Source organism: Mytilus galloprovincialis, chromosome 2 (genome assembly GCF_965363235.1).
Source record: "Mytilus galloprovincialis chromosome 2, xbMytGall1.hap1.1, whole genome shotgun sequence".
Taxonomy (NCBI): Eukaryota; Metazoa; Mollusca; class Bivalvia; order Mytilida; family Mytilidae; genus Mytilus; species Mytilus galloprovincialis.
This window is the reverse complement of record NC_134839.1, coordinates 40,261,357-40,333,445: the sequence shown is the minus strand read 5'-3', so window position 1 is coordinate 40,333,445 and position 72,089 is coordinate 40,261,357. Positions and strand designations below refer to the sequence as shown.

The 72,089-nt window shown below is 31.2% G+C and overlaps 1 protein-coding gene across 1 annotated transcript in view; it reads right to left on the bottom strand.

Annotated features, from left to right (window-relative positions):
• The window catches only part of LOC143063592 (uncharacterized), an 11,969-nt gene extending 11,475 nt beyond the window's left edge, over window positions 1-494 (bottom strand). Inside the window, exon 1 of the mRNA XM_076235808.1 lies at window positions 393-494. Coding sequence (XP_076091923.1) covers window positions 393-398 — 6 coding nt within the window. The 5' untranslated portion in view covers window positions 399-494. The remainder of the gene's footprint in view (window positions 1-392) is intronic.
• Window positions 495-72,089: the final 71,595 nt, after the last annotated feature.

Below are 72,089 nucleotides of genomic sequence, written 5' to 3'. Positions count from 1 at the left end.
AAAGCTCACCACTGTTTGAACAAAATCGAAGAAAACGACACAAAGCAAAATAAAACAAAGCAAAACAAAACAAAACCCCTACATATTCTAAAACGAAACAGGAAAATTGTTGATCTCTTTTCAATAGAATTTAAAAGTTCCGTTATTTGTTTAAATTTTTATGAAAAAAATCTTAAATTTACGAAAGCTTTTTTCTCTGTATCTTTATTTTTTTTAATTCGTTATCTTTGAAGTAACTGGTATATTCCTTACAATATTTTTTTCTAAATAAGATTAAACCATCATTACAATAGTGCAAATTGTTGCTTGTCTCTATATGTTATATTTTAGCAATCAGATTTATGTACAGTTTTAACAAAAATAAAAATTAAATATTTTTTGTATTTACTTACCCTCATTATACTGAAATTGTACTAATATAGGAGAAATCCGTTAAACATAAGCAACCTCCGTGTTACTGGTCTGAAAATCTATATAACAGTGTTCTCTTTACAATCAATTGCAAGCAGATTTGTAAACCTGATCGAACAATTTCTAATTAATATATTTTTCTCTGTGTACATCATTCGTTATTTTATCCAATCAGAATTCAATGAAACAGTAACCTCTGGAGATATATTCAGTGTGAATGTAAGTAAGGATTCAGTCTGATATTATCCTTAGGTGAAATAAAAATTCCCAGTAGAAAATAAAAAGCATCAAAATCTAGTCATATGTCGGTTTGTATTTGTTTATTTGTCTCTTTCAATATCGGAAAACAAGATAAACAGAAATTGTGGTTCATATTTTTTCTCTCGAAAATTGAACTATTTGATCAAAAGGATGCTTTTTTTTATTTCGGATATCCTATGATCTTTTGTGAAGTTCACATTAAAAAAAAAAAAAAATGAGAATGGAAATGGGTAATATATCAAAGAAAGAACAACGTGACCAAATAGCAGTTAACAGCCGAAAGCCATAAATGACATGTGTATATAGAAACGTTCCCATCTATAAGTTTTATCAGATTTTTACGTCTCATTAAAAGACAGGAGCCTTGATTTGAAAAAAAAAAACAGTTAACACTTAGGCTGCATTTCAGTTCATCCCTTTCTAAGTAATATTTATTATCCATAACATTTCTGCTTTGTATTTGCTTTAATGTTTTGATGGTCCTGTTGGTATGTCCTAGTTTTGTGAATCTGTTTCTGAAACACCATTCCAGAGAACACAAAAGTTTTCATGTTAGCAATTTGTTTTCGTGTTATATTTTTTAAATATTAAAAACATTTTTAAGTCTTACTGTTTTCTTCCTTGCCTATGGACTAAAGTTATTCTGGTATTTCTTACTTTTATGCAGTCTAATTTCATATAAACTTAATCCAGTCATAACCTTTACAACATTTTAACTGGGTTATTTCACATGTTGTCTGTTAGAGATTTAATTTTTCTGCTCGACCTGATCCTGAGACCAACATCTTGTTCACTTAAAAAAAGACTTTACACAGTCTAGAACTGTTCTGATGTTGATTGTCTTTTTATCACTTTTGTTTTCTGTGTTGTGTTTTGTAACCAACTGACTGCGTGTTTGTGTTTGTTTATACTGTATTTCTGCCACATAGTATTGTTACTTTTACGGTATTTTTTTTAACATTGCCTTATCGAGCAAGGTTTGGCAAGACATCAAATCAGGTTTAACCCAACATTTTGTTCTAAAAATTGAAATGTCATGTACTAAGTCAGGAATATGGCAGTTGTAAGCAAATACTAGTCAATCGTTTCCATGTATGTTGGCGTTTGTTTTTGTTGCAGTTCAGTGTTTCTGTTGTTCCGTTGTGTTCCTCTTAAAGTTGATGTGTCTCCCTCGGTTTTAGTTTATAACCCGGATTAGATTTTCTCTTAGTCGATTTATGACTTTTGAACAGTGGTATACTACATTTGCCTTTATATGTATACTGTTACTTGTCTGTTTGTCTTTTTTTTCCTTTTTTTTCCAGGTATTTCGACATGCGTTTGATGGTCCCTTTGGTATCATTGCCTGCGTTTTCATATGTCCGCTGAAGAACCAGGGACTAGTAAGCGTCGTTAAAACACTTTAAAATAAAAATAAACTTGGATTACACTAAACTGTTTCAACAATGCCACTAATTTGCTAGACACACGACAAGTAAGCCACTTTAATAACACAATTGGAACAAAAACAACAAACATGCTACTTTAACCTTTATTATTTAGATTGAACATCGGTAAATTTATGTTGCCGCTATTTTTTTTTTATTTTGAACGATAAATTGTTAGTATGTTGTTTTCTGAATGATACAGCGAGAAGTATTGAAACAAATTATTTGACATATACTGGAATTATATTGATTTTAAAATACAGGTCAAGTTTAATTATTTAAGGTCGCCTTCAAATGTGTTGTTTTAAGCATTTAAAAGCTAATGTTTGTTCTAACATTATTTCTATTTTGTTTTCGGATTACAAGGAATGCGATAACTGCCGAATAACAGCATTTTTAATGTTATTGACAAAAAACTGGTGAAGATCAATTTACGATGACCTCGCGTTTAAGAGAGTATTTTCTTCGAAATTATTAACATATAAGGTATAAGAGACAACACTGACCTCATGATCAAACTTTGCTTTACATTATTTATATAGTATTGGTATCCCTGTTAATGACCATTGCCATTATATATAATGACTATTGACATTATATACTCACCTTTATAGAAATTGACGTGTTATTGTTTGAATGTTATTATAAATAACGCGAATTGATTAATCTTTTTGAATTCATTGTCAATACATATTAGTAACCTAAGCTTTAATATATGAACTCAATCTCGTATCAATAGATACAATTATTAGAAAATATCACATTGGTTTACGGACAGAAAGAGGGTAATTGATTAAACACCTGGATCAACGGAGGTTTAAAGGACAGTTGTTTATTTTTTGTAATTTAAGTCCTCAACTCTCGAAAACGTCGTACTTATCAGGCTTTAAAACTTCTTTTAATCAATCGTCACTGATGAGACTTTTGTAGACGAAACGCGCGTATGGTGTACAATGTTATCAACTTGGTGTCCTTGATAAGTTTCTATTTACCTTGTTTGCTCATGGGTCAATTATGATAATTATATATGTATATTTTTCTCTCATTTTTACTCGATCTATCCTTTTCCTGACCTGTTGATTATTTATTTTCCGTTTTATCTCAGTTATTCATTGGATAGAATTTTCTTATGACGTCAGAATTTCCTCTGAAATTATTATGTTGATGTCATGAAAGACCACATTGCCAGATGACGTCTAAAAAATAAACACATCTTTTTGTGGTAAATTCGAAAAGAAGGAGTAATACTGTCTGCTTATCGTCTAATTAGTTATCAAAGGTACCAGGATTATAATTTAGTACGCCAGACGCGCGTTTCGTCTACATAAGACTCATCAGTGACGCTCATATCAAAATATTTATAAAGCCAAATAAGTACAAAGTTGAAGAGCATTGAGGATCCAAAATTCCAAAAAATTGTGCCAAATACGGCTAAGGTAATCTATGCCTGGGATAAGAAAATCCTTATTTTTTCGAAAAATTTAAAGTTTTGTAAACAGGAAATTTAAACAAATGACCACATTATTGATATTCATGTCAACACCGAAGTGTTGACTACTGGGCTGGTGATACCATCGGGGACGAAACGTCCACCAGCAGTGGCATCGACCCAGTAGTGTAAATAGTTATCAAAGGTACCAGGATTATAATTTAGTACGCCAGACGCGCGTTTCGTCTACATAAGACTTATCAGTGACGCTCATATCAAAATATTTATAAAGCCAAATAAGTACAAAGTTGAACAGCATTGAGGATCCAAAATTCCAAAAAATTGTGCCAAATACGGCTAAGGTAATATATGCTTTGGATAAGAAAATCCTTATTTTTTTCGAAAAATTCAAAGTTTTGTAAACAGGAAATTTATACAAATGACCACATTATTGATATTAATGTCAATAAAAGTCATTAGTGAAGCAGATTCCAACTACAAATGTCGTGCAATACGATTTAAAACGCCCGGTGAGCCTCGCGATTAGAATTTAAAAAAAAACCTGTCTTGAGTAGATAAACATCACATCACACTTTATGCAGTAGTAGAATATAGATATATCTAAATATTTTATTAGCAAAACACCCAAGTTAGTATGTATTCTTTCCATCCTAAAATATGCTGTTTGCTTTCTTACGTGTATCACTTACCTCAGGCAAATTTAACTCCAGCTGTTTGTAAATTGATATGGTTATGTTGCTTTCCCTTCCAGGATATTTGAATGGGAAATTAGAGAACAACAAATGAGAATAATAAATAGAATTTTATTTGACAATCAACAACAGAAGGAATCGCTTATCACATATAAGGCGGGCAACAATATGTATCTAGTTCTCATGATGTAATATTAGAAAAGAAAAACGAAACAAGAGGTAGTGGAAGAGGACACATTGTCCGACTAAATTTTGAGTTTCAGAGTAACACAGAAAGATTCTACTAGCACTTATAACAGAGGCTAAAGAAAGCAAAGGAATAATCAAACTCATTGTCAACAACAAAATGACAATAACGTTCCAGGAGAATGTGGTTACCCGAACGACCTTGAACGAAAAATAAATATGTTTCAGCTGATGAAAGTTAAAATACGTCTGCACGCCACCGATGCTAGTGCAAACAACATATGTTAAAAACAACAAAATGAAAAGAATGATTTAAAGTGTTAAATATTCAAATAAATACATAAAGAATATATTATACTTGAGATACTAAATCTTATTTAAAGAGAACATTTCTGGTATTATTTTTGTACATCCAATCTATGGCCTACACTGAGGATAATGTAATCACCGTGTTTTTGTAGGAAAAATAAACCGATTTCTCAACTTAAACATATCGCATATTTCAGACAACCAAAATATAACAGTACAAATGTATAATTAAAAAAACATCGGCAAAATAAAGAAGATTTTTTGTAGCATTTTAGATGCTAAGACTGAATTTCAGTTTCACCGTTAAAAGCCAATATAAAAGAGGAAATATCTTAGAATGAAATGATAATACGTGGCTTTATCGTTACGTCAATTCATTACGACGTCGTACCAAGACTAAAGATCGTATTAAATATAAATGCATTGTGACTTATCAAGCTTTTAGTTAAGAAAGATAACACACATTCTGAAAAAAGCCGAGGAGAAACAATCGTCATTCTATTATAAATTTGAATAAATATCATATTAAGGTAGCACAATACAAAGATTTTTCATCCCCAATCAGACATCTTTAAACTGATGTAATTCCACTCATCTTTCTTTAAATGTTATAAATGAGCTACCAAAAAAAAGAAGAAGGATTAATCTTTCAAATTGTGATAATTTCATTATGACATAATTATTACATAATCAATTGTTATGTAATTAGTTGCCATTCTGTTATGTCCATACTTGAATGAATTTAGCTTCTTCGTTCTTCATAGCATCCTAAATTTTTTTATAGATTCTTGCACAACACAGTTTGACCTCCAAAACTGTGTCTCAGATTTTTCCTATTGTATTTCATTCTCTCATAAATCTTCAATGAAGTTTGCAACATCAATTCATTAGAGACCACTAAGTTCAATTGGGTATACAATTTGTTCTATTGATGATTTTGGAAATCTGAGACACAGTTTTGGAGGTCAAGCTGTGTTGTACAAGAATCTATCAAATATTTTGGGATGCCATGAAAAACAAAGACGCTAAATTCATTCAATTGTGGACATCAAAATATAGCGACTAATTACATCATAATTAATTATGTAATAGTTATGTCATAATAAAATTATCACAATTTGAAAGATTAATCTTTCTTCTTTCTTTTGGTACCTCATTTGTAAAATATAAAGAAGGATGAAATGAATGACATCAGTTTAAAGTTGTCTGATTGGGAGTGAAAAAATCTTTGTATTGTGCTACCTTAAATATGATGATCTTTCTTCATTATATTGAATACTTGAATAACATTTGAAACAATATAAAGATACATATATATATTTGCACATGTAGTTTAGATTGTATATTGAATATTGTTTAATCAGTTGTTTCCTAACTTATTGTTACTTGAAAAATCTACTAAATAAAAAAAAAAACAATTAAAGAATGCCCTTTATGACCACGTTAATTTTTTTTATCGTAATTCTCAAATCAAAATATTGGAAACCGAAAAGTATACATAACACAAGAACTTAAGAACAATGAGACCAACATCACATGCTTCGAACCGGAATCACGATAAATCTAGTCAAATCACCCTAATTGAGGATACAAATAAAAGAACTCGTATGCTACTGTTTTTTCCTTGAGCAGGACATGTGTTTCAGTAATCACGCTCATCACTTCAGAGTTCAACTATTTTCAAATGTTTATCCAATTATCGAGAATTTCTCAAATATCCATTATTAATAAAATTAAATCTTGCCAGTACTGAGGCATTGACCTCAAGGCAGTGATAGTACTAAAAAATAGTAAAAAGTAAAAATCACAAAAATACCGAACTTTGAAGAAAATTCAAAACGCAGAGTCCATAATCAATTGGCAAAATCAAAAGCTCAAACATATCAAACGAATGACTAAAAACTGTCATATATGGAAATCAAATGTTATATAGACAATCCCTATAGTGCATTAAATATATAAAATACTATCACTCAGATGCAAACACGATACTAATTAGTCTGTTTACATTTTTTATGCATATTTTCATTTGAAAATCTTGCATGTGTAATGATAAACTTTAAGGATGTACTTAGGTGAGGTTTTGGAATTTGTGTCAAATGTTCGGACTCCTTGGTGTTTGTCCATACAATACAATGTAAAATATTTTGCCCCATGACACCCATTTATTTTTTCATATAAGACTTAATTGCTCATGAAAGGTCATTTGCCAAAATTTTAAGAAAATTCTTGATTTTCCTTCTTTTGTTTTGAGACCAAATAATACCAATGCAAATATAAGGTAAAAGTCCGAGTCAGCCTTTTCCCGCCATATTTTAAATCTCAAATATCTTGAAAAGTAGGTCCATGACCTATCAATATTTTTAGCTTATTTTTATCCTTAATTGATGCTCTACCAGCTTAAAGTATCAATTTTAACTTCTTAATTTATTAATTTTCACCTAACCTCACCTAAGTACATCCTTAATAACATTCTGCCTATTAGTATTTTTCTGACCTAATTCAGATTTACTGTTGTACTATGATAATATTTGTCCCAATCTATTAGACCTGAGGCAATAAAATAATATTACAAAACAACTAATAAATATGTATGGTTGTTGAAAAAGAAATATTATATCAACCTTGGTTTTAATTCAGAAAACAATATAAATTTACTCAGATTGTCATTAATTGTTATAGTTATTTTCATTTCATTCATCAAATGTAAAAAAAGTGCTTTCATTCACAATTTTATTGCTATTGATTTTGTAAGAACCCAGATAAATAAATGATGAGTAGAGGTAAGGGTATCTAACAGATAATTGAAAATATAATTGTTTAGGCAGTTTGTTTGTACTTTTCTTTTGTTCCCTCAAAACGAATATTACCGACATAAATAAAAGCCTGCAATTCAGTGGTTGTCGATGGTTTAGGTGTTACATATTTGTTTTACGTTCATTTTTTGTACATAAATAAGGCCGTTAGTTTTCTCGTTTGAATTTATTTTCCATTGTCATTTCTGGGCCTATTATAGCTGACTATGCTTTATGGGCTTTGCTCATTGTAAGGCCGTACAGTGACCTATAGTTGTTTATTTCCGTGTCATTTTTGGTCTCTTATGGAGAGTTGTCTCATTGACAATCATACTACATCTTCTTTTTTATAATTACCATATATATATATATAAAAATACAGAGAGAGAGAGAGAGAGAGAGAGAGAGAGAGAGAGAGAGAGAGAGAGAGAGAGAGAGAGAGAGAGAGAGAGAGAGTATAATAAAGTGTATGATTTAGATTTCTTTGTTGTGGACACGTGTTTCTTTAGTAACATCAGTACTGTTGATTCATTCATTTTGGTGGTACCCAGTTTCATGAATTGGGGAAAATATTGTGTTCGAACCCTGGAGGATTCGTGGTTTACCTTTAACCACACGATTAAAAATGAATCCACAGTTACTCGACGTCAAAAGTTTCGGTAGTAAAATAAATAGATAAATAGTTTATATGCCGCCATTTAAGAGGTAAATGCTGTCATATTTATACCCACATGATGTTTATATGCCGCTATTTAAAAGGCAAATGCTGTCATATTTATGCCCACATAATCTATTCATACCCTCAAATTTGATTTTTATTTATACTAACACGTAATTCAGAATTATAAAAATTATAATGAAACAATACACAATGTCTAGAATCGTTATACAGGTATCAACATTTCGTGTGTATTCCTAACTGGACGCTTTCGAGATAGCTATTGACATGATCCACAGGAGCTGTCAACGGTCATGTGTACCCTTATTATTATAGATTATAGAGAGGTAAATGAAAAATATAAATAGCAGGTAAGCACATGCAACAGTATAATGTCGATTCTCTTATTTCTGTTTTTATCTCACGTCATATAAATGAAAATATTTTATTTAAATGTAAATAAAGTCAACAGTAGTATACCGCTGTTCAAAACTAAAAAATCTATGGACAAAAAACAAAATCGGTGTAACAAACCAAAACTGAGGGAAACGCATTAAATATAAGAGAAGAACAACGAAACAACATTAAAATCAAAATCCGATGAAAATAACAAATAAAACATCAAAACCAAATACATGAATTTGGGATAGAAAAGTACCGTGACACGTCTTATAGTAATGTGAATTCACACTAAAATATAAGAGAAAACAAACGACACAACGTAAATGATTTGTACATAACCTCTATAAGACTGATTTCAGGGTAATTTAATGCAACCAACGCTATTCAGCTTTCTACTGAAGCCTACCCTAGTTTCACATTTTATGTTGACTTTCTTAGCAATCATATGACACGATCATCACATGCACAACAAAAATTAAAATAAATTTCACAAGAATACGGATTCAAACAATTGTTGACTATTGGCATGCAAGCCTTATACATCAGCGTAGTTTGAAACTTATTTTGACCAGAAAGAACAAAACTGATTGCTCATAATTTTAATATTTCTCGTTTAAAATCATTTAGTTTTGTTTTATTCTTAGCTGATACCAGGGTTTGTATTTTGCTAAAATGAATATCAGATCAGTGTCAGCTTATTGGTTTACTTATATAAAACATATTTACAGGAAAACAGTATCATGTAAGCCCTGCCCGTACTAGATCATCGGCTACCGAACGCATGAAACCATTTAAGGACGACAGTCAACCAACAGCAATACTGACTAATTGGTTCCGCCTCCCTGCTCTAAGATAGAAAGTACTTGTACAACCTAATGATTTGTTTTAATATAAAAACAACTATAACAACGAAGAAGTGATCAATTTAAAATGTAGGTAAGTGATCGTGTTACAAATCCAATATTTTATGAACAGAAAAACAAGAAAAATACTTATTTACGTCATTAATTGACCAACGTATAAAAACCAATCTATTTTCTCCAATCATTCTCTCAATAATAATAACATTTCCCATTCATAAGATAAACTAACTAATTTGGGTTCAACATTGATTCTTTTCAATCAGATGAATAAATGATAGGCATGTAAAAACAAACTGTGAAGGAAACTGATCTGACGTATAATGTTTCTATATACCATTAATTAAAAAGGTCTGTTCCAATAAAGGTCGTTAGAATTACAATAAATCAAACTTTATACAGTGTTGGTAACACGATAAAAACAAAACGTGAACAAGTACCCATGAAAAAAGTATCCTGTTCCCCAGTGTTTTTCATCAACAATAAGGTCATAACTTTATCATTACGTCGTAAGGGATCTCTCGCAGTTACAAATGACTTATATACTGTGTCTAAGGATTTTCTTATTCCAGGCATAGATTACCTTAGCCGTATTTGGCAATTTTTTTTTTGGAATTTTGGATCCTCAATACTCTTCAACTGTGTACTTGTTTGGCTTCATAAATATTTTGATATGAGCGTCACTGATGAGTCTTATATAGACGAAACGCGCGTCTGGCGTACTAAATTATAATCCTGGTACCTTTGATAAACATCTTGACTTTCCAATGAATTCCTTCATTTAAATACAATTTATTTCTTCAAATGTAAATTTGAAGAGCACAATACCATAAATTAGAATTTCGGTATCTCCAGACAAAATATCAAAATATTTATAAAGCCAAACAATTACAAGTTGAAGAGCATTGAGGATCCAAAATTCCAAAAAGTTGTGTCATATACGGCTAAGGAAATCTAAGCCTGGAATAAGAAAATCCTTAGTTTTTCGAAAAATTTAAACATTTGTTAACAGGAAATTTATAAAAAAATTACCACATTATTGATATTCATGTCAACACCGAAACGTCCACCAGCAGTGGCATCGACCCAGTGGTGTAAATAGTTATCAAAGGTACCAGGATTATAATTAAACATAAAAAATGTGGTGCACACTGTTAAATAACCCGCTACGGCAGAAAAAATATTACAGTCATTCCTTAATTAACAATTTTTGTTAAGTTGGTTGTAATCTGACAATAGAAGGAATGACATATAAATGCTCGTTACTAATTTCTTGAATATATTTGTTTCTATTTTGAAACTTGATCATGTCCAATTGTATATTCGGGTAATCCGCCTGTTATTGAATACAAAGCTGATAATATCTTAATCAACGAGATGAGCTACAATTTAGACAAAACAAGGAATGATGACTATTTCAATTTCAAACTTAAAAAAAACCCCGAAATTCTGATAAAATAACTCTTTTTATACAGCAAGTTTGGTTCAATTTTGTAAAGAAAAAAGTATCAGTTGCCTTCTAAGAAAGACAGGCAAAACAAATTGCTAATTTGACCTCATTTGGGTCCGAATGCCTGCAATTTTTTTATTTGAGTTACAGATATATTTTGTGCATGTACTGACCGTTTTAAATAATTGAAAAAAAAAATGAAATCTGACAAAGAGACCTTAAAATGACAGTAGTAGGAAGATCAATTCCGTTGATTGATTCGACCAGCAAAAAAGTCCTTGTGACATGGTACTGTTATGCTAGTTCATCCATCTATTTAAACATTTTGCAATTCTATGTGAATCTATTTTAACCTGCTTGTTTTTTTAATCAAAATGATGTGGCATATCAATGGAAAATACCATTGGGTCATTGCGATGGTAAATTGAATGGAGTCCCGTTACACAACATGCTGATACTTTATAACGGTCCCATACATCGTGCATTGTTTCCTTAGGAGTTCTAAAAAACTAGTACAGACTGAAATGAATTTAAATATTTGTATCAATTCGGTGGGCATGAATTTGGAAACTTATACATATTGAGTAAAAGACGATTTGATGGAAATAATAAAGACCTTATCAATAAATCATAGTTATATTATATATGTCGTTTCTTTTAATCAGTTATTTGGCGCATACTTTGAAAAAATAAATTATAAAAAAAAAATATCGCAAGGTCCTCAAATAGAAACCAAATCAGCAATATATATAATAAGTTATAAATAATAATAATATCTTACATAAAAATTGTGCTTCCCTTTCCTTTTATATATATAAGATGAACTAGCATGAGGGATACTAAGTTAAAGTTATAAACTTAGTATATTGTTACATCATATATGCAATAAAGATATTGTTACGTTAAAAAAATTATAAAAGGGTTTCTTTGCCTAAAAGGTTTGCAACTTAAGGTAAATTAGACAAACCTAATAATTTCCAGTCAGAATATAGTATTTAAACCCTCAAATAACAAAGTGCTCCCTTGTTAGCATAATGATATCAACATGTTCATTTTTATTTATTACGTAATTTCACTCTACACCATACTTAACTATTTATTATCTGGTGTCGATGCACTCTATGAGTTGACCTATCTTTTAAATGTTATTATATAGAACTCATTTGATAATTATTCCTACCTGTAACTGTAATTATATATCTAGCTATGACCGTAGCGATAAAAGAATTGATTTGCTAGTTAATTGCTATTTATATTGTGAATAATAAAAATACCAAAATAAAATTTCATGTTAATACATGTTCTAGGAAATAACAAGGAATATAAATAAAATTTAATGAGTAAAATTCTAAGAAAATAATTTAAACCTAGAAATATTTTTGGCTGTTTGTCATATTTAAAGTACCATAGGTTGCAACTGAATAATCTCAATGTAAACTTATATGTTAAAAAACTATATCTAGTATCTAGTATGTAAACAAAAAAACTTAACTTACAACAACGGTTAATGTTAACTTAAATAGTTTATTTCAAATAACGTGCAATCAACCAAAAAAATAAATGAAAAGGTTACTGAGAAATTGAGAAAAGTCCATATGTCTATATTTCTGATTAATATTTGATACATGATCATTTAAATTTGCAGAATGGATAGGTGATATTCAGAGGAATGAACCACACAACTAAATTCAAAGAAAAATCTGACTTTATAATCCAGAAGCAATTAAAAAAATCAACTGTAAGTCAAAATACAGCAGTTCGGATATGCAGAAAATGACGGTAAACGAGAACGACATAATTGAGACTGAACCATATGGTAAAAAGAACCACTCAGATTTGAATGTGACATCACACGTACATGTATACTTTCAACAGCACATACGGTACAAACTTAAGGGCAAAAATAGTAAATAAAAATGGTTACCAGGACTGCTTTCGTCTGGTTTTAAAACCTTTACTAATATTATTTTCGTGCTTTCGTGCTGACGACTTATCATGACGTCTGCATTTAAAATCCATGAATTGATCATTGTTCTAGTCTAGGTACACATAATTTATTTATTAGTTGAAACAGGTTTTTGAACTAGTATAGCTTGCAGCCAAAGCGAGTACATATGTTCTCTTATATTAATATTTTTAGTGTTTTGTCTTTTTCTTATTTGTGTTTTTGTTTATTAGTACCATTCCGATGACTCAAGTCCTTTCCATATGATTTATGGTTTATTCTCTTGTTCTGTAATGTGTTGTCTGGTTATAACAGCTGTAATGGGATAATATTCGTGCTTTTCCCATAATTTTGACGACGTTTTATTTCTCTCGTCCTAAAAAAAGGACACCACAGGAAGACCCCCCCCCCAACCAGGAAAATAATAGAAAAATAAGTTCAATAGAACTTGACTCATGAGATCGATACAAATTACTAACACAAATAAAAAAAAAAAACGAATAGCAATAATGTGGTCATTTTTATAAATTTCCTGTTTACAAAACTTTGAATATTTCGAAAAACTAAGGATTTTCTTATCCATGGCATAGATTACCTTAGCCGTATTTGGCACAACTTTTCGGGATTTTGGATCCTCAATGCTCTTCAAGTTTGTACTAGTTTGGCTTTATAAATATTTTGATATGAGCGTCGCTGATGAGTCTTATGTAGACGAAACGAAACTATTGAAATCATGCATTTCCTTCATTTTTGCATGCATTAAAACACCGACAATGCACTTGTCATAAGTCATAGAAGAAATACATAGTTCTTTCTTGGGATCTTTAAACAGTTGTGTTATGAGTTATTATGAAGATTTAACATGCATTAAGGACGAATAACCTTGGAATATATTTCTTTGTCAGCTGGTAATTTTTTTTAATAAATATCAGACGAACATTTGATAAGCCAAGTTTTATAGCTTAAAAAGGCTTAGTTAAATTGTCAATTCTGTGTAGAGAAAGCTTAGTCTGTCGATCGCTCTCATATATTAAATACGTTAATATCAAAACTAACTTTCCTTCGATCTATGAGTTTGATTGTCTCTCTGGTATCGTCCACCCCTCTTTTCTCTTCCCTCATGTTAAATACCTTATATGTTTGGATTTTTTGAAAATCGTTTATTAATCTCTTAGTGTTTCTTCGATTTATTAATGTATCATTGGGTTGTCAATTTCCTTTACTTTTTTATTCATATGTAGTTATAAATATATGTATATAGAACCAGTAATTTTCTATGTGGTTCTATAAAATAAGAAATGATAGCTATACGGATTAAATATATAAATCTGGTATACAAATATTGCCATCAAATATACGACCCCTTAGCGTATTGACTTAAAGTAAGCATTGTCTTTGACACAAACTCCTGGTTAACCATTGTACAAAGACATCAAAAACAAGACTTATTAAGACAATGTAATTACAATTTCTGTTTAATTGCACTAATCTTGTCCTAACTGTATTGTTTCTATATTGGGAAACAAGAAACCACTGTAAATAATTACTCACGAAAAAAATAAGATCTTTAGGCATTGTAATCAAATAAGAGGTTAATAACGAGGCTTTAATCATAGTGAGGTATATATATATTTAATTAACATATTCTTAATTAAATAACGTAATAGTTAAAAACTCCTCCCCAAAAAAGTGATTGTAAATACAAAATTTCACATTCTAAATATAACTCCGAGGAAAATTCAATAGGAAAGTCCCTAATCATATGACAAAATCAAATGACAAAACACATCAAACGAATGGACGACAACTGTCATATTCCTGACTTGACACAGGCTTTTCAAATGTAGAAAATGATTGAACCTGATTTTATAGCGTTAAACCCCTCACTTTTACAAAATTCTCATCAAATAGTTCGTTTCTACATATGTTTGCAATGTGTGTGCTTTTTACTCATCTTTGTGCCTTTTCGTTATTTAACGACACTCAATCACATATCGGCCTTTATCTTTGTGCTCTTCTCGTATTATGGACACACATCCCCGTATTGGAGAATACACAATCAAATCGATGCGTGTGTGCTTTCCATATTTCAGTACACACAAACGAAACATGTTTTTTTAGATATATTTCGATTTGAGGCCTACTATTATTGCCAAATAAGTACACTTTGGGTAATGTGACGCTTTTATAACAATTGCAAACAAACAAACAAACAAAACGAAACTTAAAAAAAGCGAATCGATGTTTACCTCAAATATAACATGTATATAACGCATCCTTAACTTGCCAATTCACTGAATACTAGGCATGTATTTACTTAAATTACATGTGAATACAACGCTGATGAGGGTTCGGTTATTTATCTATAAATATAAATATTTTCGGATACTATAATCAGGCCTTTAAAAACTTGTTTAAAAACATATGAATATGATAGTATTAATAATGTTGCTAAAGGACAATTATATCATATATATAGAATTTTACTTCAAACAGCATCTGTAATGATTATAATCAAAGGGTTTAGTACAATCCAATATGACATAAAACAAAATTACGAGCATTATTCTTCATTAAGTTCACATTAAAGTTCTAACATTTGTCAGCATTAACGAGGCACTACACCTGCATAACCCAGTTTTTATATGAGAAATAAATTATAACGACGACACAGTCGTTACAGTTAATCTGCGATTCATTCACATGTTCTCAAATGGCCTTAAATTTCTTAAAAAGATAACACATTTCGATCAAGGGAAAAAGTCATAGAGTTTAATGCGACAACAAAGCAACTTCATCCAACACATCTGGTAGTTATGTAATTGTATGTTTTCATTCTTTTTAAGTACAAAAATAAAGAGATTTCGTATGATTACCACTTAGATAACTATCCACCTTAGATGTGAACAAATATAGCTCGATGTAAGATCTTCAACAGCGATTTAATAATAACGTAAAACAACATCAAAATCATCCATGACATGGAAAAAGAAAAAGAAAAACCCAATTAAAAGGTGTTTGACCCGGACATCAACAACACCTTTCCCAATAAACATATTAAAAGCTTACAATGTGAACATGTGTTTCTCTTTAAAAACAAGCACACAAATAAAAGACAAATGAAAAAAAGAACACCATCGTGATAAGAATATATGTCGTAATTGTGATCCCATCAACCTTTGAAATGTAGTAAGCGTGTATCTGCTGTTTAGCCATCGCTACTAAAATCTCTGGAATTGTCAAATTGCATTTTATACAAAAAAGTATATATTTTTATTTATTCAATTGAGAATATGAATAAAGAACTTATCTTCGAAAACCACATCGTATAAACTGACTTGATCTTTTAGCTTCTACGCGCAAATAAGAATATGCCCGAAGCAAAGATACAAAAAGGTAAATACAAAACACCTATATAATTCTGTAAACTAACAAGCAACTAAGTAAACCGCAAATAAAACCTCGACTTTTTTTTGTTTTTAGGTAATCCAAAAATATAAAACATTTTCTATGCACTAAACCTGACTAGACAGAACAGACAACATAAGTTAAATTTGTCTTATGTCAGTTTTGTCTTAAGGAGTTGCAACAATTACACTAATGTATGTTATGAATCGATGGTCATATAGAAAGCCACGATGTAGATTAAAGAGTGTCGACGAAAAAATGACTGAGAAATTACCACTTCCACTTAAAATATAGATTCAAAATTGATAATAAAAAAAAAAAAAAAATGAATACAAAAGTAAGTGCACATGACAAAAAATAATTATCTTTAAACATCACTAGTAATTAGAGAAGATAAATATAAAAATCTAATTCACCTGTCCATTATGTTGCTGGTATTTTACACTTTTGATGATGAAGGTAGACTTGTCGCATAAAAAATTAACTTTATCTACCTATATAAGACAACAACAATTGACATGTACTAGAAGCGTTCAAATAACTGACTCGTGCTACAGTCATATATACAAAAAAAATACATTGATTATGTTTGGAGTGTTATTGAATATAAATCTAATTGTTAATAGTTTTGAATTCATGCTTGTACAGTAGCTTACTTGTTTTGATAATTCAAAATGAGCATGAACTCGCATGTAATAAGTATTATGATGTGTTTTTACCTTATGATATTGGTTTTAGTGATGTAATTTTGGCGCCATTTCATGCATGTCAAGTTTGGCAAGGACTGCTACAATATCAACGACAAACTACAACTTAAACTCCTCAATCTATTCACAGTTAAACAAATATTTGATTAGGATTGATACTTGAACTTTTATGGCTTTTCAAAACAAGTGGCCAAAACTTTCAAGCTTTTAATTTCTTCCACAGTTTTACAAGTGCAAGGGGCCTTTACAAATACATATATAGATCATGAAATCTGTACATTTTTCGTAATTTGTTGTAAACCGATGTCGACAATATTAAAAACAACATTTTTCGAAAAGTCAAAATGATTTTAAACATTCAAACAGTCAGTTATGCGAAGGCCATTTCGTTGACAGTTTATTTTCGATCTATGAGTTTTGATGTCCCTCTATTAACCAGACTATTTGGCATTTTACTTTCTGTTTTGGCCATCTTTTTCAATAATTTAATTCAATACAATTCAAATGTTTTAACATTTGATATATATACATATATATATACGACAAAGATGTGTTCTGCACTTTATGTGTCACGTTGTCTTACTCATTTTAAACAACTTAAAAAAATAAATGATGATTTAAAACAATTGGAAGCTATAAGAAGATTATACAGACATTTATTGCGTGTTATCTTGTCAATTTGTCACTTTCTGTAACAGCTGAAATCGAAATACGACGAATATATGTTTCGCAACTGATGTGACACGTTTTTTGTCTTAAGCTTGTACAGCAACTTATTCTAAAAGTCTAGCAATTGTCAGTTTTTTTTTTAGGTTATCCAGTGTTTTATTGCGTCTTAATTTCTATATTGGGGAATTTCTTTGATATCTGACAGCAAAATACAATAAATATTAAGTTTTACAACTTTCAAGGCTTTTTTAAACGACATATGTGTAAGCAATTCACATAACTGACACCAATTTCAAAACGTTTATATTTAATTGATTTAACTTAACTTTTACAGAGCTGTGTTTTATTCTCGTGGTACGTTTTGTTGTTAGATCTTGCCTTCATCGTTTGCCAAAGAACTATTATGTAAAAAAGTATTTATTGTCATTTCTAACAAGAACGAACAGTTATTTTTATTTAACTTTTAGTTCTTTTAATCTGACGAAATGACACTGATAAGCAAACTAAGTATAAATACTTCTAGGAAAATAATTATTCTTCGAACTAAAATCTACATTCTTCATGAAATAATTTCTTCGAAGATGGTCCATGTCTTAAGAAATAAAACTTGTGCGAGAAGTAATAAAAGATTGATTTAAAGATACGGATTAAAGGTAGGTATTTAATCAAATCTGAATCTATAACTGTAAACATAAAGAGAAAAGTCGTCAAATTGTATATTGTGTTTTATTTCAAATGCATTGACGTCAAAAGTTGAATATCCCCATAGCAACAACTGGATCGATATGTAAAATGGAAAAACGTATAATTATCATTAAAAACCTGTAATTATCATTAAAAAGATAAGTAAAAAAAAAATAAAATAGGTTAAAAAAACACGGACGTCATTGGTATTATGGCATTATAATTATAATTTCATTACAAAGACAGATGAAAAACTATCCAATCGGTCCCTGACAGCTGTTTAAACCCAATGTGTCATTGTTTAATTGATAAGTTTGATATATTTACTGTTTCCAAGCAATACCTAAATAGTAACAATGACTATATAAAGAATTTCTATTCATGATAATTTGAACAGTAAACTTTTAAAACAAATGCACGTAAAGTGTGTCTCATAATTTAGTAAATCTTAAACTAATATTTTAGCGTTTTTTAAGATTTCGTCACAATGTTGTTGTACAAAAAAATAATTAGTTCATTCATCAAAGATAAGTTTGTGTTTTAATTCATTTCATTTAATGGTAATAACACCACTTTGTATTATATTGATTATATTGAAATTGATATTTGAAGTCATACCTGAATGAATTAAAGCTATTTTCGAAAATAACCCCTCAGAGTCTAATGCACAAAGACAAACGGTGCTCCAATAATTGCTGATAGTTCAATTTCATTCAGTATAGTTTGAACATTCATCTATCTGACTTGATGAATACATGGGGTACCGGGTTTGACTGTAAGAATCTAAACGCTGAATACATATGTTAACTTACAGTTAAATTACAAGAATGAAATTCATTCGATATTAAATAACTGGATAGGTAAGCCTCCAATAACAAACTGAAAACAACATGATCAATCTTAGACAGTAAGAGATAATTATTATCATTATATTATTGTTAAGGATATTACCTTAGAAAAAAAAAGATAAACAGTGTGAAGCATATTTAAGACACATGCAACAATTTTGAAAAGAGTTGTACAGATTTTATGTAACGCAGGACCATGAATGTTTATCAGGTTTGTTTTATATAACTGTAGCCAAATAATTTGACGGTTCAGACCGTTTCTGCCTGACAGTGCGCAAATGTTGTTCTCAACTCCCACCTTGTCGGCTCTTATTGTCGTATATGTAAAAATAATAATATTATAGTTTACGTATACTAGTGTATGAAACTTATGACCCTGCTAGTATTTCTAACATTTCTTTTTATTTGATTATAATTTGAAATATGAATATAGCATTCAAAGAAAAAGTGTTGTGACAATAAAACTAATATTATCTCATCTTAAAGAAAAAGTAGAGATCCTGTCATCTTTATCGGATACATTCTGTCCTAACAAATGTTTTATTTTACACTGCTATACAAACGTTTTGTTAACTTACGATACTCGTCAAATTCATTTGGATAAATCTAGTTAATGCATCTTTAGTCCATTGTTTTTATTATCAGTGCATTTATACTTATATTGAAACAAAACAGTGCATGTATACTTTTGGTGATTTGAAACATCAGGCATATATATCAAAATATGAAAATTACACATCTGCTCTTTTGTACCACAAATATAATTATTTTGCTGAAAACACAATGTTTCATATGACTTTTTTGTATTAATCCATTACTTTTCATGAAACTAAATCAACTTTCCAATCATGTTTTGATATAATGTTCCCTCTAGCTGTACTCTACAATGATCTTCAACTTCAGAAAATACATTTTCAAATCGGGTAAAATCTTGAGGTGTGTCGAACAACCACAACATAGGCTAAAGGAGCACAGAACTTGTTTACAAGGGAATCTAAACAAAGCTATGAATTTTAGAAAGACTCCATTTTGTTCATGTCAGATAGGTCGAAATTTTACAAACAACTGGCACAAATTTTTCAATTATATTTCGAACATTGATTCCCGGTTTTTTAGAAGGGAAAGCTGAAGCAAATGTTTATCTGGAAAAACATTAAGAACTACCATTCAAAATTATAATTAAATAGATTTTACGACACTTATATTATAAAAATAACCATGGCATAATTTCTTCGATAACAAAACCATGCACAGTGACCTGAATTTGCTGACAATTGATTGACATTAATCTGATAAGAGGATGACTATCTGACACAAAGGATGTATTGTACTATGTCTGCGTGCAATTATTCAGAACAATACATCTATGTTTGCCGAGAACATTAAATGAGACCTAAATAGCTTCTCCATTTAAAGATGCAAGACAATACATGCCAACATGCTGATTATGCAATATTGTTATAAATAGGTATTGTATAAGTTAAAAAATAGATTACATCTATTTACACAACATAGCTACTTAAACAGTGTTAAAAATAACAGAGATTTTCACGTATCGTCATCAATGTATTGTGTTCGTCGAAAGAATATAACCGAGTATAATGGGAATTTGAGGATTGACCTTATTAGGGTTATAAATTTTGACAAACAAAAACAAAACATTGCTTTCCCGGTTTCAATATCAATTTTTATTTTCCAAATGTGAAGTGTTTAGTCGGAAACGGTGTTTATGAGGTGTCAATAAAAAAAGGATATGTCGATAGCAGGGTCGAGTTCAATATCGTAGCCGCTACGTAGCTGCTTTTAATTTCTATGTAACAACTAGTATATAGCTACACGTTCAGTAGTCAAAATCTACGTAGCACTACGTAGCTGTTACGATATTGAACCGACTCTGATAACTATTATTAGAGTATAATGTAATCCATACAATACCAAACATTTTGCAAAGTAGTGTTCATAACAATACATTATTATAATAGTCTATGAATATAGAGTTTTGTACATGTACCACACATGCCGAGTCGGATTGCGATCTCACAGGGTAACTGAAAAATATTATACAGGAACACTTAAAAATGGATTCTAGTTGACCTGTTTTGTCCCTACTCCTTATTGCGGCTAGCTTGTCAAAGAAACAGAAAACTTCACTTTTACATGACCTAACAGGAAATAACATTAGATAGCTTACCTACATTCATAAGACAGTAATTATCAGGCGTGGAAAAGGTATTTTAAAAAAGTGGATTTCTACGGCATTCAACTTGAAAGGCGGTCCTTATTAATCTTAATAGACTTCCACATTAAAAAAAACAAAAACAAAATAAAACAGTATACGGATGTCCCATCCGCACTATCATTTTCTTTTTTCAGTAGTCCGTTAAATTAGGTAAAAACTCTAATTTGGCATAACAATTACAAGATCATATCATAGCTATAGGGATCATGTGTACTAAGTTTCAAGTTGATTGAAGTTCAACTTCATCAAAAACTACCTCGACTAAAAACTTTAACCTGAAGCGGGTGAGACGGGCGGACAAACGAACGACCTGACGGACGGACTCACAGACCAGAAAACATAATGCCGATAAATTTGGCAAAACAAAAATTGCCCTCTTTTATCCACCAAGACGAGCCCTTGCTCATTATTGTTTCTCTTTTTGTTAATGGTGAGAGTCAGTCTACTGCTCATTTTTATTTCAGTATTTCGTTTTGTTGTTTTAGCTACGTGATGTATTCTAAGTCTTTTAAAACTGCTTAATGCAGTTTACATTTTTTTTATATAAGGAATCATAAAAAAAATAATAGAATCTGAAATCATATATTTTCTTAAGCTGGAGTCACACATTCAAAATTTTTACTGCCGGTCTTAAGAAAACGTCGATATTCAACCATTTCCAAGCGAATTTGTCCCGATAATTCCGTTCCCAATCCGATTCTTATTCGATTTTGATCTTTTAAATGGTAAAGTTTTACCGAGTTTACCACGACTGCTTCCGGATTCTACCGAATGTAATCCGACAGAGATTAGACAGTGACCAGACAGTGAACCGACGCTGTTATCCGTCATAGTTAACATCATGACAACTTATGTTGTCCGAGTTTCCCCGAATGTTACGGGACGCACCTAACTGTCGGGATGCTTCGCCGAACTATCCGGACCATTACCGACCCGTAAGAATTTGTTTCGAACTTAAACGACTGCGTTCACGAAATGATAGAACAATACAGATAATTGAGGATAGTAATCCGTCTTTTTCACTTTTCGTGTCTTAAAGTTGTTTGATATCAATCGGGAGCAAATATCGGCAATTAGTGAACGCCGCTTTACATCCACATGCAAACAAGGTTATTAATTGTCAATTGAACGATTATAAATAACCGCAATTTTAGAAAAAACTTATTAATTGAAATTCAATGGAAAAGGATAACTTTCTTTTTTAAACTTTCTCTTTTAAAAAATTTCTTGTACATTTACACTGAATCAGAAAGAGTGTGAATACATATTTTGAATGGTGTATTAGTATATGTTATGTATAAAAAGTAAAATCACAAAAATACTGAACTCCGAAGAAAATTCAAAACGGAAAGTCCCTAATCAAATGGCAAAATCAAATGAGAAAGTATGCTTTTGTTTACAGCCTGGTTGAGAAAAACAAATTGTACGACAGTATTTGAACTCTTCTCAGCAATAATCACTGTATACTTATACCATACTTAAAAATTTACAACGAGTGTAAAAGACAAAATGCTAGAAAGACAGATAAGATAATGAACAAACATATAAAAAAGAAAAGAAAAAAAAAAAACAGCTAAAAAGAAAATAAAAATAAAACACTGAAAGTAGATTAGATATAGCCAATAGCTTATTTGATTCCTTTTGGGAAATCAGATTAAAATCTAAAATCAGGATTCGATTAATATTATGCGATCAATTTTCCACTTAAAAAAAATAAAGCAAAATTCATCAATGAATAGATTCAAATACTCTATTGTATCATCTAACATATCATCTATATGTAGTAAATCCATCCGACCCAATGAAGACAACGATATAATATAGAAATAAAAGAACACGATCTTCTGAACTATCATAGACTTTGTGGAATACATATCAATGTTGATGGATTCAACTGTTTTAAAAAGTAGATTTGTGAATTTAGAATGGAATACAAAGATAAGGTTACCATGACATTAACTGAAAACCTTATTGATCGATAAAAAACTGAAAGTTTACATCACAAATCCAAACAGCTCGTAGCGTAAACTTAAATGGTAACCTACTATTATTAGCAATCTATAATTGTAATAACAACTATATATTTTTAAATTTATCTATAATATGAAGGTTTTTATTCTGTTTTCGTGTCTGAAGAAGGCATGCCAAGACAAAATACGAGAATGCAAAAATAAACAGTTTGTACAAAATGAAACGTAAGTTAAAAATAAAAGATTTATTGAAACAATCAAAATGGTCTAATGTTGTCTTTTTAGCAGACGATATTTATTTTCATGGCAATAAATGAAAAACCAACAGAATGAACATAATTTCCTTTAGGGAAGTCACACATAGTTTGGAGGAAGTTATATAAGAAAGTCATAAGATCAAGTGCTAAGAGGTTAAAGAGAAAATAATGTTCTTTTTATTTTTTTTCTAGAAATGAACTTTGAGTGTAAATGTAAAAAAATGATACATTTCTTGTCTCGATATTTGTTTTTCCAGCGTTCATGTATTTATTAAATAAGTTTAATCTGTTATTCGGATAGTATATTGTTTTGTGTCTTATCGTTTGTAGATCTGTTGTATATTTACCGTTTTGTATTTACTGTTAATTAGCTGTTACAATATACACAATTATTGCTCTTCAACTTCGACCTTTATTTGGCCTTTTTAACTTTTTTGGATTCGAGCGTCAAAGTCTTTTGTAGACAAAACGCGCGTCTGGCGTATATATAAAATTTAGTCCTGGTATCTATGATGAGTTTATCTAGATCAAACCAGCCTACATGTTTTTGTTATCATGTCAAGCAGACCCAGATTAAATTAAGAGACGATTTTTTTTTTTTAGAAAAAGCATATCTGAAACAAAGAGGGAAATATACTTTATAATTTTCTGTAGTTGCTTTTGCTGACAAATCGGTAAAAAACAAAAAAAAAATAAGGTAATCGTTGAAACACCAAAAGGGGCTAACATAGATACATCGACAAGGCAAGCGTCTATTCTATGTATGCCAAACGCACCATTCAAATATAAAGCAGTTAAATGTCAGAATCGGGAATAGCACACAATCTGTAAAAAATAACCGATAATCCGACTATCCTTGAATCCCAAGTTCTAAGACTGTAAAACATGTCGCTTTTGAATAAAATACATGTCGTATCGGCCAGGCAATGTGTGATGGTGAACGTTCAACTTTTGAAGTATCAATTTTTGTCCTTACTCCGCATGAAATTGTTGGAGCAGGTTTTGTTAAAGAAAACAATTCCACTAATGAAGTTCGTGTAGAGTAAAAATGCATGATCGTAACGTAAAGCCCAAACTATGGGCGCAGAAGTGATATACTACTGACAAAATTGAGAATTGATAAGTTGAAATAATCTTGTTTGTCATAGATTGTAGTTTGATGTCGCATATCAGTATCAATATAGATGAAAGTATCAAGTGTTGAAGCAAACATTCCAATTTCAGTAGTATTCCCAATCACTAGTTCACTGGGAAGTATGAGTTACAGGCATTCACTAAAATGAGAAATAAGGGTGCCGATTGCCCACTCGGTGTATCAGACTTTTAAATCCATGCGAATCCTCAAAAAGTAAAATTTTGTAAAACATGAACAAAACTGCGAATCCAACTACTATTCGTGTAGTAGCTTTGTTTTTGTTTAATGAGTTGATGGTATTTAATTTTTTATTGAACATGGCGAGAAGTAAGTTATAAAACATAGAAATATCAAACGTTATAATGTTGTAGTAGATATTTCGAAACGTTAATAATCGGCACCGGATTGACAGCACTGGTTTAATATACCTCATTACGTTTTTGTTGAAATTTACTAAGAGTTTAATTATTATGTTTATGTTTAAGGCAATGTTTTACTATAGAAATACTGATGTTTTTATTTTGTAAAGACCCAGCTATACGTATTGCTCCGTTAACAGATTTGTATGCAGTTTACGTATCCATTATTTTAACAGAATATATCAATCGTGCTTTTTAACTTTAAAACCAAACAGGAGAAATATTACCAGAAATAGTTTCGTACTGCATGCATCAGTAGACTGGGCGGCTGGATTGATCACAACAAAATCTGTAAATTCAAAACAACAGAAAAGATCTATCATTTAAATTGAAGGAGTTCTTACGTAATTTATAAGCTGAAAATTTAATCATTTCAATACTAGGTTAATTTCTGCTGGATGCATGATACGTCAGTTGACTAGCAGCTGTACTGAATCAGCGGAATTATACTGAACGTATGATACCAATTTCAGTGCCATAAAAACGTGTCTTTGCTGGATTAATCTAGATTAAATTGGATTAAACTGGATTAGTCTTCATCCGTTCAGAATGAAAAACAAACACACATGAGGAATCCAAATACAAATATATGATCATACCTGACGTATATACCCAAGACAATATATAATTTTTGTATACGTATGATATACTCATGATGTAACTTATTTGTCCAAGCGTTTTATATTTTTAACTTACTTATATGAGCTCGTTGGGAAGTACACTATGACCGTGATTATTATCAATATAGAACGTTTTAGCATCATTTCTTGCAATAAGCAAATTCCATCATTAAAAGATACCGACACCTTTATATGCAAACCAACTGCAATACAGTTATATAGGAAAACCACAATTATTTTATATGAGGGCTGTAAAGTCTGAAAAAGATAGGAAAAATGTGTTTTCTTTTAAAAGCTGTAGCATATTCTTTTCGTATCAACAGGTTAGTAAAATGTATAATGAAGACGAAGAAGGAGAACACCATACAAATAATCAAGGCCGTATTATCGTAGCATCTACACTATGAAATAAAAGAAAAATTCATATATGTACTTTTCATCAACCTAGTATATGTACTGATTATTTCTTATAATTAATTACCAGCAACAGTCTGATAATCTGACAGAAAAGATGTCAAAACTAATCAATTTTGCATAAAATGCATCACGAATTTCCCTTTCGTAGAGATATTAAATGATTCCTAAATAGCTTTGCTGTTAACGGATAATTATATAGTACATGCAAGTATGATTTTGATGTAATTGATATTGTGTCAATATGCTGTAAGACATATGTGATACATGTAAAACGAAAGTCTCTTTGAAAAAATCTTTCTTACAGATATATCGTAATTGAGTTGAGAAGTTTGGGTAAGTACAACTAATGCATGAAAAAAACCCATTGTACAGTATTCGATTGCTTATTGTATCGCAATAAACGTGAACTAAAGAATGGAGTAGTACCAAATCAACTAAGTACATTATACATCTTATTCAACCCATGATAGATTTGAGTTCCGATGTGTAATCATAACAAAAAATCGGTGTGGTAAAATTGACAATGAGACAAAATACTATTGTTGTCTATCCAGTCATATAATATTACTGACATAAACTTTTCTATAAGATTTTCACATTTCAAAATAAATGGAGTTTGACTGCCCATCTGATATCTTTCGTCCCTTTTCCTTTAGTTTTTTCGAAACTGAATAGTTATCAAAGGTACCATACATATAATTTGATACGCCAGACACGCGTTTTGTCTCCATAAGATTCATCAGTTACGCTCGGATGAAAATAATGAGAAGGCCAAACAAGTAAAAAGTTGAAGAGCATTGAGGACCCAAAGTTCCATAAAAATGTAGCAAATACCGCTACAGTAATATATGCCTGGGGTAAGTCCTTAGTATTTCGAATAATTCATACTTTTGAAAACAGTAAATTTATAAAAAGGATCATATTCAAATTCTTGTCAACACCGAAGTGATGACTACTGGGCTGACGATACCCTCGCGGACGAAACGTCTACTAGCAGTGACACCTTTCTGATAATCATAAAGATGTCTTAAAAGCGTAACAGGTAACATATATAGTGTTATGTTAAGATTATATACATTACACAGAATATATTTCACATATCAGAGAATAGATGAAAACATACTACTAAAAAAACAATATATCACCATGGCATTCCTGTATATAAAATTCTTCAGTATAATACCAATCTTTCATATAATAATTTCTTTGTAGAAGTTTGAAGTACGAATTGTCTGTAATTATCTGGTATTATTTAAGTAAAATTGCTGATGGAGATTTATTTTCCCGATGGTATCACCAGCCCAGTAGTCAGTGCTGACATGAATTATCATTGATATGGTTATATTTTTAAATTAACTGTTTACAAAATTTAGAATTTTTGAAATACTAAGGCTTTTCTACCTCAGGCAGATTACCTTAACTGGATTTGACAAAACTTTAAGGAATTTTGGTCCTCAATGCTCTTCAACTTCGTACTTTATTTGGCATTTTTAAACTTTTTTGGATTCGAGCGTCACTGATGAGTCTTTTGTAGACGAAACGCGCGTCTGGCGTATATACAAAATTTAGTCCTGGTATCTATGATGAGTTTATCGCTTACTATGTTTATCAAACACAGATAAATATTGATATGAAGATTATTATTCCTTCGTAAATTGGTGTATCAAGCTGGGGTCACTTAATCTCATTATAGTTAGGTACTTATCTAGATATTATATAGAATAAGGCGATGTTGTAAAATTGTCAATGAAGTAGCTAACCACTAGAGTCCAAAGCCATAAGATAGGAACTATTTCAGGTCATTACACAGCCTACACTAATGAGGAAAATCAATACCTTTTTATTAGATATAAAAAGACCAGGGGAAAATAACCTCGGAAAATAAAATGTAAAACAATCCCAAAGAGAAAACCAACGGTCTGATTTTATTCTTGAAAAAAGAACGAAAAATAATAACATCAGACAGCAAATAACGGCAGTATCGGTATTGAAGGCTACTGTCTGAGAACATACACGTAAAGAATATGTATGAGCGCTCTGTCATTCCCTTACCTGGGACAAATGTGTTTCTGTTATGTTACTTTCTCAAAAATCACTTTTGTGGGTTTACTGTACAAATACATTTTTAAAACTTATTGTAAGATTTATCAAGTTTGTTTGATTTTTTTTCCAGTTGAGTTGTAGGTCTGTGATGTATCACTGCACAGTTTTGGCTGCTGGGTCCAATATATTGTCACATTAACCTATTATATAAAAGAGAATGTGGTTTGATTGACAATGAAACAACTCTTCACAAGTGACCATAAGACACAGAAATTATCAGTTATATGTAACCGTACGGCCTTCAACAATGAGCAATGCCCATACCGCATAGTCAGCTATAAAAAGCCACAAAATCACAAATGTAAAACAATTCAAACGAGAAAACTAACGACCTAATTATTGTACAAAAAATAAAAGAAAACAAAAACAAAAATGTAACACAGCAACAAACGAAAACCATTGAATTGCAGGCTCCAGGCTTTGGACAGGCACCTACATAGAGAATGTAGCAGAATTAAACATATTAAAAGGATCACAACCCGTCTCCTAACATGGGACAATGGTGTAACAGCCAAACATAATAACGAAATATAAAAATCAGTTGGAAAAAGGATGAACTCATCAAATGGATACAAATAGAAATACATATAACACAAAACAGAGTGGACGTGACCGGGTAATGATATTCTGATTTTGACGATAATGATGCATTTCTATGATATCGTACATTAAATTCATAGATACAAATTTTTTGCTAGACATATATTCTATTGATATACTAAATTACATTAATGCGTTTTAACTGTCTGTTGTACGATATAATTTTTTTTTCACTAAAAAAGAGCATGGCACACAGTCAATGGATCAATTTCTTAAGTAACCAAATGTCAAATGAGCGGAGAAGAGTCTCAATAAAATGAGTGTCGAAATTATGTTCTAATTGTTTGAAAATTGGTGTTATATCAATGCTGTTTCCTGTTTACGTTGTTAAAATCACCCCTAGTGTTTTGGTGGGGTTCGTGTTGTTTATATTTTAGTTTTCTATGCTGTGTCATGTGTGCTGTTGTTTGTTTGTCTTTTTCATTTTTACCCATGGCGTTGTCAGTTTGTTTTAGATTTATGAGTTTGACTGTCCCTTTGGTATCTTTCGTCCCTCTTTTAAAACATATTTTATTTTTAACTTGTTTAAAAATATCAAAGACAGTCGACTATCGGCCTTTTGAAGCATTCATTTCATTAAATAAAATATCCCCCCCCTTTTTTTTAATCCAACCTAATTGCGGTATAGATGTTAGCTATACAGTGAACAATTTGTGTATAAGGGCACAATTAAATTAGTATTTGGATTTTTAATTCTATAATGTGAGTGAGGGTGGCTCATCCGATTTTCAAGATGTTACAGAATTCTTAATAGCTGTTAGACAAACAGGATGTTAAGCTTGTCTTAAATCCAGTTTTACCCCACCGTTTTCTTTGGAAAATTCCTTATCAAGTCAGGATTATGACAATTATTTTCGATTCGTTCTGTTGGTTGATAAAGTCTATATTTCGATTTTTTTTAGTTACAATTGACTTTCTCCCTTTTGAATTTATTTTTGTGTTCTGAATTTTTGTTATTTTTTAAAAAACCTTTAAAAAGTAAAATCACAAAAATACTGAACTCAGAGGAAAATCTAATCTGAAAGTCCATAATCACATGCCAAATCAAATGACAAAACACATAAAAAAGAATGGACAAGAACTGTTATATTCCCGACTTGGTTCAGACAAATGTAGAAAATGGTGGATTAAACCTGGTTTTATAGCGCGAAACCTCTTACTTAGTTGACAGTCTCCTCAAATTCCGTTATATTTACAATGATTTATTTAATTTAAATTATTATTTGAATCGGAAGTTAATATCAGAGCGCTGTATTCGACATTATCGTCAAAATAAGGATATCATATCTCCTTTGTCATAATATAAGATTCTTACAGCCAAAGGAGTAGGTCCGGTAAGGGCCGATTTTGGTCTAAGATTTCAGGTTCATCTAACGAAAGATTTTAGACATTTTTTTAAAAACTTAAGTGTCTATTTCAATTTATTCAATTAGTTAATGTGAAAGATTTCAACTGCTTTAGTCATTAAAAACGCCCCGATTCAAGCTTGAATATGAAAAATCTATCAAATATGCCAAAAAACGTCACTTTTCAGATGGTTTTTGTCAAGAATGAAAGTGGCCGCATCAGTGTTCATCCTCAACCTTTATATATGTTATGTATTATAATCAAATACAACTTACATTTCAATATTATGAATGATCACGAATGTGGCCACTTTCATTTAAGACGGAAATCGTCTAAAAATTAACTAAATGCTAAAATTGGGCAGATTTCAGTAATTTAGCATGACTAAATGATGCTAGTACCCAGTATTTTGCATTGCATTGCCAAAAACAGCCTATATTTATGTAGCAGAAGCATTCTACTTTCCAGTAAATAGATAAAAGATTACATTTTCACAATTTTGTAAAACTGCTATATTTTGGGGCCAAAAAGGGGTCTTACTGAACCAAGTCGTTTCATCTACAAATATCTTAGTTATTGTTTAAAGAATTTAAGAATGAGCCAAACGAAATAACCGTTAACAAAAATTGTATTGCAAATATTGCAATCAAAGTAATGCTCATCCATTTGGATAATTTATCCGGGTACAAGCAAATTAGTATATTGTTTCTTTTTTTATCATTATTAAAACTCCATAAACAAAATGCCATGTCTGAATGTATTTCATACTCTACATTTATTGCAAATATTATTATGAATCTGCATTTCTCAGGTACTCCGAAAGGGTAAGCAGATCCTGCTCCACATGTTGCACCCGTTGTGTTGCTTATGAGATAACAAATCCGGTAAATAGTCTAATTCGGTAGGTCACATTTATGAAAGGGAAGGGGATTGTTGTTACGACGTAAGGAACATATCCGATATCATTTGTGAAACGGTTATTCCATAACGGTCAACCAACTCGTGATGGCGTCCGTAAAATTTACGAAGAGATGATTTCAACTTCACCATAAGAACTCTTGATTGAATAGATTCCTTGTGAGCAACAACCTCTATCAAGAAAATCATGATAGGAAATGCAAGCACGGGAATATCGTATCAATTGGGAGATATGTACACCGTATTTGTAAGTGTTTTCTCGATGTTGTCTGTTGTGTACGTGGTTTGAAAATATTTTTGAACTTGTTTAAAATAGCAAAGGGAGTCGACAACAGTGGAACTTTTTATTTACTTATTTTGTGACAACAGTAGTATACCCGTTTAATAGTTATAACTAGATTAAATGAAAACAAATCTGGGCCACCAACCACGACCAGAAAAAAAGTTTAATCCTTTCTCTCAAGTCATTTAAAAAGTTCCATATTTTCAATTAAATCCCTTTGAGGTATGAATGTGAGCGTTATGCTGTGACTAACTTGAGAATAAGGACATATTGAAATTCCTGTTTGGATATCCATGTATAATTTTTGTATGCCTTTTTTGTTCTGTTTTGTTTTATATTTTAGCCTCCCACTATTCTCTTGGTCGTTCGAAAAATTAATAGTTTTGTTAACAGTTAATTTAATAGCAGAGTTCGATGTGAATTTTTTTTAAAATAAACAATAAGAAATGATTTACGTCTAATCTTATCCAAACGAAATGTGCAATATGAATCAGCAAACTTTAGTGTTATAAACTGTGAGTTTCATCCATTAAGTAAATGTAAAAACCGACCAATCGTATTTACAAATTACAGACATAATACGTTGTGAAATTAAGTCATTGATATTTAATTACTGCACAGAAAAAGATGCGCCATCTTAGTAGTTATATTAAGATAAAAATAAGAGTAGCATTCAATAAATGAAAAGATTACATTATTTTCATGTAAACATGTTGTCTCATATATTGTCAACATGTTTTGAAGCGACTCAGAAACCAGTACTTTAAAATTAAGGATAACACATTTTAGTACGAGAGAAATAATCATAATGCCTATAAGTGTTTACTTTTATAATTTGTTATTTGGATGGAGAGTTGTCTCATTGGCACGCACACCACATCTTCCTATATCTTAGATAATATATCATATAAAACAATTGACAGAACATAGGTTTATCATTGTAGTTGCTTAACAAGATATGCCGCTACATGTAGTTTCTTATCAATATGCCTCTACATACGACAATACATGGATTGTTCAAAACATATTTTTATATATATATTGAATAGTTTAATAGGTCCGTTTCTGTGTGTGTTGCGTTTCGGTGTTATGTCGTTGTTCTCCTCTTATATTTAATGCGTTTCCCTCGGTTTTAGTTTGCTACCCCGATTTTGTTTTTTGTCCATGTATTTATGAGTTTTGAACAGCGGTATACTACTGTTGCCTTTATTTAGACCTTTTTAAAATGTGTATGCTATCAAACATTTTATAGGTTTGTACCCAAAATTTAAGGTTAATTCAAATGCACAAAGTTTGTATCTTCCACTTGGTCAGTACTTCACATTATAAATGGTCAGTCATCGAAGGTATTAATATCAAGTAGCAAATATTTCTAAATATCATGATTGTTAATATGTTTATTTCAATTTTGAATAATATTGATCAAAACAAGATGCCAATACCCTTCTGGCAAGATGTCTTTGAGTAAGTTTTTGCTTTTTATGGTTTGCCCTTTTTCGTATCAATATTGCTTTTTAGACTTTGTATACATATGTTATATTGTGTCGTGTGTGCTGTTGTTTGTTTGTCTTTTTCATTTTTAGCCAAGGCGTTGTCAGTTTGTTTAAGATTTATGAGTTTGACTTCCTTTTGGTATCTTTCGTCCCTCTTTTATGTACGTGTTTGTTCTTTCAACAAAACAAACCGTGTATGTACGTGAGGGATCATATGCAAGTGACGCAACAAATGTCAAAATAAAGTAACGAAAATCAAATTGGGTATCCGGCCATCCCATTATGATCATTTGTAATTTGATTTGAATACGAACTTAACCACATGATGTAATTATTGCTTCGCTCCTTTTATTTTATAATCTTTCCTAAAAAACAATAGTTATAGAACATTGTTAATTTATAAAGATGAAACACATTAGAATTTAATGACAAGTTTATTCACACCAAACATGTGTGCCGTCAGAAGGAGGCCGATAATCTTAAAACTATCGTTATGATGGAAATACTTTATTGTTGTTATTGTCTAGTTCTATAGGACGATCCTTCGATTTTCTACTTAGAACAAGATAGTTTTTCACATGAAATCAAAACAGTCTGATCTGATTAAATCTCGCGTGACATAAAAACGAGATGAGAAAGATATATCTTCATCAATCGGATTTCAGTTTCCGTTCAAAAGTATTACCACTGATCACCATTAAAGAGGCAGGATACTTGACTCACATTAATGCAATAGAAAATGACACAATGAATAAAGGCAACAGTAGTATACCGCTGTTCAAAACTCATAAATCCATGGACAAACTCTTCGATTTATGTTTGTAAATTGTTTATTCGTTTTATGGAATCTATGGTTTCTATAAGTTAATCATTTCTCTTTATTTATTTTTGGTTTCTATAAGCGGAACAAAACGAAGGCAAAGTAGGTTATTGTGTCGGTGTCTCTTCTAAGGTACCATATCCGCCCGGTATTCAATGCTTCCACACATTTCAATTAACAGTAAAACTCATATGGTCTAGTTGAGATTTTCCAGGCATCGACCTTTCTCAACGTAACTAATAATTTGAATGTCACTTCATCTAACGTATAAGGTGTGTAGATTACATGAATATTTTGTTCATTGGCTGTAACCGTCAAACTTTTGTTTTATAAGCTAAATATTACCGACTTAACATAACGTGTTTGCTCACCTACCATTTCAAGAAACAGTCAAGACTTTGTCAATTCATATTGTGATTTTATATATATATTTCAACATATCTGCATTATTGTTTCCTTACGGGTTTCATGGTGTTGCATTCAAAATTTCTAAGTCCTTTTCGTATTTTGATTCTTCTCTCTTGATTAAAAGAAAAGACAAATTTATGTTTTAACTAGTCATTTAACTATTCATATATCGTCTCCAGGAATTTTTTTATTCTCTTCAGAAAGCAGCCAAACCAAGTCAATTTGATTAGAAATCAGATATATTTTTTTTTTGAAAATAACAAAGAGTGATCATTTAGTTTATTTTTAATATACTGTTTAGCACTTTATACCTTTTCATTTCGAAAAATTATATTTTAGTTTTAAACCCTGTTAATAACGCTTGTAGAGGTTAATGATTACTTTTTACGACAATGTACCTTCATTATAAATTTACTTTCTCGCTGATAAAATGATCATTTGTCTTGGCATCTGTCAATATACTAGAACATAGCGTTTGTAATCGACTTTCCCCCATTTGAAATATATAATGAAAGTCACTTAATGTCAAGATAGCCCTACATATATTTAAATAATAAGACATTAATCCAGTTCAAATAAATACCTTAAATATTTCCCTTCCATTGGCAGGTTAGAAGATTTACCACCTTCTATCAGTGTGTGGGAATATAAGTGGGAGTTTACGTAGTTTTGTCTCACAACCTACTAACAATGTCTTTATGGATTAAAATCTGCAATGTTCAGTGAATATAGTTAGATCCTTAGGTTAGCTATGGTAAATATAGTAACATAATGTGATTCTTAAAAAAACGAATGGATTGTTGTCTCATTGCAGTATTATGTGTGTATTATTAAAAGTCTAACCATTAAAAATGGACGTTATATATATGATCAGAAAAAGAAAGTTTGTTTAGAATCTTCAAAAGAATAAAAACCTATGAATAGAGAGTCATATCGACTTCAGAGCATATAAACTAATCCTACTTCCAAACGAAATCAAACAAACATCACCACACAGAGCCAAACTACATATCATTGAAAAAGGAAGTACAGTGGTTGTTGTTGGTTGACATCTGTCATATTTGTTTTTGGTAAATTCCTTTGTTATGAATTAGGCCGTTAGTTTTCTCTATTGAATTGTTCCATATTTTTTCATGTCGGGGTCTTTCATAGCCAACTACACAATATGGGTTTTTCTCATTGTTGAAGGCCTCCAGGGTGTCTATATTTGCTAATATCTACTTTATTTGTACTTTGGTGGAAAGTTATTTCGTTGGCAATCTTACCATATCTGCATATTTTAATAACGAAAAATGAAATGAAGTTTGTTTTTGGTATTACGGAAACTCCATTCACACTCTCGTCTTGTTTTCCTTATTGAAGTTTCTTTCGTCTAATATTGGATGTCATTAAATTCATTTTTATGGGAAGAATGATAGCTTGAGTCATTTGGGAGATGTTCATTGTGTAATCCGTAAATTTGTCATGTTGGCAACGATTCCTTTTGGTATAAAACACCAGACATTGGGCATCTTGTTAATTTTGCTCGTTTGGACCTAAAGATTGCACTTCTGTAACTATAGACAATGTAATTTCCCATAGGAAATTCCGTTAGGGCTAAAACTTTCACTTTTAATATGAAATTTCGTAAAACATTATATACTAGAATGAAAAGTTGATGTGAACTACTGTTATTCTGAGGTACAATACATAGGGCTTTGTGGCATATTAAAAAAATTATATGCCCCGAACTTCTAAGAGTTTTAACTTATACTAAAATTCTCTACTATCCCTTCCTTCACTTTGGGTTTCCTAAAATTCAAAATTCACTACAACCATCTTTATACATACTGGTAACTTTCCAAAGTTATGTCTCTATGATATGAAACATCGAGATCATATCAGGCAATCAGTACGTTAACAGAGCAAAATATCTGTGAATATTATATATGAACTTTTATATCTGGGCGTCACTGGTAGTTCTTGTGTGGACGAGTCGCGTTTTTGACGTATTGAATTTTAAACCTGATGCCTTTTGTTATCTATTATTCATGTGTTTCTTTGCATAATACGTTCTCCTATTTATTTGTATTGTAGTCCTGTAATATTATGTTGTCATTTTAATGTTATATTTAACAATGCCATTAAAGAGCGAGGTTTGGCATGCCACAAAACCAGGTTCAACCCACCATTTTTTTCTTTAAAAATGTCCTGTACCCAGTCAGGCAAATGGCCATTGCTATATCATAGTTCGTTTCTGTGTGTGTAACATTTTTACGTTGTGTTTCCGTTGTGTCGTTTGTTTTCTCCTATATTTGAGTGTGAATTCACATTACTTTAAGACGTGTCACGGTACTTTTCTATCCCAAATTCATGTATTTGGTTTTGATGTTATATTTGTTATTCCCATCGGATTTTATCTAATGCTTAGTCCGTTGCTGTGTGTATTACATTTTAATGTTGTGTCGTTGTTCTCCTCTTATATTTAATGCGTTTCCCTCAGTTTTAGATTGTTACCCCGATTTTGTTTTTTGTCCATAGATTTACGAGTTTTGAACAGCGGTATACTACTGTTGCCTTTATATATCACCCAAAAGAGGTGTGGTTTGTGAAACAGCTGTATTTACAAAGTGCAACCTATAGACGTTTCCAGTCGTATTGATAGTGGACGTCAAATATTTCTGATGTCACGTTTTACTATTTCGGGATAAGATTTAATATGGTAGTAAACACAATAAAAGATAATGTATAGCATCATTATATGCTGAATAAGTAACAATAATTTAATTTTGGATGTAACGCGTCTTCTGATTGGCTGACGTTATTTTGTTATGAGCCCATAGACATAATTCAGTCATGTGACCGTGACGTCATCAACGTTTTTTCATGGTTTTCTACGGTTTAAAATGGAATTTAGAATTAAATTATAAGAAATTTATGTACATAAATCTGCATCGTTTCAAAAGTATAACATATATCTATTCATTTCTTCTCAGCTGCTGCGTAATCATAAATCATATCAATATTATGCTCCCGTATAGACTTATTCATCTCCATTGTAATTTCTATTTAAGGTGTGACTGTATATTTTTTTCTGTCTATGAAGAAATAACATAAAAAATGTGGTAATACTGTTAAATAACCCGCTACGCGCGTTATTCAGTGTGCACCAATTTTTTTATGTTATTTCTTCATAGACAGAAAAAATATTAAAGTCATTCCTTAAATAGAAATTACAATGGAGATGAATAAGTCTATACGGGAGCATAATATTGATATGATTTATGATTACGCAGCAGCTGAGAAGAAATGAATAGATATATGTTATACTTTTGAAACGATGCAGATTTATGTACATAACAAATATCGTATAACACGCTCTACTATTAGTTATAAAAATACAACAAAAACACATGCCTCATTTATAACTAATTATAATTGATACCTTATTATTTTCAACTAATTAATAACATTTGACAGAGAAATGTCCAATTATGTAATAAGCTTTGTAATATTGTAAAACAAAAGCGTCTTTTAATATGTCAATATCTTTTCAAGGAAGATCATTGATTGTCTTTTCAATATAATATATTAAACCTGCTCACGTCCTTATACACATTGTTCATAATTTCTTTGGAAGTCGTACCGCTGCATTTTCTGACTTGTCAGTCACTGACCTGTACTAAAAGAACTTTTTATGTTAGCTGTTTGGACATCGACTTTTAGTAATCATTTTGATATGAAAAGATATCATCTAAAAAGCTATATTCTATGGTATTAGGAAGAACACCAACACCACTTATAAAAAAGTAAAATTACAACAATACTAAACTTCGAAGAAAATTCAAAAAAGAAAAGTCCATAATCGAATGTCAAAATCAAAAGCTCAAACACATCAAATGAATGGAAAAACAACTGTCATATTCCTGAAGTTGTACAGACATTTTCTTATGTAGAAACTGGTGGATTAAACCAGGTTTTAAAGCTATCTAACCTACCTGTCACTTGGTTAGCAGTCGCATCAAATTCCATTGTATTGACAACGATGCGTGAACAAAAATGACCAGACATAATAGATAAAATGTTAAAAAAATAGGGGTACATCAGTCAACATTGTGTTATAATCTTAATCGCTATAGAAACATACAAGTATGTAATAAAGAAGGACAAACACGCATATAGACCAAGCATAGTAGCAAAAATTAAAGACAAGAACCCAAAAATTTACCATAGTTCAATAACATAATAACGTGATGTATAAGCTCAGAGCCACGTCATATATGTATCAAAGAAACACAAAATGAAATTTTAGACAAAGCATATAAGAAAAAATAAAAGACAAGAATACAAAAATGTTTTACAATAGCGCAATAACGGGATGTATAAGTACAAAGCAACATCATTTGTATCAAAGAAACACAAAAAGACATATAAACAAAGCACATTAGGAAAAATGAAAGACAAGAAAACCAGAATGAAATTTAACTGTAACGGAGATTTTTTAGGATTTGTTCGTTACTTGCAACCTCTTGACATATTATTTATTATCAAAATAACTATCGCTTGTCAAGCTTTACTCATTTTTAATCATTGCTTTTGGCACACCGCATTTCAATACTTGAAATTATTTTGAAAGAATTCCGACATAATTCCAATTCTAGGAAAACTACATGAATGTAGTTGCATTCTGCTTAAAACTCTACTCAACTTAATCGTATGACAGAAGAAATGTAATGTTCATACATCTTTTGGCGATCTCTATTCAATTGATTTCCAACATGTCAAAACTTGGAACAATTTAGAATTGAGGTTTGGTAGTGGACATAGCAATGACATTTGTTGGTTTGACGTGCATGTATAGCGTCAGGTTATAGGGAAACCCCTTTCGAGCAAATTTCGATTTTCTATCAGTAGATTTGCTGCTTCATTACTGATTTTATAAATGTCATGTTCTTTAACGGTTATGTTTTCCAATTTTTCAAAGGCATAATCAAAATTAAAGTCATTGTTTTGTTGAACTAGATACATCCAATGTGGGAAAAGAAACGGTTAATTAAATATTTTTTTCTGAACTTTGAATAAAGATTATATCAGAGGTCTGAATACACAAATTTGGGACCAAAAAACCCACACTTTTTGTGATTATTCTATAACTACCGCGTATGAAAGGACACCTAAAGCAGGTTTGCTAACTATAATTTTTCAAACTGAAATAAAAGCAGGGTTTGATGGTCATCTTGTTAAGAAAGCAAACATAATAAAAAATAGTCTTCTAGTTTTTCTTTTAAATTTGGCTGAATAATTTTGACAAACTAACAAAATTTTTACATATTGACTTATTCAACTTCTTCATGCAAAGTTATTGAGATTCATTTGACTTTTTAAAAAGTTTTTTTTTTTGGGGGGGGGGGGGGGTCCCTGTTGGTCATTTAGCTCTATATAATTCATTGACTTTTATCGTTTGAGTTTTGAGTGTTCATGAAGAAAGCAAAAATGAAAAACCGCTTCCGATGCATAAATTTATCAAGTATAAAAAAGAAGATGCGGTATGATTGCCAATGAGACTACTATCCACAAAAGATGCTTCAACAATGAGCAAATCCCATACCGCATAGTCAGCTATAAAGGTGTTATGTTCAAATTTTGCTTTCACCTTTTGGTCGTTGATTGTGATTATTTGCTTCGTCCTGTCTCATGACATGCACATTTTCTGTTTTGTTTATGATGCCTTGGGTATACTTTTAACCAGTCGTGATAAATCAATGTTGATCAACAATATGGGCAGAGTGGTGTTTTCCCGGTTATGGTTTTCAGATGTATTTTTGCCTTTTTTTCTACATTTGTTACACCAGAATGGATATGTCCGTTTCTCTTAAAAATTTTGAATATCACCCTGTGGGTATCTTGAATATGTTTAATTCAATTAAAGAAAACGAACCTATTCAGTTTCTGTATTTTATGAAGTGTTTTAATAAAAAGTATTTGCTTATTTGAAAATACTTTTACTACCAATTTTAATACCAATTTAATCCTTTATACGTGAAATGGATATTTTAAAACTTTCCATTGTATTATATTTTTTTACATGACAAAAACATTGTATTTGATTTTTCTTCTGTGAAATGTCTCTTGGGAAAAGATAAAACTAGTTTTAAAATATGCAATTTCAATTCATGGTAAAATACTTAACTTGTAGGTTTATGATCTTCTTTTGTATCTGTGTTCTAATATATAAAAATATGTAGATTTGAAAAAAAAGAGTGAGTGTTTTAGTGAATCTTCTAAATAACATGTTTACTGTGTTTAAAGGTTCACTTCATAAAATACAAACACATTTTCAAAATGATCTGAAAAAGACTTGTATTGTATAATAGAACATCTTCTTTGACGTCAATTATTCAACAAAAATTAGACCATATCATTGACATACTTATAAGAAATTAAGGTTAATTGAACACAAACCATCCGCGTGTTTCAAACCATTGTTATTGTCTAGACTAGATCAGAATCGGTTTATGAAGCTGATTTACAAACATAGCCTATTTAAGGTCATAAATCTTATGTTTGTGAACATAATAATTCTATTAATATTGTCTTATATAACATAAAACATTACTGAGACTGAACAAAGGAACAGATGAATAGGTGAATAAAATAAATTCTAAGAATGACATAAAGAAATGGTAATTTGACTGTAACAACTTATATGATGTGCATAATTGAGAAGAATTAAATGATTTTGTTTTAGTTATGCATAATTATTTTTTAACGTTAACCTACCTTTTTCTACATAAAATAATGTCTGTACCAAGTCAGCAATACGACAGTTGTTATCCATTCGTTTGATGTGTTTGGGCTTTCGATTTTGCCATTTGCTTATGGACTTTCCGTTTTAAATTTTCATCGGATTCGGTATTTTGTTAGGATACCCTTTTTTAAGACAATTACATTATATTTACTTTTTTCCCTAAAGGAACATGTTAAGTGTAGAGAGGGGTACATTTGTATAAACGCATTTGTGCGAAATACAACCACGCAAAGAGGTTAGTTCTACAAGATATATGACAAATTGTTTGACAAAATAGTAAAAGCACTTAAACTATCGATCTTTATAGAATAACTAATTTCGAAGAATTCAAATAGAGAAAAATATTCAACAAGTGACCAAACACCACATTAATTCACGAATGCGTGTGGCGCATGAGTTAATTATCAGTTTTGTTCGGTCACGAGTGGAATATTTTTTCGATATTTGATTCTTTAATTAGTTATTCCTTTTATTACATTGACAAATGGCTTTTTTTTAAAAAAGAAATTGATGTAAAACATGTAAGGACCTATATCTATTTTTTACGCATTCACAATCTGTTTTGATCCGCCGTTATTGACGTCTTGACAACGCCTATTGTTGTATGACGTCAGAGACTGAAATAACCACGTTTATTTCACAAGTGAAATTATCAGTTTTTATTTAACTTGGAAATCATAACACTTATTGTAAATAAAAGACTTTTTGGCTGGAATTTCCGATAATATTGATTTTATTATTGCCATGTGTGTAAGAAGGCATTTCTTTGTTTAAGTATATCAACATGAGGTCAAGGACTGCAGCTTGCTCATTACATGTTAATCATGAGAGAAAAGATCGTTTTTGAATTTTATCTGAAAAACTGAAAAAGTATTGTAGAAAGGCAGTCATCGAAGAATCCACAGATTATAAGGTAAAAGCGAACCTTAACTATTATTTATTATATTTCAATAGCTTAATTTTGAATTTATTTTTTTTTCTTTAAATTGCTGTTGAACCATGGTCCAGCGTGCCTTAGTTTTTGATAATTCTTTTATTCGTCTTTAAGACACTTTTACTAAGGAAAACTGTGATCGAGGTTGGTTAAATTTAGATTTAGACGGAACTGAAATCCAGGTGGATTTTTTTGGTTTGGAGGTAGGGACTGTTCGCCCCGGTAATAAATGTGTTTAAAAGCAACAAAATTTGCATATAATTGACGACTATATGCCACATTCGGTTTATCTTCAAGTTGGAGGCAACGATTTATCGTCTGAAAATAAGCCCGTGAAATTAGCAAGAGATATCAGCGTTTTTGCCGATTACATAATAAATTTGCTATCATGTTAACCACGTGGTTATTGGTCAACTTCTCCCGAGGTATTCAGAAAGACCGGAAACATGTTATAAAAACAAGGTTTACATTGTAAACAAAGAACTTAGTCATTTAGTAAAACAAAGAGACATTGCGACTTTCTGACATCATAGGGGTTGTGGAAAAACACCCCAGATTTATTATTAAAAGATAAAGTTCATCTAAATGATGAGGGTATGGAAATATACGCTAGAAGTGTTCATGCTGCTGTTGGTAGCCTTTCACGTACATGCAATGTCGAGCAAACTTGCGTTGCAAACTACCGTGTATGATTGTTATTACTTATTGTTCCTAATTGGACATATGAAGAAAAGGCATACAATAAAATTATTTAGTATCTATGAATGATTTGCATATTATTACTCCATCACCTTTTATTTATAATCTAAATTATCTCTGAAGGGTTGTGCTTATATGCACATTGTAATGACTTTGGTGACATGAAAAATGTCATATTTGTAATTAATAATGGTAGGGTACATCATTTATATCAGAGTTATATAATATAATATATCTCTGTTTATATTTAATTATTGATTATTTATTCATAATCATGGTTTATATACTTTTATATTAGTATATTATTAGGTTATTTAAACAGAGAATAAATCATGTCTTTCCCTATATTGGTTGTGTCATAATAGGGATCGATTTTGGTACTATTGAAGAATTTTATCCAAATTGTTTTTGGAGTATTAATTAGAATATCATAGTCAAACTTACTTTAAACATGAGTACATTTGCTACCTGTAGATATATCATCATATCAGCTATGTTTAATTTTATGGACAAGCATTTTTGTTTAAAAATTATACTTATATAGTAACATTCTTAAAGATCTGTGATAATACAGGATTTCTATTTTTATCTTTTGTTTTATGTATTTATAGCAAAATGCCAAAGCAGAAAAGCAGAACAAGAAGAAAGGCTGTTCCAGAAAACCTTGAAGAGGACGTTCAAAATTTAGTGTTGGAACAAAGTCAAGATTTATGACCAATATACAGGCCACCAGTGCGGAGACGCAAGGCCAAACAAGCAGTTCCGGAAACAAATACTGAACAGCCGTCTGCTTCAACTGCAAATGACATTGCTGATGCTTTGTTACAAAGGTTCGAAAGTTCCGGCCTGCAACTTGTAAAAGACAATACAGCAGTTTCAATTAATGACTTAATTGGTATGTTTTCTTCATCATCTATACAACCAGAAAATTCGTCTAATATTGACTTTCAGTGACCAATGTTAGCTGTCTTCCAACCGCCAGTGTTCTCAGACCCGAATATCAACACTTCTTCTAATGGTGAGCTGATAAACTCAAATAACTCATATGAAGAGAATCCATATGCTTGTGTTATGTTGAGACATACTATACCTTTAGATTATTATGTCAGCAATAAGGTTAAATCTGATGTTTGGTGTGATAATTATGTAAATTTTGCTCTGTTGTTACCTTCTAATATTGATGATACATGTAATGAATCAACATTATTTTAGAATTTAAATATCACGATTTCAAATAGGAAGCCTGAAAAAGAGCTTTTGTCCATTCACCAATGGACAAATGCTTTTGATATATTTATGTCTTTATATCTTTCAGGTCTGCTAAAGCATTGATAAAATATGGTTTTAATGTACGGTCATTATGCAAGTCCTTGGGTTTCCAAGCCGCTAATTATATGACGAGAAATTTAGAAAGATAAGGAAAATTTTAGGGTTACGATGGGATCAAATCAATGATGAACTTTTGCTATCGGCAGCTTTATATTACAGACAAGCTAAGTTTTTAGGTCAAAATAAGAAGTCGTATGCAAAAACCTCAGGCCCAAATTCTTTTCAAAGGAGGGCCCAGCATCAGTATCAATTCCTAAATAGCTATTGGTGGGCCCTCTGTCAATCAGGGGAATGCACAGCAAAGTTTTGTAAACTCAAACACTAATGTGTACACTGCAGCAAGAAACACTGTACCTTTACATGTCCAGAGCAAAAAGGAAAACAAGCAAACTTTGTCAAAACTTCCAACACCAATAAAGGTTGAAAATTTGGAACATTTTTTAGCAGGTTATGAAACCCAGTTGAAAGATAAATTCATTCATGGTTTTTCTTTTGGATTTTCAATTAATTCTTGTTTTTTTACATGCCTAAATAAAAAGATTTTTCCTCCAAATCATAAAAGTTCAATGGAAAATTATCATGTTGTGCAATCAGAACTCAATAAAGAGATTGAAACAGACAGAGTAAAGGGTCCATTTACAAAGCCCCCTTCCCTCTCTTTGTATGCTCCCCTTTGGGTTTAGTTCCAAAAAAGGAACCGGATTCTTATCGATTGATACATGATTTGTCGTATCCTAAGGGTGACTCTGTAAACTCTGATATTTCCCCAGAATTTTCGGCTGTACAATACCAAAACATTGATATAGTTCGTTCTTATGTTGTACTGTTATACCACTGTCCCAGGTTAGGGGGAGGGTTGGGATCCCGCTAACATGTTTAACCCCGCCACATTATTTATGTATGTGCCTGTCCCAAGTCAGGAGCCTGTAATTCAGTGGTTGTCGTTTGTTTATGTGTTAAATATTTGTTTTTCGTCTATTTTTTTTTACATAAATAAGGCCGTTAATTTTCTCGTTTGAATTGTTTTACATTGTCTTATCGGGGCCTTTTATAGCTGACTATGCGGTATGGGCTTTGCTCATTGTTGAAGGCCGTACGGTGACCTATAGTTGTTAATGTCTGTGTCATTTTGGTCTTTTGTGGATAGTTGTCTCATTAGCAATCATACCACATCTTCTTTTTTTATATAGATTTATTCCAATCTTATGAATCAAATTGTCTAATGTGCAAAACCGATATTGAGCATGCATTTCGTGTAATTCCCATAGCTAAAAAAGATCATCATCTATTAGGTTTTCATTGGGACAAACAATTTTATCATGATTTCTCCCTCCCCATGTGGCTTCATCCTCGTGTCAGCTGTTTGAGGCTTTTTCTACAGCACTCCACTGGATTTTAAATGCTAAATTTCAAATATTTGGGGTATCACACCAGCTAGATGATTTTTTTCTTTGCCGGAAAAGCTGGCTTAAATGAATGTTATAGTGCATTACAAACTTTTCTTTGTCTTGCGGATAAATTGGGGATACCCATCAAATCAGACAAAACACAACTCCCTACTTCTTGCATTATTATCTACGGTATTGAAATTGATTCTACTAAGATGGTAGTTCAATTACCTATGGAAAAAATGGAACAAAAAATTGCAATTATTGAACAAATACAAATGTAAATGCAGTACCTTACTCAGAGAATTGCAATCCTTATTTGGTCTTTTAATATTTGCATGCGGAGTTATCATATCTGGAAGAGCCTTTTTACCTGACTATAGGCCATACATCTCCTCATTATAGAATCAATCTTAATTCTGTTGCAAGATTAGATCTTAAGTTATGGTACAATTTTATTGAAAATTACAATGGTAAATCTTGTTTTTTATTCAAAGAATGGGTTTCATCAGATTTTTTAAAACTGTTTTCTGATGCTGCAGGTACATATGGTGGCTTTGCTGCAGTTTTTGGCAGCAAATGGTTTTCATGTGAATGGCCACCGGAGTTAGTTGATTTACACATTACAGTGAAAGAACTTTTCCCGATTGTGTTAGCTATTGATATATGGGGCCCTCTATTGGCAAATCATGAAATACTGTTTTTAACAGATAATTCAGCTGTTGCTGAAATTATAAATAAGACATCATTTCGGGAAAAAAATATTATGAAATTGATTCGAAGATTAATGTTAGCTTCAGTAAAGTACAATATCTATTTTAGAGCCAAACATATTCCTGGGAAAACAAACGTTATTTCTGACTTGTTGTCTCGTTTTTCATTTCAGGAAGCTCATCAGATTGCTCCTTGGTTAGGTCCAACTCCTGTGGCAATTCCACCTCAATTTTAGCATCTATGACTGAGAAGCTTGTTAGTGCATCATTATCTGATGCTACTCAGTCATCATATAATAGAATGTTAAGTGTGTATTCAAATTTTTGTCAGAATTTATTTCCAGGAGTTAATGTACTTCCATCTACTCATGTCATGGTTGCTCATTTTATTTCACATTTATTTATTCAAAATTATCAACCATCTACAATTGCGTCATACATATCAGCCATCAGTTTTATACATAAAATAAAGTTCTTACAGGATCCAACAGACATATTTTTTATTATAAAAATGTTAAAAGGTACAAGACAGTTGAGACATTCTGTTGATACACGGTTGCCAATAACTTATGACATTCTTGTAAAATTAGTTAAGGCTTTACCAAAAGTATTAGTAGGCATTTATAATCAAGTTTTGTTAAAGGCTATGATGTCTACGGTTATTTTTGTTTCTTACGGATTGGAGAAATTGCAGTTTTAAAATGAGTCTGAAATACATTTGTATATGGAGTAATGCAAAGGGAAGATATAGAGTTTGAAAGAGTAAATGGTCATGTGAGCAATATGACAATCACTATGAAGTTCTACAAACATAGTAATCTGCAAAGTAAGACATTATCAATAGCTAGACGTCCTGAAAAATAGCTTTGTCCTGTTAAAGCTATTGAGGAATATCTAAGGTTACATAATTGTCCACATGATCCTTTATTTCGATTTAAATGTGGAAAACCTGTTTCGGGTTTTTATTTCAATTCTTCATTAAAAAGTTTGCTTAATTTCGTAGGATTAGACACAAATTTGTATAAGGGTCACAGTTTCGGAATTGGAGCTGCGACATCTGCAGCTGAAAGAGGTGTACCTTTAGCCTTGATCCAAAGCATGGGTAGATGGAAGTCGAACGCACGCTTTTCAACATTATATTCGACTTGATAATTTTCACACTTAGATTTAATATAATCACAGTCGCTTGCTAAGTACTTTGGTAGAGGTCAACATGGCTTGCTTTACCTTATTGTGATTCATTTCTTGTATGGATTAACAATGCTTTTTTTTTTTATACATGTTTGAAGTTTTTACATGGTTTGCGCTGCAAATTTCAGTTTGTTTTTTATTTCAGTCGTTTACTATTGTGTAATAAAATTTATTTGGTTGGTAGAGGTCTACATGGTTTACCTTTCCTTTACCAGTTTCATTTTCAATGATTATTTTGTATATATCATTTTTTGTTTTGTTTGAAATCTGTGTTATTATTTTTTGCAGAGGTCAACATGGTTTGCACTACACTTTAACTTGAAATGAAAAAAAAGTTTAAAAGGTGTATCTTTTATTCACTTTTGGGTGTTTTTTATTTTAGGTCAACATGGCTTGCTCAATTTTTCTAATTCTGGAATTCCTTAAGTTGAATACAGAGTCCTCGGTTGGGGATCCCTCTTGAGATTTGTGGCACTTTTTCAACCCAACCTTTGCTTATTAAAGTCATTGTCATTAAGGGAGCTACCATTTGATTTTTATGGGGGGGGGGGGGGGGGGGGCTAGGATGAAAAATTTTGTCCTGCTTTTTTTTTAGTTGTAATCTCTGTCCTGCCTTTTTATTTTTTACTCTATTCGGTCCTGCCTTTTTTTTTTACTAGTTATCCTGACTTTTTTTACACAAATTGTCATCCTGCCTTTTTTTTTGCCAAGTTGCTCATCCTGCCTTTTTTTTTTAACTCAAAACTCCTGTCCTGCCTATTTTTTTCAAATTTCATTCTAGCCCCCCCATAAAAATCAAATGGTAGCTCCCTAATGCAGTACTATAATAATTATTAAGATGTAAGTTGCATTTTAAATTAATTTCTGAATAAATGACATTTTACTCAACTCGTGTTTTATTAACAGCAAACATAGCTCAGACTCTTTGATCAAGGTCATATGTACAAGGTTTTCTCGTTGTTATCTGTGTCTAGGAACATTAGCTGACAAAAATGTAATTCATTGCAACTAGTGTAATAAATCGAAATAATGTGGACAATGCATATATCTGTTTACCAAAGTCGCATTTTTTATATAGAATATTGTTCATTTGGATGATATTTAAATTTTAATTGTAGTAGGAATTTTCTGTTTTAGCAGTACAAAGTGAATATGTAACTATCCATAGCGTAAATTGTACAAATTTACGTTAACAGTTGAATTATCCCGTATTAAGCGCCACAAACTACGAAACCTCTCGCTAGAACTTCGGTTATCGCACAGCTCATAATCGATAAAATAACATTTTTAGTATTGCAATGTTGGGTGCATGTTTCGAACATGTTCATCTAAATATCGTGTCGAAGACAAGCCCGTGACAGCTTCAATTGTCACGAAAAATCGTCACTAATACTAAGAGTGTTGTATATATGTCTCATCAATCTTCAGGAACTGAATTCATCATAGATACAAGGATTGAAAATATGTATTTGTCTGCCAAACTCGCGTTTTGTCTACGAAATACTCATCATTGACGCTCTAAATATAAAAACGTTAAATAGGCCAAATGACTTAATGTCTATGATAACATGTGACATACTCATTTGCCCTTTGCATAACATTCAATACAAGCTGGCAATCATCGGTAGAGACTATGTTTGAAACAATAATGATCTACTTGTCTGGAGAAATCTTACTTTACATTGATTTTTGTTTTTGTGTATTCAGGTTAACTTAAGTGACTTCTTTTAAACATTTGAATAACTTTTTTATAATAAGTCCGAAATCATTATCAGAGACTGTGCGACTATCTCTGGTATCCTAGTTCTTTGTTCTACAGTGGATACAATGTAAATAAAGGCAACAGTATTATACCGCTGTTCAAAATTCATATATCGACTAAGAAAAAACAAATCCGGGTTACAAACTCAAACTGAGGGAAACGTATCAAATATAAGAGAACTACGACACAACAGAGACACAACATCGAAACCTAACACACACAGAAACGAACTATAATGTAACAATGGCCATTTTCCTGACTTGGTACAGGGCATTTTATGAAAAAATGGTGGGTTGAACCTGGTTTTGTGGCATGCCAAACCTCCCGCTTTAATGGCAGTGTTAATTATAACATTAAAATGACAACATTACACGACAGGTAAGTGTTTCAATGGAGACATATACCAATATCACGTTTTTCACATATTGATGCTAATATCATCAAATTAGTTGTTGCAACAGAAGGATATGTAATGTCGAATTAATCTTCTTGATTACCTTTAAGAGCTGCGATAGCAAGATACACCTTCTAAGGATTCATATGGCCTTCCATTGTCGTTGTATTTGATGAACTACTATGAATAAAAGTGAATCAGCTTAAATGACGTGGGTGTATTATTGAATTCTATTCATCAACTACCTTGGCTTCTTTTGTTTTACTGTTCATCAAGTAAGATATAGGACACAATCTAATAATATCTGCGAGCAGGAAATGTCAGTTTTCTACACCTACACAACAGAAATTTGCAAAGTAACCATTAAACTTTACTGTTAACATTTTTTAAGGTTTAAAATCTTAATAAAACGGAAAAGTTCTTTCAGTTAAAACACATAAGAATTATCGTGAAGTGGATTTGTCAAATTCACGTCTGTAAAAAGACAGACAACCATTATTAAACGAATGTATTAAAAGAGAGTAGGTTTTTACACATAAGGAAGTTGCTACAAATAAAACTTTAAATGCGATAATTTTTCTGTAGAATAGACAGACAAGATCTATTTCAATGAAATGGGACAGAATTTATGACATTTGAGCAAGATTTATATATGTGTGCTATATTAGATGCTATAAAAAATTGCACACGTTCCTATCCGCATATGGAACCCCTCCTATTGTCCCACAATTCTATTATTTTTGTAAAATCATGTCTGATGTAAAGAGTGAATATCGATCAACCAACTTATAATGTTGACCACTTACCTTGTTGTCAAACCAAAACAGTTTTATTAAATTATAAACACATTTTAAATGATAACGGCCACACTGAAGTCATTTTTATATTAGGTATTTCTATTGTGTTAAATTGATATCATACACAAATGAAGTACTCTATTTAGCAGCTGGGCTGTTTGAAGAATATATTGCTTGCATAACATCTGATAATTAGCATTTTACAACCGTTATACTTTGTATATATTTTAAAAGTATAACCACTTCTCATTGATAAATCTTTTGAAATGTATTTTTTTTCAGAGTACATAATTTTTATAGACATTGTTTATTAGGATAACTGGTTATCATTTTCACCCCCCAAAAGTTAAGAAGTATATGGCTTCTGATAAATAACAATATACAGTAAATTAATGTGAACTCGATGATATATGTTAATAAACTAACAAAATATTTGTAATGCAGATCCTTGCACGCGTGAGTATGAAAGAAGAACAATCAATAACAATACACTTTAAAACATGTTTGTCTAATTTTTCATTCATTTTAATCAAATAATCTCATAAAAAAAGGGAAATGTGAGGATGATCCTTTTTACATTTAATCAAGGTTAATGACGAAAAGGACGTTTATTTTTAACAATTCCTTTTAATAAAACAACAGTACAGAAGTGTGCTTAAATTTTCCATTGTCTTTATGGTTATGATTGTATGTTAAAACTAGTTTATATACTGACCTAGTCGTTGATTTTCCAGATCCATAAGAAAATTCAGATTAACTGTAAACCGGTTTGAACCTTTGGACATTTTTCTCCGTCCAATAAAAAGATACAAACACAATGACAAGGAATATCCACAACCCAAGCTTTTTTTTAGTAGACAAACACATATTAAATCATTTTTTGGCAACCAATACTTTCTATTGGAAAAGCATTCGAGAGAGTAAAATTAACCTGTTTGCTCTCTGAACTGTTTACAATCAATACCATTATGAAAAGCCAGTTTCTTGAATGAATAGGTCAAAAGACTACAGGTTTACATGTATCATGAAGAGAAAAGTCGGAAATCGAAGCCAAAAGAAAGGATGCAAGTTCCGAAACTGGGGAAATAAAATATTTAACAACGATTGATGAGATAAAAAATTCTTGCTGAAAGAAAAAAGTGTTTTTTTTTTTAAAAACAGACTAGCATTAAATTCATCGCAAATGGACCATAATAACAGCGCAAATACTTTATTCAGTCGTTATCGAATTGATTGTTTGAAGTTCTCAATTTCGGAAATTGAAAAAAATTAAAAACGATTGACGAGATAAGAGTTCTTATGAATTAAAGATTGGTAATCTTCATTTTTTTAGATCATAGATATAAATGTAGGTGAATTCAAAGACATCCAGTTCAGACATATCGGTTAAACATAATTTATATTGTTTTGATAAAACGTTGTGCCATTGAATAATGCTTTCCGCTATATTTACCTTTTGGTGAGAGAAAAGTCGTACAATTACTATTTCTATATCCCTTTAATTTTTTTAAAGGGTCACAATTAACATTCTTGATTTCCTTATATATTATTTCAACCGCTTCGATAATGGGTGTCGTGTAAGCCTTATCGGCTCGAACAGGGGAGGAGGTGGCTTCGATTCTATTCCACTTCACACTAAGTCCTTGATAGCTGGTATTCAGTCCTTATATTGTAAGACTATAACATTAAGGCTACAGAATTAAGCTCTATGTGAAAAAGTATAGCTGATCTTATATGCAAATTCAGAAGGGAGTTGTCCAATCAAAACTAACAAAAGCAAACGCTATCAATCTATCAAACCGGTGAAAAACAACTGCCTTATTGTGAACAAGATCTTACACAATATAAACAAAAAACAAGCTACGTCAAATTTAAATAAAAAACAAATTTGTCAAACAGAACAACTTAATGCAGATTATTATGTATTATCTATTATCATCCTTTAGATTGATCTCGTTCATCGACGTCTGGATTGTCGCAGTGTCCAACGCCTGTATCTGTTTATAATCATTACAGCTAACGTTTCACTTAGTAAAATAAACCTTCAGATCGCTCGATTATCATGATTAAATCAATATCAATTATAAAGAAAAATATATGTCGATATTTCTAGAGGTGGAGAACATAAAATTTAAACTTAAGGATAGCATGTTGATATGATACTACAAAGGAACGTTAGGCCAGGAGCTTTAATATTTAGGGGTTCTATACTATAAAGGTTTTGGTCATTTTTTAAGCTGAATCCCCGTATGGTTGTAAACATCCTCGGCCGTTGGTCTCTGTTTGGTTGTCCCACTGGGTATCATATCTGATTATTTCTATAGTCAAAACATACTTTGGGAAGCGGACGAGGTGGAAACTCTTACCGAACACTGTCATTGTCAAGAGTGAATTGATTGAACAGAAAGATATGTGTGACATGATTGTTACCTTATGAACAAAGAAAGACAATTTTCTGATAAGCTTTCTCAATCCAGTACAAAGCAAATTTCAAACTCAATGTACTACCATTTGTTTAGTCCTGGTATGCATGTACATGTAATAGCAATATTTCAACTTTTTGTTTAACACCAATCTATCCACCCTTCCATCTAACTTAACAATTAAAAGGACACTAGCTACAAGATATGTAAGACATCTTGAATAAGATTTTTTGGTTCTATCAAAATAGTGAAATCGTGAGATGATAATCGCTTTTAGCAGCCAGTATGGTTCAATTTTGTTAAAATAAGCGAAGAAATATTGATGATGAATTTTTTCTTACATGCGTATTCATGTGAACTTCATTTAAACCCCTTAGCTAGAGTTGGATAGCGCATGAATTGTGTGTGTATATTCATTTTAAGGAAAGGAATGTCAACATTGAAAATGAAACAAAGGTAAATCATTTGATTGAATGATTCTATCCTAATAAAATCATTCTTATGAAGGTAAAAACGATGATTAACATATGTTTTAATCTATAATATGAAATTGAACAGACTTAGAAAATTCCACTTGCACAAGTTCGCTTTATCTTATTTATATCTTTATTTATGTTTATATCACTTATATGACCATCGGAGGTCTTGGGAGGTCAACTCGATAGTTAATTAGATGGCGTATAGACTTTAATACACATGAAACAAATGTGCATATTGTCGAGCCCATGCCTTGTAAATTGTTTCTTTCATACTTTTTTAATAATTTGGATAAATGTTTTACATTGTAATAAATCCAATATAAGAATTTGAGTAAAATCGGAGAACATGAATTTGCCAGCTAGTGCCCCTTTACCCTATTTTTTTACCCCGGGATTATATTACTTGAATAAAATATATCCGGGTAGGATGATATGTCTTCCAATGGAAGGTAACCTTGTGACCCAGCATTTTGAGCATCGTATTCGGCTTGTCAGTCTAGTTTATAACAGGGCTTACATTCACATCATTTTTAAATATATGCATCTTTCAAATGCAAGTTATTATTGTCATTGAACGTTAAACATCAATATATCAATCCGTCAAATTACAGATAAATCTTTATTTTGATTGAGAACTTTTTTGTGAAAAGGAAGTAAAGCGATCTTCTAAGGAACTAAAATGTCGATAACACTTTTCAAGGAAGAAGGAAGTAGATAGAAATGCCAAGATAAAAAGAAAAACAATTGTAATTATTTCTTAATTAAGAAAGTAAGATAAGGTTACAACACTGAGAAAAACAAGTGCACTTGTCATCTGGCTTTATCTCATTTATCAATGTAGACGTTTCTCACGCTAAGGCTATGTCCAACATATCAATTATTTACAGAAAAGGTTCGTTTGCTCTGTCAGCACAATAGCCTTAAATGTCAAATTAAAACGAAAACACACAAGTTGTTACGAGAGTAACAAAAAGTGACAGTGTACATTTGTATTAATACAACCAAATACATCGTGAACGATTGGAAGTCTACAAGTCAAAACATCTTTATGTAATGTATATACAAATATATTTTAGTTGAACATACTAGTGTATAAAACTAAAAGCTTATGCATAAAACTGGTGTCAACCTTCCAGCATTTAGTTAAAACATATTTATTTATTTTGCAACTAATATTAATCCCTTTCCACTTTTCGGGAGCGAGTGCTATTTTGTAGAGGCATTAGCCTGCTGTTTTTCGAAATCTACAAGGGTGTCTTTAACGTGCAAGAGATATGTCTCTCTCTTAACAAGGGACAGCCATTTATCGTCCCTTCCGACGGACTTTCATCGTTTCCTTAAGACCATACTCACAAATGGTGTCAAGGGAAAGCCGAAAATTTTCATCCCGGAATATTGTAAGGAGTAAAATAGATAAAGTGTATAGGTTTATCACTATTAATACTGTTACGGCCGAAATCACCCTTAAATTGTAGCCAACAAAAGACACAAATCAATTATAAAAATTAACAAGATTTATTATACAAAAGTTTACAAGAAGTATTACACAACTATTACTGTCAACTTAACTGTCAAAATATGAGTCCAATCTTTTATCTTCATCTGTATCCGGAAATCTTCTCGGAATCCAATCTGAATATTACGTTCACTACTAAGGTCACAATCCAGTATGATGTTGTTTGTAGAATTAAAGTGTCAATCCAAATGCGGTGAATACTAATGTCTATCGATGTCTAAGTCTAAATCTAAGTCTGAGAGTTTAACTTTAGTGTCTGTATATATATAGTTGTCACGGAAAATTCTAGAACACTCTCGAATGGAACGTCCTAGAAAGTTACAACGGAAGTTTCTAGTAAAATAAAGAAGTTTATGTAACGCATCTTTTATTAGGATCATTCTGGAATCATTATGTAAGTCAAATAGAAAGTTCCAATCATTCCATAAGTATCTGTGATTGTTCCAGTGATTTCTAAACTGCACAGTTATAAGATTATTTTGTAAACAACTATCAGGTCATACAACACAAATTAGGCCAACATAAATAAATACAATAATTACAATATCATAACAATACAAAAAAAAAAAAAATACAGGTACATTATGTACAATTAGCAGTATACTAGTCAAGGTGCCTTCACATAAAATTACACCGAAGTTCAAGTTTCCCAAAAGTGTTTCACGATCAGGTTGAGCAAGTGCCATAGTTTTCTGCTTTTTTAGCATTATTTACTGGTTTTAATGAATGAACTGTTACTACCAATGGATCAATGCCTCTTTTGACGGACATACCGTCCCGAAGGGTATCGCCAACACAGTAGTCAGCACTTTATGTTGACAGAAATTCACCATTGATATATTTTTTCCTGTTCATTTACTGCTTTGTAAAATATTAAAATACTCAATATAGAAAGTTTTTCTATCTTAAATAAAAAAAAAAAAAAAAAAAAAAAAAAAAAAAACATATTTGGCACACTTCTCGGATGTTTTAAAAAATGATCTTCAATTTTGTAGTTGACATTGCATTCCAACTGTTTTGACTTTATTTAAGGGATAAGTCTTAAATAGACGAAAAGTGCGTCTGACGAAATAAAGTATCAGCCTGTTTCTCCATACTGTCATGATTGATTTGCGACATGCTTTTGAAATTGAATAACTATGCATTGTAATTGTGTACCAGAAAGGGCGTAAGATACCAAAGGCATACTCAAATTCATAAGTCAAAGACAGAGTGGCAAAGTCATGAATAAAAATATAAAGGCAACTCAAGGATAACAACTGTCTATATAACACAACATACACAACCCAAATCTGAACAAGACGAACCCCCTCAAAATAGATCATAGATGTACTGAGGAGTATCTAATCTTCTGCAAAAACTGCGAACTACATACATTTTTCAGACAAATTTGATCTTTGTCGCCTTTGTTTTATGTGTTTTTGTACTCTTAATCTTCGAGTTACGCGAAACTTATTGCATATCATGCCTCAACAATTTGTTATTTTTATTACTAGTTCTTTCTTTAAAGTAAACCTTATACTGATATTGCTTATGTCAGCACACTTAAGATTACTAAGTTGAAAAAGGATTGTGTTGCATTGGTAAATGCTTAGGTAAATAACATGTCTTCCATCGACGGTTACCTTGTGAGTTTCTACTGAAACAAAGAAAAAATTAAAACATTTTTCTAGATACAAATTGTGATAACGTTGATGGATGCATATACTGCCCCTTAATCAGAGTAAAATTGAAAATTATGTTTTGGCTGAAAATCAGCCTGTTTTTTGTTACATTCTTAGCCACTTAGTATAAAAATGGTCTTTATTGCTAACAAAACTTCTTGTAACGGACATATTGGTCTTAAAACATTGATACAAACCTATTGAAAAAAAGACACAAAAAAGAAAAAAAGAAAACATGTCGCTATAGAAAACAACATTTTTCGACAACTACATAGCTAAATCTAATTATGTATTTAAGAAAAATGAGGAGTAACATGAGAAAAACATCTTGTTGTCATCTGAATTTATCTTGTTAATCAACGTAGTTTTCCCCCCTCTTTAACTGTCTAATATTTGTTTATTAAGAAGAAAGGTCAATTTGATATGTCTATGCAATTGAGAAATTCCAAATATACAAAAAGCTTGGGCAATATCTGATATGTAAATTCATTATCAATATAAAAACACATGTATCATAAACAATATGCAGTCAACTAGACAAGATGCATTTCTATAGTATATACCAGCGCTAACTAAATAAGATTTCGTGATGGAGCTGTACATGAAATATTTTCCGTCTCACGTCATTATTTACATTTTTCAGACAAAAAGTATATTTTTTAGCATTTTTTAATTACTGTTTAAATGGATTATCCACTAAGTTGGACGATTTTCCATACTGTCATGACTATTAAACGAGGTAAATTTAAATAATTGTAATAGATATACATTATTAGGTAAATGTCAGAAAAAAATAAACTGTTTTGTACTTTTTTGCATTGATCTAACAATGTTTGCAACTATTTGAATGGTAACACACATTTCAAACTTATTTTTATCTCTTCTTGAACCCCTGATTGTTGATAAAATTGACGTTGCACACAATATAGCTGTGTTACTATACATATACAGAAATGAAACACAACTAGTTGCAATATATACTTCCTTAAAAACTACGCACTATGTCATTTCGATAACTTCGGTAATTCTTTTATGTGTTTTTGATGGATGAATGTAATGAAAACTAACAAATAACGTTTTCACTCAAAATCTGTTCCTTTTTAGATTTGCGTACAAAACAACGCAATCACGAGTTGGTTGACCGTTATGGAATAACCGTTTCACAAATGATATCGGATATTTTCCTTACGTCGTAACTACAATCCCCTTCCCTTTCATAAATGTGACCTACCGAATTAGACTATTTACCGGATTTGTTATCTTATAAGCAACATGACTGGTGCCACATGTAGAGCATGCAGGATCTGCTTATTCTTCCGGAGCACCTGAGATCACCCCTGGTTTTTGGTGGGGTTCGTGTTGTTTATTTTTAGTTTTCTGTGTTGTGTCGTGTGTACTATTGTTTGTCTCTTTGTCCGTTTTCAATAATCAAGTTTGTCCTTATAATAAATCACACTTAATATTCTAGTTTAAGTTTATAGATTCTGTCAAATCCTTTGGTAAAGAAGAATTTTCATCTTTTAATTCAAACCTCGATTTAAAGTACAGGTGAAACAGACTAAAAATAAATAGAAGACAACACATAAAAATGTCAGGTAAGACAATCGAAGAAACAACAATCTGCGTAAATCTGAAAGAAAACGCAATCTATTCTTATCATTTGGATTTTTCTCGTTCGTCGACATCACGATTGTAGACGTTATCAAGCTCATACAATGGCGAACATTTTGATCAAAGAAAATCAAACTATATCAGAATGCTCGTTCAACAAAGCTAAATAAACATCATACTTATATAAGAGAAAACACGATCGTCGTTTTAATTACAAAGCAGAAGAAGTTTAAAGTCTAACTAATAGTAGCTTTTTGATGTATTATTACAAAGAAATAGATTTTCCTTTCAGAGCACCTGAGATCACACCTAGGATTTAGGTGAAATTCTTGTAGCTCAGTCTTTAGTTTTTGTGTACTTTCTTTAAAGTTTTATTTTTGATTGTTTTTCGTTCATTTTGTTTTTTTGCCATGACATTATCAGTTCGTTTTTAAGTGATGAGTTTTGAAATGTTACCTTTTTTAAAGAATTTACGGCATTTAGGTTAGTAAGACAATAACATAATGACATAACAAACTCCAAACGTCAACATAATAATGGTCAACAATGGACAAATGTCACTTTAAATGGTCCTGCCTACCCGATCCTTATCTTAAAAAAACTCCCAACTAAATATAAGAATTTAAACAAGGCAATCACCTTTGATAGTAACGGTCTTTGATAGACAATCAAACACATTTTTTTCTATCAAATTTCTTTTTTATATCTTATTGAGTTATCGGATAATGGGGTTCTTTCTACTTACAAAAATAAAGCATGCTCCATCTGATATAGGTAACATATCATCGAAATGAAATAAACTGTCATAGTTATTCTTAATTGATTCTGTTGTCTCATCATTGAAATATGACTCATGCCTTTAGGTGTAAATGCTTGTTTTATTGTCGTTTGTATCCTAATAACAAATCTGTGTTTAAAAATATGATATGCCAGCATGCAACTTTCTCTTTAAATTGACATAATGATAGTTTATATGTTACATTTTTGTTATTAAAAGACAAAATAGGTATAGAAACGTAAACGTAAACATAATTCATTATTAAAAGTGTCGATAAGTCTTAAGGATAAGATCTGGAAAAAACCCGCCATTACTTATATAACACATTATAATGACGAAGCAAAATACTCTACTTATATACATAAGTTTGCCTTTTTCTATGGGTTACGTGTTGATCTATTTTAAGATTTATGTGTCAAGTTGTCTTTTTGTTTAATTTTAGAGATCTTGTTACCTGCAAAAGAAAGGTTAACACATATTGATTCCATTAAAGGGGCATTAGCTACGAGATATATAAAAAAATCTAAAGTTTGATTTTTTTCTGTTCAATCAATAATGAAAGTGAAATAGTGAAATAACTATTCGCTTTTTGCAGCAAAAACGGTTCAATTTTGTCAAATTACGCAAAGAAACATTGATAATTAGTAATTCACTTGCAAGTGAATGAGTCGACCTCTTCAAATCCGTATTCATGTGAACTTCAATTTAACCCCTAGCTAGAGATTGACAACGCATGCATTGTACGTGCACTAGTTATTTAAAGAAAAAAGAATGTCAATAATGAATGTGAAACTACGGTAAAATAATTTGATTACTAATTCGATGCACATAAAATCATTCTTATGCGGTTAAAAACAATGATAAACATCTATTTTTAATCTAAAATAAAATCAAATCAAACAGACCTATAAAAATCCAATTGCACGTGTTGGTTTAATCTATTCATATCTTTATTTATGTTTACATCGCTTATATGGTCATCTGAGGTCAAATCGATAGGTAATTAGATGGCGTCTGGACTAAAATACACACGAAACGAACCTATATATTATCTACCTCATGCTCTGTAAACTGTTTATTTTAGACAGTTTGATAGTTTGGATAAATGTCTAACATTGTAATAAATCAAAAATGAGAATTTGAGTCAAATCGGTGACCATGAATTTGACAGCTAGTGCCCCTTTAAACAAAGGATTTAACTGACACAAGTTGTTTTAAATTTGTATATACACATGAAATTTAGGTTACAAAAATACATGTATGTTTTTGCTTAGGGTATTTCTTTTTTAAAAATAGATTAAAGCTGGGTTTTCACGAAAGTCTTAAATATCTTGCATTCTAGAAAACAAAGTATGATTACCTTTTGCACTATGGACTTGATTGCCATTTTTGTCTACACAAGTCTGTCCATTATTCATTAAGGGTAAAAACATATATCTACGTCATATACATCATGTACATGTCTCCGTTAAAGATTATAGATTTGTTTTGAAGTCTTGGGGTCCAAACTTTGAATTAAAACATTGATTACAACCGTAGAACATTCTGAAAACTGCCAATCAATTCAATATTACAGGGAAGTTTGCACACGAGACAAATCAGTTATTGAAAGCTAATTCTAGATTGAAATTCCACATGCTGATCACAGCTATAAAAACTGCGACAACATTATTTCACGTGACTAAATTATATGTTTTAATTTGCGGTTCACGTGATCATGTATTTAATATCACTTCGTTCATTTAACTTCATCACTACGCTTTCTGGTATGAAAATAGTAAATCAAGGATTATTAACTACTGGATCATTATTCCGTAATAAATACTATAATTTACACTGTTTCCTGACGTCATCAAATAATTATCAACAGCGACGTTTCACAAATTAACTTTATTTCGCTTTGAAAAAAAAAATGTTGATAGAGAAAAATATGTTTAATACCATTATAGATCCTGATGTTTTAATAAATCTGTTTTCCGTGTGTTTGGGTCTGAACATTCCTAATGAATACAAACTCTGTTGTATTCATCAAATACAAGATTTAGAAATGCTCTATTTTGATATTTTCATGAATAAATCTAAAATACATCACATGCGAAACTACGTACTAGGCAAATCAATTATAAGAATTTCAAGTATTACCATTTTAGATATTTCTTATGTGAGATTAAACCATACAATTTTTACCTTTTATAGTAATTCAAATGATTTCACATTAATTAACTGTCACTAGATATATGTTAAAAGATATATTTTTTTCTAACCTAAGTGCACTCTCATTCTTTTTTTACACTTTTAGATAAATCTTAAATATCAACAGCTGCGTCATAAAGAAAAATAATAGGAAAAAACAGATCGAATTATCGTTCAAAATAATTAAATGGGCTAATTCGGTTGGTAGACATCTAATTATAAATGAAGGGTGTACAATAGTGCAAGACGTGTTATATTCCAGGAAACATAACGTCAAATAATGACATATTCGATAGACAAACCAATCGAATATTTCGTTATTTATTATTTCATTAAACATAAACAATAATTAATTGTTTCAGACAGTTTTTACATTTTTGTTTTCAAAAGAGAAGTTATCAATAAAACGCGATCTGATAAGTCCTACTATTTGTTTAACGTATGTTATATTGTGCTGCAACACCGCACTGTTCCAGATCAATAGGATAGGTGAGCGCTCATGAAACATAATTTAACCCCTAAACAGTTGCATGAACATTTCAAAAGACAGCTACAGGAGCCTTTACGTCGGTCGATGTAGTCTGAAACTACTGTAAATAACAATAAAAAAGCAAAAATATTATTGTAAATACAATAAGAAAACAAAAAATAGATTTATATGTATCCTTTGAATTGTGCCAGTAAGAACCATGAAATAACCTTTGTTTTGGTTCGTCATAACAAAATCTTGTCATGTTTTCTTGGCCTACTTTTTTTCTAATTTGACTGCCCGTCCTTCCTTGTCAAACGTTCGTTCAACAGTCATATTAATATTAATTCTTACTAAAAAAGGCAAGGTGATACGATATCAAATGATATAGATATGTGTGCTTTCCAGAACTCAATGTATATGTTAGCGGCAATAAGTGAAATTAGGCATTAAGCTTAAATCCTAGGCAATAAGCTACACCTAGACATTAAATTACTGCCTGAAATTTTCAGGCATTATGCTTATTCCCTGAAATCTGATGATGATTATTCATCCTATTGCCGAACATAACTTTAGGCAATATGTAAACTCTGGAATTGATGCATATTTGGTGATTTACTTGCTTATATTCACACGTATGTTTTTTGCAGTAATAAAATTAAATAGTTGAAGTAATTAGTATGTATATGAAAGATGCACTAGATTGCCTTTGAACTCTTAAGTAAGAAACCGTGACACTTCGACTTCAGCTCTCTCAAAGTATCTAAAAATAAATGATTTTATCGATCATAAACTTGCTTTTAAGGTGGTATGGGAGTCTAAAATAAAAATGATTGAATTTGTTCATACTTTGCCAAAACGTAGTATCTATTGATATATGTTGAAATATATAATAAAAATAATAGGTCACCGCGCATTTTCTCAAGCTACAGGACGCGACAAAATGACACATTTTGTAAGGATTATACAGGAAAAAACACCATTTTGTGGTTAGAAACTAAACAAAATGATAGAATTGTTAAATACTTAAGGAAAAGATAGCTTTCAGACAATGCTTTGAGAATTTCAAAAGAAAAGATATGGTCACCGTGAGTTTTTTCCGGCTAAAATACAAAATAAGAAAATTCCATGTAGAATCCTTCAGAAAATGCACTATTTTAGAGTTACCTCCCCTTAAAATGGCAATTTAAAAAAAATAAAAAACAAACAAAAATAATCAACATTTGCAAAAATATTAATATTTATAAGTTATATTCTTATAAGTTGGTTCTTTTAAATTAAAATTCATATTAAATATCTGCATTCCTGCATCAAATTTTGCTAACTTGATAGAACATCTGGACCTTTGGTTCATTGTTTTTTACAATCCAAGATGGAGGAAGACACCCATACCACCTTAACTATTTACATAGACAATAATAGTGCGTTGACTTGACATATCAACGATATAAGGATGAGGCTTAGAAACGGGGAAATGCGAGGCTCTGCCGAGCTTTTTCCCCGTTTCGGGCCTCATCCTTATATCGTTGATATGTTAAGTCAATGCACTATTATTGTCTTTATACTGAAATCTAAAAAAAAAACATTTTCAATTGTTGTTTAATGTGTTAATGTCACCATTGATTTAAATATTAGGAAACTTCCCCCTCTTATAAAAAGGCCTCATACCATGCAGGCGGAGAAATATACAACACAATGAAATGTACATTTACCTGTTGAAATTCGCAATCGATGGTGAACGAATTTGTTTAAGAATGAACTAAAATATCAACAATAAACATAAATATAATGATTTATAGTATGCAGACCAAGTGAAACAAGTGAAATATGTTTTTTTTTTTTTTTTATAAAAATTGCAAACGAAATAAGTTTGAGTCGTTGTATACATTGAAAACAAAAACAGGTTGAATAGGTCGTATGAATAATTAATTATAATCTCGGCAATTTCTATTTAAATATTCATGAGAAAAAGTGATATCATGTCAGTGACTGTATATGACATAGAAATATACGGTCAACGCAATTTGACTGCTCAAATAGAACGAGTGCAGTATAAAATTATTTTTTTCAATTCTTATATGAAACGTAGTTATATTATTTTACTTATGTTTCATAGAGTTTTAAAGTTCAATACAACATCAAAATTATTTATTATCTTTAATTGGAACGAAATAATAATTATTTGTTTTTATAATTAATCGGTTTTTAAATTAAAGTTAAATTTGAAACAATATCTATTTTTGTTTTTCATTTGCTATTTTCTTTTACGCCAATACTTCGGACAGCGGTTAGGACATCCAAGCTAAGATAATCCTATGATAGCTTCGATGTGCATGCTGAGACATGTCGTAACTCGGTCCTAGCTTTATCATCATTTTTGTTCTAAAAATATTAGGACCGATCTTAGGACAGTTTCGATAAACAGTCCCCAGTTCTCATAATGCTATTAATTTATTATGTAACAAATAAATTTTCATTTAAATGAATAAATGTCTTTTATTTACTCACATTTATATTTTCAGCTCAATGCCTGCACAACATCATTTGGGCAATAGACTTACTGCCTAGGATTTAAGCTTATCACTTATTGCCGCTAACATATACATTTCTAACTCGGTCCATAAACACATATCTTGACTTTGAATTTCACCGTGGCTTATATAAACTTTGGATTATCATTTTGTGTCAAAATGGTTTAAAGATTTGCAAAAAGTAAAATCACAAAAATACTGAACTGAGGAGAAAATCTAATCGGAAAGTCCATAATCACTTGGCAAAATCAAATAAAAAAATACATCAAAAACGAATGGACAAGAACTGTCATATTCCTGATTTGGTACAGGTATTTTCAAATGTAGAAAATGGTGGATTAAACCTTGTTTTATAGCGCTAATCCTCTCACTTTGTTGATAGTCCAATCAAAAATTCCGTTATATTTACAATGATACGTGAACTGCGAATATTTGTTTGAATTACAACTACAAGGATGATACATTTCATTTGATAAACATTGTTGACCAGGACACTTAACATATTTTGTTCCATAAAATCACTCGGAAAATCATAAGACATGCTCTGACCTTTCCAACAAACTGCTCAATCCTTTGCGTTACATAATAACAACTTGAGAAACCTTTCTGCTAAGCATTAGTATAAATAACTGTTTATACATTTCGTATGTTGGGAGCGCTTTAAGGGATCATCCTTCCTCGTGAATTCGTAAAAAAAAATCAAAAAAATTGAAAGCTGAAAATGTATAAATGATACATTAACCTATATGATAACATGGAGATTTAACAAGAATCGATAAATCCATCTTAGGTCAGTTTTGCTTAAGGGAAGTTGAATTACCTTAAAACACTGCAAAGCCAATATTTGTTTGCAAATAACCAACAGTGGACTGGCTATATTGTATTCAAACAACACATGCACGTTTTGAAAGGATAATTGGTTAATTCATTTATTGATGAATCTTTGTTTGAGATATAACTATTATCGAAGATCTAGATTGGGTTAACATTATAAAGAATAAAGTGCAAAAAGTTCAGAATAATATTAAAGCAGTTCAATGATGGGAAAATTTAGGTAAAAGCTATAGATATAGAATAATAGGGTGCTGAATTATATTGCATATAGAATAACGGGGCAAAAGAAAAAAGAATAAAGATAATGATCAAGAAAATTTAAGAAAAGACAAATAAATGACCTTATTCTCACCCTCATTATCATCTGTATCTGCTTCACTCCAATTGAAAGTGTTTATTGTTTTTGGTATTGTAGATAATGGATTTGTTTTATTAAAGGGAATACTTAAAAGCTCATACACATAAAACAAGGGTTATTGATACACACAGTAAAACAAGTTGATAAGGCCGTTTCTCGTTTGAATTGTTTTATATTGTCATTTCGGGGCCTTTTATAGCTGACTATGCGGTATGGGCTTTGCTTATTGTTGAAGGCCGTACGGTGACCTATATTTGTTAATTTCTGTGTAATTTTGGTCTCTTGCAGAGAGCTGTCTCATTGGCAATCATACCACATCTTCTTTTTTATAATAACTAAAAAGAGGTAGGGCCAATTTGTCACAGAAAGGCCAATTTCAAAAAGTGCCGACAGAATATAATTTACTATAAAAACAAAAAATAAAAATGCTTTTTGATCAATATCTCGATTTACATATATTATGATATGTGTGATAAATAGTTAATTTAGCCCTCAAACAGGATGAAAATCTAATATGCGGAATTTATGGTGATTTCAGGTGGAAAAAATAAGGAATCCCCCCAGAAGGACATTTCAAACCAAATAAAAAAGTTATGTTTTTTGTGACTGTTGTAATTTATAGTACTTTTTCCCTCAAAAATGAAATTGGTTTGGTGTGGCCTTATTACATAAAAAACAAATTTTTAATGACAAAAATTGTAACATTGCTAAATTGTACTGATATAACTCCTAAATAAGACAGTATAACCAAGCGTCCTGTGGCTTTATCAGTAGAGCATGGAACTACTAATCAAACACTGTTTTGAAGATAAGGTTCGAATCTCGCTTAAAATTATTGCATTTTTTGTGTTGTTATATTAAATTTTAATGTTTCTTAATATTTTTTTCGGATGTTGGCTTAATTCATAGAGCAATTATGGTTCATTTTAACTTTATTAGTATAATAGTATATCATTTTATTAAAGAAAAAAATAATGTATCGCTCAATTTGTTCATTCTCATGACTGTCCATACTCTTGACTTACTTTGTATTCCATGTTTACAATTTTTACATATATGCAAGTAACAACTGCCGTCAAACTGATGTAGGTGCCTGTGCATAACCAATAACACGAAAATTTATTATATAGCAATAAAGCCCAAATGCTGCGTATGTTATATACATAACTTAAAATATATGGAAGTGTTTAACGACCTTGACTGGCTATACAGCCCTCGCACGGTCGGCTAGTAGCTTAAAATGAGGCTATTGTATACAGGTTCCAAACACAAACAATTTTTCGAAAACTTTTTTGAACATGGTATTATGTGTAATAAATGTAGTCAACAGCAATTTTGTCGCAAATTCACTAACTGTGTAGATAACTAGTAATGACATTTTTACCACCGTTCCTGCACCGTTATCTAAGTAATCAGAAAATAAAAATACACCACAAAACAAATCAATTACACTACAAATCGTGATTGTAGGTAAAACATTTAGAAGCTGTTGCATCTGTATCACAACGAAAGACCGATTTGTTAAAATTCAAGAAAGGCCATATAACATGTGTTAGTAACACAAGGTGTTCTATGACCAGCTGATGTAAGATGTTCTCCGGTTAAAATATATATTATCTTATCTTATAGACGATGAAACCTTAAAAGACTAATACAGATATACATAAACTCATCATAGATACCACGACTAAATTTAGTATACACGCCAGACGCGCGTTTCGTCTACAAAAGACTCATCAGTGACGCTTGAACCCCAAAAAGTTAAAAAGGCTAAATAAAGTACGAAGTTGAAGAGCATTGAGAACCAAAATTTCTAAAAATTTGCCAAATACAGCTGTATTCAAAATGAGAACAGCATCCAATTTGAATTTGTTCGATATTATTTGGCTTGTTGACAAGTTACGTGGTATGGTACCTTAAGCGCATAAAGGGGGTTAACAATTAAACAAAGCTTAAGTCAATATGAAAAAATCAATAGTCTTGGCCTTGGTTTTGGTAGGAATACCTGTTCAAGGTATAAAAATAAATAATGTGACGTATGTTCATGTACTATAATAAGCATATATCTGGCTTTTTTAAGCATGATTTACCTATCTTATCGAATGAAAAGAATTCACGGGAAAATGGCTGTGGCTCTTTGAAAATCTTGATCACTACAAAATGATACTTCAGGTATTTGACAATAAGGAGACCCGGACTTTTTTTGATTTGTAACGACGATTGTATTTGATATGACTTTCACAATGCTTCTTTTAAGATTTAAAGTCTTTACAGCGTTATTGTGCCTTGTAATTGTAATTGTTATTCGTCTGCTTAACAGTATGACGTCAGGCCCTGATGTGTGCTTTTGGATATTAAGCGTAGCACAAAACAGGATCAAATGGTCACGTGAACTTTTTACGTAGATAATAACAAACACGTACTACAGAATCTATTTGGACAACCTCAAGTTTAAACCTACCGATGTCACCTCTGCTACTTTATCGTTGATATGTAATCCGGCTGGTAATTTCATTACTGGTGACCTAAACATTGACAATAATACTTCTCTTCGAAATGTGTTGTCACAGGCCGAAACATAGTCAGCCTTAAAACAATAAATTTAAAAACACCTTAAAATATAGAAAGATTTAGTCAATGATTATGACAAGCAGTGGATTAAACGCGAGAAAGAAGAAGATACTCTTTTGGAATGGATAACGGCTGGAAGGTCGTTGATACAAATCAGAATTTAAAAAAAATGAACGAGTCTCTGAAAACTCAAGCTACATCAATATTTCAAATTTCAAATACATGTATTGCAAACACTTGTTCTACGTTAATGGCAAAAATGTTGTTATCTCCACAAGTAAAGCCCAAAACAACATCGTTGTTGTGTGTAAATGACTTACATGTACCAAAGAGGAAATTATGTTCCTTTTGAAATTTGAACCAAAGATGAGGAACTGAATCTCTTGTCACTGTTTGTAAACTACATAATTGTTCTTACAAACAACGTTATATTGTCGGGTTTTCCAGGTGCTTAACGAAACCTCTTACTAAATTATTTACATAAATGTTATCGGCAATCGACTACAAAGTTAATATAAAACTACCTTTTATATATATTTATAAATTTACTGTTTACAAATTTTTGATTTTTTTTGTAATACTAAGGCTTTTCTACCTCAGGCATAGATTACCTTAGCTTCATTTGGCAAAACTTTTAGGAATTCTGGTCCTCAATGCTCTTCAACTTCGTGCTTTATTTTGGCATTTTTAACTTTTTGGGATTCGAGCGTCACTGATAAGTCTTTTGAAGACTAAACGAGCGTCTTCGGCATTTTTATCTTTTTGGGATTCGAGCGTCACTGATGAGTCTTTTGTAGACGAAACGCGCGTCTGGCGTATATACTAAATTAAGTCCTAGTATCGATGATGAGTTTATTTATAGAGGTGGTGTACAACAGATGTGGGTAGTTACTGAAAAATCCAAAGATCTTTTAGAGTACATACAATCTAAGAATCTTTTATCTTCCAACAGTATATTAACATTTGACTTTCTACATTTTAAACACGTATTCCCCATTCTAAACTAAATGCAAATTGTTTCTTTTTTCTTACAAGTACCTTGTCCTAAGAAGGAATAAATTCTTCTCTTTAAAAAATATCACTCTTATTCAAATAATCAAAAATATTCTCCGAAACTGACATTATCAAGATGTTTGGCTTCTTGTTTGACAACATATTTTTTTGTTTGGAGGACGTGTTTTTTTAACAAACAATCAACAGGGCAATGGGAACCAACTGTGCCCCATTTCTTGTCTACTTGTCTTTTTATTCATATGGCGTTGACTTCACATACAAACGTTTAAGGAAAAAAGTAATCAATTTCTTTTAACTTTATTTATCGTTATATAGATGATGTTCTCTCACAAAATAATTGGTGAATATGCTGAACACATCTTTCCCATCGAAATTGAGGTAAAGGATACAACAGATCAAATCTGTTTAATTTCTTGACTAACATCTAGAAATTGATAATGAGGGTCAGTTGAGAAAAATACTTAACGACAAAAGAGATCATTTTAGCTTCGCAATTGTTAAATATTCATATCTATGTTGCAACACACAGCAGCGCCTGCATACGGATGATATATTTCCTAGTATATACGATGTTGCAGGTCTTGAATCCTATCATGATTCCTTGATAGAGGACTGCTGCTCACAAGGAAGCTATACAAACTAAGAGTTTCAAGTGGTTAAGTTGAAGTCATCCAGTCGTAATTTGTATAGACGCCATCAGGAGTTGCTTGACCATTATGGAATATCCATTTCACAGATGATAAATGATATGTTTAAAACTACAATCCTGTCCCTTTTTCCTTTAATGTAACCTACCGAATTAGACTGAAAACTGGGTTTGTACTGACATGAGCAACACGATAGGTGCCACATATTAAGCAAAATCTATTTATCCTTCCGGAGCACCTGAAATCTCCTCCATTTTGACGGGGTTCGTGTTGTTAAGTCTTTAGTTTTTATATGTTGTGTTTCGTTTGTTTTTGCTTGTCTGTTGGTATTTTTCTTTTTTTTAGACATGGCGTTGTCAGTTTATTTTCTACTTTGAATAACTCTTTTGTATCATTCGCCTCTCTCTTATATTTCCTATGTATCTTTTTTGGCATCTTATTGGTATCACAATTTATAGATATTATTTATTTCAAATGTCATACATGTATAAATAGAAGAATATTCACAATGCAAGTATAAACAAATTGAAATGTCATATTAACAAACGTCTGATAATAAAAAGTTCGCAAAAGTTGACAAAAGGAGTAAAACAAATGTAAGTATACGAAAAACATATTATTGTTCTATTAATGGATACATTATACGTTATCTATATATTTCATCCATCATTGCTGAAATCTCTGTAATATTTCGCTACTAATTGGTAATTATTCTGTATTTATAGTACCTATGTGGCACATTTTGAAGAGAAGTTGGTTAAAAGGTTTTCGGTCATGATATCATTTTATCATTGTAAAAAACATTGTATTAACAAATTCGAATTAAAACAAAGTACACTGGAAATACCCATGACGATTTAAGCAATTTCAATGTTTTCGTGATCCTTGATGCAATAGTGAAAAGGGTTAATTAAATCCAAAAATCAAAACCTACAGTCCTTTTGTATTATAACACATGTAACTAGTAAACGAGTAACAATTGAAGCGCAACTCTCTTCACAGTGGTTTTGTGGTGTCAAATATGTTTTGTCTGGCCTTCATTGTATTATTCACCTTAAATAAAAGTCCGCACAACGACATTAGGTAGTAAAATGTGTTTACGTTTTACTGCTTCACGATTTCAGCTGAATGTTCAAGGTTATAATTAAGTGTAAACAAATGTTTAGATGTATGTACTAGTATTTCAATAGCTTGTATCAGATTAGCAATTATTCTTTATAATTGTTGAAATTAAGTTTCTATTTCAATCGTTACTAAGAATCATAAAACTGAAAGAACTACTCGTCTTCAACCTTTATTAGCATATAAGACCTCATGTGCTCCCTTATCATTATTGTTTTTTTTATATATATGTGAAGAAAAGGTCATTTGAATGGGGTGGTCAGCAATTGAAAATTGTACAACTAAAGCAAACATGCTTTTTCTTGTAACTGTTATGTGTACAAATTATTGCCACGAGCATCACTGAAGAGACATGTATTGTCGAAATGCGCATCTGGTGCAAGAAAATTGATACCGTTAATTTTATTACTATCACTGGGTCGATGCCTCTGCTGGTGGACTATTAGTCCCCGAGGGTATCACCAGCCCAGTAGCCAGTACTTCGGTACTGGCATGAAAATACGGATTTTTTTGTGTTATTAAAATTTGCTGTTACAAAATGATAGAAATTATTATAAATTAAGGAATGTATCTCCCTCATGCAAAGCTCTGATTCCTTTCACGGATTTGGCTATACTTTTTGGACCTTTTGGATTATAGCTCTTCATCTTTTATATTAAGTTTTGGATTTCAAATATTTTGGCCACGAGCATCACTGAAGAGACATGTATTGTCGAAATGCGCATCTGGTGCAAGAAAATTGATACCGTTAATTTTATTTCAGGATAAACAAACAGTATGTCCTTCCAATTGACGTAGAAGATAGTTATGAATAGTTCATGTTTCATATGGAGATTATCTATTTCCAAAGCCTTCGTAAAACAGAAACTGTAAAGTTTAAGTTGGTTTAATATTTCAATGTTTTGAAACATAGGGTTAATGGAAACGTGATGATGGGAAAGTTGCCTTGAAGTAGATTACTTATCAATAAAAGAATATTCCTGATTCTGTGAAAACGAATTTGAACTATTGTTAAAGACGTCATAGCTTTATACCTTTCAGGCTTAATTCAATGGGTTATTCTGTAATAAAGACCTTGTGAATGCCCCATATATCGCATCAAAATTGCTCAGCTGTCAGTTTGACATTTTCCTTTGCAAATGACTTTTTGTCCTAGATGTATAGACTCGATGAATTCAATCGTTTTTACAAGAGATTTACAGCATCATTAAGCTATCACAAACCTGCGCTACATACATATATAATTGACATTCTCGTCGCCATTAGCGGGTAACTAGCATTCGTAAATCAGTGGAACCCATCATAAGTCTTAAAATAGATGTTCTTCACATAGCATAGCTAGATAGTGGGATAATGACCGACATTCTATCTTTGATAACTGTGTTATCTAATTCATTTTGAGCCTGATATGTATGACCCTCGCATGCTTTTGTAGGTTACAATAAACCATTATTGACGCAGCCATTTTGTGCAGATGGCATTCAGAAAAAGAATATAACTAATCCTGATTGGTCGTTGTGTGTAGCCGATTTTCATTACATGTATTACTAGATACTCAGTGAACACTGCAATTTTAGCAAAGTCAAAATAATATGTTTTCTTCAGACCTGAAGTTCTTACTCTCAAGAAACGTATTAAAAATGCAGAAATGGAAGGCAAGTACGATAAGTGCAAATCTGTTAACTATAAGAATA